Source organism: Zea mays, chromosome 6, assembly GCF_902167145.1.
Source record: "Zea mays cultivar B73 chromosome 6, Zm-B73-REFERENCE-NAM-5.0, whole genome shotgun sequence".
Classification (NCBI taxonomy): Eukaryota; Viridiplantae; Streptophyta; class Magnoliopsida; order Poales; family Poaceae; genus Zea; species Zea mays.
In genome coordinates, this window is record NC_050101.1 from 6,403,866 (window position 1) to 6,475,954 (window position 72,089).

At 50.2% G+C, this 72,089-nt stretch overlaps 2 long non-coding RNA genes across 2 annotated transcripts; both read left to right on the top strand.

Moving 5' to 3' along the window:
* The first annotated feature begins 33,418 nt into the window (after positions 1 to 33,418).
* On the top strand, positions 33,419 to 35,613 carry LOC103628931 (uncharacterized). The gene is made up of 3 exons (XR_554003.3): positions 33,419 to 34,025; positions 34,779 to 34,872; positions 35,415 to 35,613. It is a non-coding gene; the product is annotated as an uncharacterized lncRNA (long non-coding RNA).
* Positions 35,614 to 35,706: 93 nt separating this feature from the next.
* On the top strand, positions 35,707 to 37,636 carry LOC109940249 (uncharacterized). The gene is made up of 3 exons (XR_002262942.3): positions 35,707 to 35,828; positions 36,381 to 37,297; positions 37,422 to 37,636. It is a non-coding gene; the product is annotated as an uncharacterized lncRNA (long non-coding RNA).
* The last annotated feature ends 34,453 nt before the right edge of the window (positions 37,637 to 72,089 follow it).

Genomic DNA, 72,089 nt, shown 5'->3' on the forward strand with positions numbered 1-72,089 from the left:
ACTGTCCGGTGTAAAAGCGGAGCAACGACTATTTCGGCGCCAACGGCTACCTGCGACGCATTTAATGCGCGCGCTGCGCGCGCAGACGTCAGGCGTGCCCATACTGGCGCACCGGAAAATGAACAGGACATGTCCGGTGTGCACCGGACATCCAGGCGGGCCCAGAAGTCAGAAGCTCCAACGGTCAGAATCCAACGGCATTGGTGACGTGGCTGGGGCACCGGACATGTCCGGTGTGCACCGGACTGTCCGGTGCGCCATCAAACAGACAACCTCCACCAACGGTCAAGTTTGGTGGTTGGGGCTATAAATACCCCAACCACCCCACCATTCATTGTATCCAAGTTTTCCACTTCCCAACTACTTACAAGAGCTCTAGCATTCAATTCTAGACACACCAAAGAGATCAAATCCTCTCCAAATTCCACACAACGCCCTAGTGATTAGAGAGAGAGATTTGCTTGTGTTCTTTCGAGCTCTTGCGCTTGGATTGCTTTCTTCTTTCTTGATTCTTTCATTGCGATCAAACTCACTTGTAATTAAGGCAAGAGACACCAAACTTGTGGTGGTCCTTGTGGGAACTTTGTGTTCCAAGTGATTGAGAAGAGAAAGCTCATTCGGTCCGAGGGACCGTTTGAGAGAGGGAAGGGTTGAAAGAGACCCGGCCTTTGTGGCCTCCTCAACGGGGAGTAGGTTTGCAAGAACCGAACCTCGGTAAAACAAATCCGCGTGTCACACTCCTTATTCTCTTGCGATTTGTTTTGCGCCCTCTCTCGCAGACTCGATTATATTTCTAACGCTAACCCGGCTTGTAGTTGTGATTATTTTTGAGAATTTCAGTTTCGCCCTATTCACCCCCCCTCTAGGCGACTTTCAATTGGTATCGGAGCCCAGTGCTTCATTAGAGCCTAACCGCTCGAAGTGATGTCGGGAGATCACACCAAGAGGGAGATGGAAACCGGCGACAAGCCCACTACGAGCCAAGGGAGCACTTCATCGGAAGAGTCCCGCACCAAGAGGAAGGAGAAGAAGAAGGACTCCTCCAAACGGAAGGAGAAAAGATCCTCCTCTTTTCACCACAAGGAGAAGAAGGAGAAATCTTCTTCCCACAAGTCGCATCGAAAAGGCGACAAGCACAAGAGGATGAGGAAGGTAGTCTACTACGAGACCGACACTTCATCAACATCCACCTCCGACTCTGATGCGCCCTCCGTAACTTCTAAACGCCAAGAGCGTAAGAAGTTTAGTAAGATCCTCTTACACTATCCTCGTACATCTAGACATACTCCATTACTTTCCGTTCCATTAGGCAAACCGCCAACCTTTGACGGTGAAGATTATGCTAGGTGGAGTGATTTAATGAAATTTCATCTAACCTCACTCCACAAAAGTATATGGAATATTGTTGAGTTTGGAGCACAGGTACCATCCGTAGGGGATGAGGATTATGATGAGGACGAGGTGGCCCAAATCGAGCACTTCAACTCCCAAGCCACAACCATACTCTTGGCCTCTCTAAATAGAGAGGAATACAACAAGGTGCAAGGGTTGAAGAATGCAAAGGAAATTTGGGACCTCCTCAAGACCGCGCACGAGGGTGATGAACTAACAAAGATCACCAAGCGGGAAACGATCGAGGGGGAGCTCGGTCGCTTTCGACTTCGCCAAGGGGAAGAGCCACAAGACATGTACAACCGGCTCAAGACTTTGGTGAACCAAGTGCGCAACCTCGGGAGCAAGAAGTGGGATGACCACGAGGTGGTTAAGGTTATTCTTAGATCACTCATTTTTCTCAACCCCACTCAAGTTCAATTAATTCGTGGTAATCCTAGATATACTCAAATGACCCCCGAGGAAGTTATCGGGAATTTTGTGAGCTTTGAATGTATGATCAAGGGCTCCAAGAAGATCAACGAGCTTGATGAACCCTCCACGTCCGAAGCACAACCGGTGGCATTTAAGGCGACGGAGGAGAAGAAGGAGGAGTCTACACCGAGTAGACAACCAATTGACGCCTCCAAGCTCGACAATGAGGAGATGGCTTTAATCATCAAAAGCTTTCGCCAAATCCTCAAGCAACGGAAGGGGAAGGATTACAAATCCCGTTCCAAGAAAGTTTGCTACAAGTGTGGTAAGCCCGGTCATTTCATTGCAAAATGTCCTATATCTAGTGACAGTGACAGGGGCGACGACAAGAAGGGAAAGAGGAGAGAAAAGAAGAGGTACTACAAGAAGAAGGGCGGTGATGCCCATGTTTGCCGGGAGTGGGACTCGGACGAGAGCTCCACCGACTCCTCCTCCGACGAAGACGCCGCCAACATCGCCGTCACCAAGGGACTCCTCTTCCCCAACGTCGGCCACAAGTGCCTCATGGCAAAGGACGGCAAAAGGAAGAAGGTTAAATCTAAATCCTCCACTAAATATGAATCCTCTAGTGATGATAATGCTAGTGATGAGGAGAATAATTTGCGTACCCTTTTTGCCGACCTAAACATGCAACAAAAGGAGAAATTAAATGAATTTATTAGTGCCATCCATGAGAAGGATGATCTCTTGGACTCCCAAGAGGACTTCCTAATCAAGGAAAATAAAAAGCATGTTAAGGTTAAAAATGCTTATGCTCTACAAATTGAAAAATGTGAAAAATTGTCTAGTGAGCTAAGCACTTGCCATGAGACTATTGACAACCTTTGAAATGAAAATGCTAGATTAATTGCTAAGGTTGATTCTCATGTTTGTGATGTCTCAATTCCCAATCTTAGAAATGATAATGATGATTTGCTTGCTAAGATTAAGGAATTGAATGATTCTCTTGCTAGCCTTAGAGTAGAAAATGAAAATTTGATTGCTAAGGCTAAAGATTTTGATGTTTGCAATACGACTATTTCCGACCTTAGAACTAAGAATGATATGTTGCATGCTAAGGTTGTTGAATTAAAATCTTGCAAACCCTCTACATCTACCGTTGAGCACACTTCTATTTGTACTAGATGTAGAGATGTTGATATCAATGCTATTCATGATCACATGGTTTTAATTAAACAACAAAATGATCATATAGCAATATTAGATGCTAAAATTGCCGAGCATAACTTAGAAAATGAAAAGTTTAAATTTGCTAGAAGTATGCTCTATAATGGGAGACGCCTTGGCATCAAGGATGGCATTGGCTTCCAAAGGGGAGACAATGTCAAACTTAATGCCCCTCCTAAAAATTTGTCTAACTTTGTTAAGGGCAAGGCTCCCATGCCTCAGGATAACGAGGGTTACATTTTGTACCCTGCCGGTTATCCCGAGAGCAAAATTAGGAGAACTCATTCTAGGAAGTCTCACTCTGGCCCTAACCATGCTTTTATGTATAAGGGTGAGACATCTAGCTCTAGGCAACCAACCCGTGCCAAATTGCCTAGAAAGAAAACTTCTAATGCATCAAACGATCATGCTATTTCATTCAAAACTTTTGATGCATCATATGTGCTTACTAACAAATCCGGCAAGGTAGTTGCCAAGTTTGTTGGGGGCAAACACAAGGGCTTCAAGACTTGTGTTTGGGTACCCAAAGTTCTTGTTTCTAATGCCAAAGGACCCAAAACCGTTTGGGTACCTAAAATCAAGAACTAAAATTGTGTTGTAGGTTTATGCATTCGGGGGCTCAAGTTGGATACTCGACAGCGGGTGCACAAACCACATGACAGGGGAGAAGAAGATGTTCTCCTCATATGAGAAAAACCAAGATCCCCAACGAGCTATCACATTCGGGGATGGAAATCAAGGCTTGGTCAAAGGATTGGGTAAAATTGCTATATCACCTGACCATACTATTTCCAATGTTTTTCTTGTAGATTCTTTAGATTACAATTTGCTTTCCGTTTCGCAACTATGTCAAATGGGCTACAACTGTCTATTTACTGATGTAGGTGTCACTGTCTTTAGAAGAAGTGATGATTCAATAGCATTTAAGGGAGTGTTAGAGGGTCAGCTATACTTGGTAGATTTTGATAGAGCTGAACTCGACACTTGCTTAATTGCTAAGACTAACTTGGGTTGGCTCTGGCACCGCCGACTAGCCCATGTTGGAATGAAGAATCTTCATAAGCTTCTAAAGGGAGAGCACATTTTAGGACTAACAAATGTTCATTTTGAGAAAGACAGGATTTGTAGCGCATGCCAAGCCGGGAAGCAAGTTGGCACTCATCATCCACACAAGAACATCATAACTAGTGACAGGCCACTAGAGCTCCTACACATGGATTTATTCGGCCCGATTGCTTACATAAGCATCGGCGGGAGTAAGTATTGTCTAGTTATTGTGGATGATTATTCTCGCTTCACTTGGGTGTTCTTTTTGCAGGAAAAATCTCATACCCAAGAGACCTTAAAGGGATTCTTGAGACGGGCTCAAAATGAGTTCGGCTTAAGGATCAAGAAAATTAGAAGCGACAACGGGACGGAGTTCAAGAACTATCAAATTGAAGGCTTCCTTGAGGAGGAGGGCATCAAGCATGAGTTCTCTTCCCCCTACACCCCACAACAAAATGGTGTAGTGGAGAGGAAGAATCAAACTCTTTTGGACATGGCAAGAACCATGCTTGATGAGTACAAGACACCGGATCGGTTTTGGGCCGAGGCGGTCAACACTGCCTGCTACGCCATAAACCGGTTATATCTACACCGAATCCTCAAGAAGACATCCTATGAACTCCTAACCGGTAAAAAGCCAAATATTTCATATTTTAGAGTTTTTGGCAGCAAATGTTTTATTCTTGTTAAAAGAGGTAGAAAATCTAAATTTGCTCCTAAAACTGTAGAAGGCTTTTTACTAGGATATGACTCAAACACTAGGGCATATAGAGTCTTTAACAAATCCTCAGGACTTGTTGAAGTTTCTTGTGACGTTGTGTTTGATGAGACTAACGGCTCTCAAGTAGAGCAAGTTGATCTTGATGAGATAGGTGAAGAACAGGCTCTGTGGATCGCGCTAAGGAACATGTCCATTGGGGATGTGTGCCCTAAGGAATCCGAAGAGCCTCCAAGTGCACAAGATCAACCTTCCTCCTCCACACAAGCATCTCCACCAACTCAAAATGAGGACGAGGCTCAAGTTGATGAAGGAGAAGATCAAAGAGATGAGCCACCTCAAGATGACGGCAATGATCAAGGGGGAGATGCAAATGATCAAGACAAGGAGGATGAAGAACCAAGGCCGCCACACCCAAGAGTCCATCAAGCAATTCAACGAGATCACCCCGTCGACACCATCCTCGGCGACATTCATAAGGGGGTAACCACTCGATCTCGTGTTGCCCATTTTTGTGAGCATTACTCTTTTGTTTCCTCTATTGAGCCACACAGGGTAGAGGAAGCACTACAAGATTCGGATTGGGTGATGGCGATGCAAGAGGAGCTCAACAATTTCACGAGGAACGAGGTATGGCATTTAGTTCCACGTCCTAACCAAAATGTTGTAGGAACCAAGTGGGTCTTCCGCAACAAGCAAGACGAGCATGGTATGGTGACAAGGAACAAAGCTCGACTCGTGGCCAAGGGGTATTCACAAGTCGAAGGTTTGGATTTTGGTGAAACCTATGCACCCGTAGCTAGGCTTGAGTCAATTCGTATATTATTGGCCTATGCTACTTACCATGGCTTCAAGCTTTATCAAATGGACGTGAAGAGTGCCTTCCTCAATGGACCAATCAAGGAAGAGGTCTATGTTGAGCAACCTCCCGGCTTTGAATATAGTAAGTATCCTAACCATGTCTATAAGCTCTCTAAGGCGCTTTATGGGCTCAAGCAAGCCCCAAGAGCATGGTATGAATGCCTTAGAGATTTCCTTATTGCAAATGGCTTCAAAGTCGGCAAGGCCGATCCTACTTTGTTCACTAAAACTCTTGACAATGATTTGTTCGTATGCCAAATTTATGTTGATGATATTATATTTGGGTCTACTAACGAATCTACATGTGAAGAATTTAGTAGGATCATGACAAAGAAATTCGAGATGTCTATGATGGGGGAGTTGAAGTATTTTCTAGGATTCCAAGTCAAGCAACTCCAAGAGGGCACCTTCATTAGCCAAACGAAGTACACTCAAGACATTCTAACCAAGTTTGGAATGAAGGATGCCAAGCCCATCAAGACACCCATGGGAACCAATGGGCATCTCGACCTCGACACGGGAGGTAAATCCGTCGATCAAAGGTATACCGGTCGATGATTGGTTCATTGCTCTATTTATGTGCATCTCGACCGGACATTATGCTTTCCGTTTGTATGTGTGCAAGATTCCAAGCCGACCCTAAGGAATCACACCTTACGGCCGTAAAACGAATCTTGAGATATTTGGCTTACACTCCTAAGTTTGGGCTTTGGTACCCTCGGGGATCCACATTTGATTTGATTGGTTATTCGGATGCCGATTGGGCGGGGTGTAAGATTAATAGGAAGAGCACATCGGGGACTTGCCAGTTCTTGGGAAGATCCTTAGTGTCTTGGGCTTCAAAAAAGCAAAATTCCGTCGCTCTTTCTACCGCCGAAGCCGAGTATATTGCCGCAGGCCATTGTTGCGCGCAATTGCTTTGGATGAGGCAAACCCTGCGGGACTACGGTTACAAACTAACCAAAGTTCCTCTTCTATGTTATAATGAGAGTGCAATCCGCATGGCGGATAATCCCGTCGAACATAGCCGCACTAAACACATAGCCATTCGGTATCATTTTCTTCGGGATCACCAACAAAAGGGGGATATCGAGATTTCATACATTAACACTAAAGACCAATTAGCCGATATCTTTACCAAGCCACTTGATGAACAATCCTTTACCAAACTTAGGCATGAGCTCAATATTCTTGATTCCAGGAACTTCTTTTGCTAAATTTGCACACATAGCTCATAAGTATACCTTTGATCATGTCCCTTTGATATATGCTATGACTAATGTGTTTTCAAGGGTATGTCAAACCAAGTCATAGGTATATTGAAAGGGAATTGGAGTCTTCGGCGAAGACAAAGGCTTCCACTCCACTCTACTACTCATCCTTCGCCGTCACTCCGTGCTTCTCTCCAACTTTGGTATAATCTTCACTCATTTATTTTATGACCAAAGGAGGAGAAAGTACTTCGTTGGGCTCTAATGATTCCGTTTTTGGCGATTCATGCCAAAGGGGGAGAAAATATGAGCCCAAAGCAAAAGGACCGCACCACCACCTAATTTTTAAAATTTGGAGATTTTCAATTGGTCAATTTCAAATTGGTATCTTATTATGTTCTAAAGGGGGAGGAAGTAGTATTTCAAAAATGATAAATCAAAACCCGCTTGAACACTAAGAGGAGGATCTCATTTAGGGGGAGTTTTGTTTAGTCAAAGGAAAAGCATTTGAAACAAGGGGAGAAAATTTCAAACTTGAAATTGCTTTGAAAAATCCTATTCACTTACCTTTGATTATCTTGCAAAAGGACTTTGAAAAGAATTTACAAAAGAGTTTGCAAAAACAAAACTTGTGGTGCAAATGTGGTCCAATATGTTAAAAACAAAAAACAATCCATGCACATCATGTAAGTATTCATATTGGCTCAATTCCAAGCAACCTTTGCACTTACATTATGCAAACTAGTTCATTTATATTTGCTTTGGTTTGTGTTGGCATCAATCACCAAAAAGGGGGAGATTGAAAGGGAATTAGGCTTACACCTAGACCCTAATTAATTTTGGTGGTTGAATTGTCCAACACAAATATTGGACTAACTAGTTTGCTCTAGTGTATAAGTTATACAGGTGCAAAAGGTTCACACTTAGCCAATAAAAAGACCAAGTATTGGGTTCAACCAAAAGAGCAAAGGGTCAACCGAAGGCTCCTCTGGTCTGGCGCACCGGACTGTCCGGTGTGCCACCGGACATGTCCGGTGCACCAGAGAACTCAAACTTCAAACTCGTCACCTTCGGGAATTTACGGAGGCCACTCCGCTATAATTCACCGGACTGTCCGGTGTACACCGGACATGTCCGGTGCTCCAAGGAAGGGCGGCCTCCGGAACTCGCCAGCCTCGGGAATTCACTTCAGCCGCTCCGCTATAATTCACCGGACTGTCCGGTGTAACAGCGGAGCAACGGCTATTTCGGCGCCAACGGCTACCTGCGACGCATTTAATGCGCGCGCTGCGCGCGCAGACGTCAGGCGTGCCCATACTGGCGCACCGGACAATGAACAGGACATGTCCGGTGTGCACCGGACATCCAGGCGGGCCCAGAAGTCAGAAGCTCCAACGGTCAGAATCCAACGGCATTGGTGACGTGGCTGGGGCACCGGACATGTCCGGTGTGCACCGGACTGTCCGGTGCGCCATCAAACAGACAACCTCCACCAACGGTCAAGTTTGGTGGTTGGGGCTATAAATACCCCAACCACCCCACCATTCATTGTATCCAAGTTTTCCACTTCCCAACTACTTACAAGAGCTCTAGCATTCAATTCTAGACACACCAAAGAGATCAAATCCTCTCCAAATTCCACACAACGCCCTAGTGATTAGAGAGAGAGATTTGCTTGTGTTCTTTCGAGCTCTTGCGCTTGGATTGCTTTCTTCTTTCTTGATTCTTTCATTGCGATCAAACTCACTTGTAATTAAGGCAAGAGACACCAAACTTGTGGTGGTCCTTGTGGGAACTTTGTGTTCCAAGTGATTGAGAAGAGAAAGCTCATTCGGTCCGAGGGACCGTTTGAGAGAGGGAAGGGTTGAAAGAGACCCGGCCTTTGTGGCCTCCTCAACGGGGAGTAGGTTTGCAAGAACCGAACCTCGGTAAAACAAATCCGCGTGTCACACTCCTTATTCTCTTGCGATTTGTTTTGCGCCCTCTCTCGCAGACTCGATTATATTTCTAACGCTAACCCGGCTTGTAGTTGTGATTATTTTTGAGAATTACAGTTTCGCCCTATTCACCCCCCTCTAGGCGACTTTCAATATGCATACCTTTTATAGAATTTATATGCATCATCAACATCCTTGAAAGTCATCCCTACCGTTGGCACTATAGTTGGATCAATGTTTTTTCCCTGCTATTTCATTGTCATTGTTGTTTGTACCATGGAATATGTTCAAAACAATCTAATCAATCAAGAATCAAATACAGCGATTGGACTTACATGTGAATGCAGTATTTGAGGCGTATCCATCTCCCTGGAGCTAATATTGGACATAGGAGGTCGAACCCTTTGTTCTCCTTCTTCCCCTATGCTCATCTCGGCGATCACAGGACCCAGTAGAGCAGGAGGTGGTGTGACCAGTGAGTTACCATCAACTCCTCCCTATGTCTCTGGATCAAGACGAACGCCATCTCCTTCCATCGCCGGCGACTCTCCAGAGCCGGCCATCTCCAACTCCAATTAGTTATGCAGGCTTAGTGGTCCTTTTTCGAATGAAAGGCAATCACGGATACTATATGTCGGCGTTTCGAGACCGGGGGGTCCCTAAGCCGACGAGTGAATGTCGTCGCGTGCCCCAGCCCAGATGGGTCGATGCGGGGCCGAGCGCGAAGGGGGGAAGTTTGGTGGCCGGAGACAGGCGTGAGAGAGGTGGAAATCCCACGGCCTTCGTGTTCGTCCCGCGCCCAGGTCGAGTGCGCTTGCAGTAGGGGGTTACAAGCATCCACGTGGGAGAGGGAGCGAGCGGCTTCAAGCAAGCGCCTGTCTCGTCCTCGTCCCCGCGCGGCCAACCCTCTCTAAGAGGGCCCTGGTCCTTCCTTTTATAGGCGTAAGGAGAGGATCCAGGTGTACAATGGGGGGTGTAGCAGAGTGCTACGTGTCTAGCGGAGGAGAGCTAGCGCCCTAAGTACATGCCGTTGTGGCAGCCGGAGAGATTTTGGCACCCAGCTGGTGTGATGTCGTGGCAGTCGGAGGAGTGCCAGAGCCTGGCGGAGGGACAGCTGTCGGAGCTGTTGAATCCTTGCTGACGTCCTCTTGCTTCCGTAAGGGGGCCGAGAGCCGCCGTCATCACAGAGTATGCGGGGCGCCATTATTGCCTATCTGGCGGAGCGAGCCAGATGGGACGCCGTCTTGTTCCCGTGGCCCGAGTCAGCTCGGGGTAGGGTGATGATGGCGCCTCTTGTTGACGTGGCTGGTCTGCACCCTAGGTTGGGTGATGTGTAAGCCCCTCCGAAGCCGAGGTCGAGTCTGTCTTCCGTGGCCGAGGTCGAGTCCGAGCCCCCGGGTCAGGCGAGGCGGAGACCGACGGCTGAGGCCAGGGCGGAGTCCGAGCCCCGGGGGTCGGGCGAAGCGGAGTTCGTCGTCTTCTGGGGCTGAGCCCAAGTCTGATCCCTGGGTCGGGCGGAGCGGAGTTCGCCGTCTTCTGGGACTTAGCCCGAGTCCGAGCCCTGGGTAGGGCAGAGCGGAGTCCGCTGTCTTCCGGGGCTTAGCCCGAGTCTGAGCCCTGGGTTGGGCGGAGCGGAGTTCACCGTCTTCCGGGGCTTAGCCCGAGTCCGAGCCCTAGGTCGGGCGGAGCGGAGTTCGCCGTCTTCCGGGGCTTAGCCCGAGTCCGAGCCCTGGGTCGGGCGGAGCGAAGATCGCCGTCTTCCGGGGCTTAGCCCGAGTCCGAGCCCTGGGTCGGGCGAATCGGAGTTCGCCGTCTTCCGGGGCTTAGCCCGAGTCCGAGCCCTGGGTCGGACGGAGCGGAGTTCGCCGTCTTCCGGGGCTTAGCCCGAGTCCGAGCCCTGGGTCGGGCGGAGCGGAGCTTCCTATGGTGCCTGCGGCCGGGCCTGACTGCCTGTCAGCCTCACTCTGTCAAGTGGCACCGCAGTCGGAGCGGCGCAGGCGGCGCTGTCTTTTTGTCAGGCTGGCCAGTGGAGCGGCGAAGTGACGGCGGCCACTTCGGCTCTGTTGGCTGAAGGGCGCGCGTCAGGATAATGGTGTCAGGCCACCTTTGCATTAAATGCTCCTGCGATTTGGTCGGTCGGTGCGGTGATTTGGTCAGGGTTGCTTCTTGGCAAAGACAGGGCCTCGGGTGAGCCGGAAATATGTTCGCCGCTGGAGGGGGGCCTCGGGCGAGACGGAGATCCTTCGGGGTCGGCTGCCCTTGTCCTAGGCTAGGCTCGGGCGAGGCGTGATCGAGTCCCTCGAATGGACTGATCCCTGACTTAATCGCTCCCATCAGGCCTTTGCAGCTTTATGCTGATGGGGGTTACCAGCTGAGAATCAGGAGCCTTGAGGGTACCCCTAATTATGGTCCCCGACAGTAGCCCCCGAGCCTCGAAGGGAGTGTTAGCACTCGCTTGGAGGCTTTCGTCGCACTTTTTTGCAAGGGGACCAGCCTTTCTCGGTTGCGTTTTGTTCCGGTGGGTGCGCGCGAGCGCACCCGCCGGGTGTAGCCCCCGAGGCCTCGGAGGAGTGGTTTGACTCCTCCGAGGTCTTAATGCCTCGCGTAACGCTTCGGCTGGTCTGTTCGTTCCCTCATGCGAGCTGGCCGTAGCCCGGGTGTACGGTCGGGTCCCAAGTTCTCGGGCTGGTATGTTGACGCTGTCAACGGTTCGGCCGGAGCCGGGCTTGTGAGAGCAGCCCCCGAGCCTCCGCACAGGGCGAGAGGGCGATCAGGGACAGACTCGACTTTTTTACATACGCCCCTGTGTCGCCTTTCCGCAAGGAGGAGGGGGGAAAGCGCCATGTTGCCCTCGGTGGGCGTCGAACATGGTGTCTCCGGTGAGCTGCAGGCGGGTAATCCGAGTGGACGTCCGTGCCCCATTCGTTAGGGGTCGGCTAGAGGCCCAGAGGCATGCCCAAAAGTACCTGCGGGTGATCTGCCGGACCCGGTCCCCTGGCGACGGGGTCCGAGGGCTCGATGCCTCACTCCGATGGGATTCCGTTACAAGATCGTTCCCGCTGGTCTCGGAAATGTCCTAGGGTACCTCGGGAGCGCAGCCCGAGCCTTGGTTATGTATCGAACGTACCCATGGTCATCCCTCGCTCTGTGTCTGAGGCGGCTGTGAACCCTTTGGGGGCCAGCCTTCGAACCCCTGATCAGTAGTGGGCACGGAGCCTGAGTAGCCTGAGGCGGCCGTTGAACCCTTCTGAGGGGCCGGCCTTCGAACCTCTGACCAGTAGTGGGTGTGGAGCCCACGCACTCTGAGGCGGCTGTTGAACCCTTCCGAGGGGCCAGCCTTCGAACCTCTGATCAGTAGGGAGGCTCGGAGCCTGGTTCCTTCACGGGGAAGGATCCTTTTCGGGGTATCCCCCTTTCCCGGTCCCTGTTGCAAGAGAGAGAAAGAGGAAAAAAGGAAAAGGATACGAAGTCGAATGACGCGGCGTACCTTTTTCGACGTGATCATTATGGTGAAGGCGAAGCGTCGCTCCCTTCTCCTGCCAGAGGCGCCGCCTTTCCTGCCGCGGAGTTAACGCGACGGGGCGTGCGGTTCGCGAGGTGGCCATTGCGTGTGCGCGAGCCATTCGAGGAACGGAACACGGGCGCGTTGTCTTCACGCCGTGAGAGAGGGTTCTCTCGTCGCCCCTGGATGGGACGTAGGCTTGGCTGACGACGTGACCGCGGCTCCTGCCCGCCTGCCACCGCCATTACTGCCGGCCCATTTTTGGCCGTATTGACCGTCGTGCCAGGCTGGCGCTGCTGGGTTGTGCGCTGGGTCGCCCCGAGTCGCGGTATTGGTTCCGCAATCGAGGAGGCGCGGTGGTGGCGCAAGTGGCGGTGCAGCTGCATGCACGAAGCATTCGGCCCGCCGGTTGCATGACGCGTGGGCCTGGGCCTCCGTGCCGGGCGTGTTGGGAGTCGGAGAAGTGTGCCCACTTGGCGCGGTTGCATGCCGCCTGCATGGCTGCCCGCCCTTTCGCCTGCTGGTCTGGGCAAAAGTGGAGGGTCGCTTGTAACCGCTGGGCGGTTGTACGCACCGCGCACGACGGTTTGGCTTCTTCTGCTCTGAGCCGACTTGCATGACATGTGGGACCCAGCCCCCGCGCCGTAGGGGAGATCCTTGGGGTGTGTTGGAGGAGACTCAGCCCACGACGACTGAGGACGCAAGTAGGGAGAGCCACCTTTAAAAGGAGGGCGACCCCCTTGGAAGGCGACCATGTCTTCGCGCTCCCTTATGCATCGTGTCTTTCCACCTTCCAAGCCCCCGGATGGGGGATACCCGCCGTCTTTCCGCCTTGTCATTGGGGGAACGCAACTCCGCGGGAGTTGGTACCTTTCAGCCATGTTTGGCTTCAAGGATTTTCATCATGCAGCCCGGTCGCACCCCTCCGTCGGTGGTCACCCAAGACGGTGACCACCAGCCCCTGGGTGGGGAGAAGCAAGCCAGGCTACGATCTTGGTCCCACCCTCAGCTTCAAGGATGTTCATCATCCTCGCTGGGGTGGAGGCCGGGCTGAGCCGGAGCTCTACCTCCGCGCGGGTTCGTGGGTCAGCCTCTCCCTCAGCGTTCGAGGGAGAGAGCGCTCACTGGCCCTGCGAGAGGGGCGGACTTCGACAACGCGGGGCTGGTCGACGGCGGGCGTCGTCAGCTTCAGCGCGTTGGGTTCGCCGGCTTGGCTCCCGGAGCCCCCTCCTGCCGCAAGGGCGGTTATCGCGCCGTGCGCACGGGAGGACCGCCCAAGACGTCGCGCGCTGCCAGGGCGGCGTTCGTGTTCTGGGGCGGCCCTGCCTTTGCGCCGATACGGCGCCTCCGCGCGGAGGTCGGTGCCCCGCTCGTCCGAGAGGATTCGAGTGGGGATCTGCGGCGGGCTGATGGCCCCTGTCGTCGGTGCCGAGGCGGAGGCGGCTCGAGAAGTCCCCGTCGCCGACGGGATCACCGCCACCATCCGCGCTTCGGGCCTCCGGCTCTTTGTACTTGTCCTCGCCCCTCGAGCGTCGGCGTGGGCGAGGGCAGGGTTGCAGCGGCGTTCGCCCTGAGGCCATCGCTGCTGCTGGAGCGGGCGACGGTGAGCCGTCCAACGGTCTTCTGTTGCTCCGCAGGCCCCCCAATCGTGTGGGGTTGTTAGTACCTGCGGAGGTGGAACCGGAGTTCCGTTTGTAATGGCACCTTGAATGCCAGTGTTTTTGTTCATTGTGGCTGTCGAGGCCTGAACATGTGTGTAATTTCGGCACGGAGCCATGTTTTTTCCTCATTTTCGAGCGCTAAGACTTGCCCGTTGGTTGTCTGAACCGCTTCACCAAGCGTGAGTCGCCCCGTGTAAAGGTGACGAGTGAGGTATCCGTATCCCGGAGGCGTAGGAGTCCCTCGGCTCGGTCAGCCTTGTTGCCCGAGGCTTCTCTTGCTCAGTTAAAGGAACCCCTCGACCGCCCTTCGATGAGCCGAGGCCAGGGGTAGCGGTGTCAGCGCAAACAGAGGCAGAGTTGGCTCGAAAAGAAGACCCGGTCAGCCGGAGCCAGGCCGGGTCGTCCGTTAGCGGGACCGACGCCGGAATTGACCTGCCGAGGCCTCGGGCCGGGCTGATGTCCTTGGAGGACAGCTGGCCGAGGCCCCGGGGTGATCGGCCGAGCCGCCTGCTCGGGCCGGATTCTCGGAGAAGACCCTGGCGGCGATGGCCCAGGCTTGGTGACGACGTTGTCCTTTAGAGCAGAGACCCTTGGACCGCATCGCCGTCCGAGGCTAGGTCGGGCCTCGCCGAAGGTGTTGCCGACGCCGAGGGTGCTGTTGCTCCCTTTAGCCATCAAGATCCGAGCCTGCAGGATCGGATTATCTTGTAGCGTGTGTTTTCTGCGGCCGCCGAGGCCTAAACACACCCTCGCCGTGTCGTAAAGCTGCGTCTCTTTTACTCTTGTTTCGAGTATCTAGACATTTTTGTCGGTAACAGAATTGTTTTGTGCGAGCGAGAGTTGCTTCTCACGGAAGGTGATGAGTGAGGTATCCGTATCCCGGAGGCGTAGGAGTCCCTCGGCTCGGTCGGCCTTGCCGCTTACGCGCACTCTTACCCGTCCATGGGGTTCTATCACCGACGCAGTTGAGAAGGCTCGAAGAATCGCTCCGGCAGAAGAGCTTCCGAACGTGAAGATTTGTTCGGTCCGCGGAATCACTTATCCGAACGCGAGTTACTTATCGCAGAAGGTGATGAGTGAGGTATCCGTATCCCGGAGGCGTAGGAGTCCCTCGGCTCGGTCATCCTTGGCTGCTTACGTGTACTCCGTCGTTTTCAGGATCCGCTTTCGAAGTAGTCAAAAAGCACGAAAGACATTCTGGCAGAAAGGATCTTTTTTCAAGGAAAAATTCGACGTAGAGGGGGTTCCCCCCTTTTAGCCCCCGAGGGAGGGTCGGGCTTTGCCGAGGCGAGGCTGACCCTTCCTTGATGACTAAACTTTGCGTGGGAGCGAGGTATATGAACAACTTGAAAACATATTAAGGGTAGAAGCGACGTAGCTGTTGGATGTTCCAAGCGTTGCTGTAGACCTCGCCTTGACTGTTGGCCAGCTTGTACGTTTCGGGCTTCAAAACTTTGGCGATGACGAACGGCCCCTCCCAGGGGGGCGTGAGCTTGTGCCGCCCTCGGGCGTCTTGTCGCAGCCGAAGCACCAGGTCGCCCACCTGGAGGTCTCGGGACCGGACCCCTCGGGCGTGGTAGCGTCGCAGGGACTGCTGGTACCGCGCCGAGTGTAGTAAGGCTTTGTCCCGAGCCTCCTCCAGCTGGTCCAACGAGTCCTCTCGACTAGCTTGGTTGCTTTGGTCGGTGTAGGCCCTCGTCCTCGGGGAACCGTATTCTAAGTCTATGGGCAAGATGGCCTCGGCCCCATAGACCAAAAAGAACGGCGTGAAGCCCGTGTCTCATCTCGGCGTTGTCCTCAGGCTCCAGACCACCGAGGGGAGTTCCTTCATCCATCGCTTGCCGAACTTGTTGAGGTCGTTGTAGATCCGAGGCTTGAGTCCTTGCAGAATCATGCCGTTGGCACGCTCTACTTGCCCATTTGACATGGGTGAGCCATGGCGGCCCAGTCCACTCGGATGTGGTGATGCTCGCAGAAGTCCAGGAACTTCCTGCCGGTGAACTGGGTGCCATTGTCGGTGATGATGGAGTTCGGGACCCCGAAGCGATGGATGATGTTGGTGAAGAACGCCACCGCCTGCTCGGACCTGATGCTGTTTAGGGGTCGGACCTTGATCCACTTGGAGAATTTGTCGATGGCGACCAACAGGTGCGTGTAGCCCCTGGGTGCCTTCTGCAAGGGGCCGACGAGGTCCAGACCCCACACAGCAAAAGGCCAGGTGATGGGTATCGTCTGCAGAGCCTGAGCGGGCATGCGGGTCTGCCTTGCGTAGAATTGACACCCTTCGCAGGTGCGGACAATTCTAGTGGCGTCGGCCACCGCCGTCGGCCAGTAGAAACCTTGTCGGAAAGCATTCCCGACAAGGGCTCGAGGCGCTGCGTGATGGCCGCAAGCCCTCGAGTGTATCTCTCGCAGGAGTTCCTGACCTTCGGCGATGGAGATGCATCGCTGGAGGATGCCTGAGGGGCTGCGGTGGTAGAGCTCCTTCTCATCTCCCAGCAAGACGAACGACTTGGCGCGCCGCGCCACCCGCCGAGCTTCGGCTCGGTCGGAGGGTAGCTCTCCTCGGTGGAGATATTGCAGGTACGGGGTCTGCCAGTTTTGATCGGGCGTGACCCCACTTCGCTCCCCCCCGACGTGTAGCGTCTCGCCCTCGGGGGCCGAGGGTACCTCGGGCCGAACCGAGGGTGCCTCGAGCCGAGCCGAGGGTGCCTCGGACTGTGCCGAGGGTACCTCGGGCTAAGCCGAGGGTGCCTCAGGCTCGGGCGTGCCGTCGATCTTGACGGAGGGCTGATGCAGATCTCAGGAGAAGACGTCCGGGGGAACCGTTGTTCGCCCCGAGGCTATTTTAGCCAGCTCGTCCGCAGTCTCGTTGTAGCGCCGAGCGATGTGGTTGAGCTCGAGCCCGTAGAACTTGTCTTCCAGGCGCCGAACCTCATCGCAGTAGGCCTCCATCTTCGGGTCGCGGCAGTGGGAGTTCTTCATGACTTGGTCGATGACGAGCTGCGAGTCACCGCGAGCGTCGAGGCGTCGGACCCCTATCTCGATGGCGATCCGCAATCCGTTGACTAGAGCCTCGTACTCAGCCACATTGTTGGATGCCGGGAAATGGAGACGTAGCACGTAGCGTAGGTTCTTCCCGAGGGGCGAGACGAAGAGTAGGCCTGCGCCGGCTCCTGTCTTCATCAGCGACCCATCGAAGAACATGGTCCAGAGCTCCGGTTGGATCGGAGCTGTTGGGAGCTGGGTGTCGACACATTCGGCCACGAAGTCCGCCAGGACCTGGGACTTGATGGCCTTCCGAGGGGCGAACGAGATTGTTTCGCCCATGATTTCCACCGCCCACTTTGCGATCCTACCCGAGGCCTCCCGGCACTGGATGATCTCCCCCAGGGGGAAGGATGACACCACAGTTACCGGATGAGACTCGAAGTAGTGTCGCAACTTCCGCCGTGTCAGGATCACCGCGTACAGCAGCTTCTGAACTTGTGGGTAGCGGATCTTGTTTTCGGATAGTACCTCGCTGACGAAGTAGATAGGCCTCTGAACAGGCAATGCATGCCCCTTTTCTTGCCTCTCGACCACAATCGCGGTGCTAACCACCTGAGTGGTCGCGGCGACGTAAACCAAGAGGGCTTCTCCGGCAGCTGGGGGCACCAAGATAGGCGCCTTCATGAGGAGCGCCTTCAGGTTCCCGAGGGCTTCCTCAGCCTCAGGGGTCCAAGCGAAGCACTCGGCCTTCCTTAAGAGGCGGTACAGAGGTAGACCTCTTTCACCGAGGCGTGAGATGAAGCGGCTCAGAACCACGAGACATCCCATGACCCTCTGTACGCCTTTCAAGTCCTTGATGGGCCCCATGCTGGTGATGGTTGCGATCTTCTCCGGGTTGGCTTCGATGCCCCGCTCGGAGACGATGAACCCCAAGAGCATGCCTCGGGGCACCCCGAAGACACACTTCTCGGGATTGAGCTTGACGCCTTTCGCCTTGAGACATCGGAATGTCACTTCAAGGTCGGAAAGGAGGTCGGAGGCTTTCCTCGTCTTGACTACGATGCCATCGACGTAGGCCTCGACCGTGCGGCCAATGTGTTCGCCGAACACATGGTTCATGCACCGCTGGTACGTTGCGCCCGCGTTCCTCAAGCCGAACGGCATGGTGACATAGCAGTACATGCCGAAGGGTGTGATGAAAGAAGTCGCGAGCTGGTCGGACTCTTTCATCCTGATTTGGTGATACCCTGAGTAGGCATCGAGGAAAGACAGGGTTTCGCACCCAGCAGTGGAATCCACGATTTGATCGATGCGAGGCAGAGGGTGGGGAACCTTTGGACATGCTTTGCTGAGACCAGTGTAGTCTACACACATCCGCCATTTCCCCCCTTTCTTTCTCACAAGCACAGGGTTGGCAAGCCATTCGGGATGGAATACCTCCTTGATGAACCCTGCCGCCATTAGCTTGTGGATCTCCTCGCCTATGGCTCTGCGCTTCTCCTCGTCGAATCGGCGCAGAGGCTGCTTGACGGGTCGGGCTCCGGCTCGGATGTCCAGCGAGTGCTCGGCGACATCCCTCGGTATGCCGGGCATGTCCGAGGGACTCCACGCGAAGACGTCGGCGTTCGCGCGGAGAAAGTCGACGAGCACTGCTTCCTATTTGGGATCGAGCTCAGAGCCGATCCGTACTTGCTTGGAGGTGTCGTTGCTGGGGTCGAGGGGGACGGACTTAACCGTCTCCGCTGGCTCGAAGTTGCCGACATGACGCTTCACGTCTGGCACCTCCTTAGAGAGGCTCTCCAGGTCGGCAATGAGGGCCTCGGACTCGGCGAGGGCCTCGGCGTACTCCATGCTCTCCACGTCGCATTCGAACGCGTGTTTGTACGTGGGGCCAACGGTGATGACCCCGTTGGGACCCGGCATCTTGAGCTTCAGGTAGGTGTAGTTGGGGACGGCCATGAACTTCGCGTAGCATGGCCTCCCCAGTACCGCGTGGTAGGTTCCTCGGAACCCGACCACCTCGAACGTCAGGGTCTCCCTTCGGAAGTTGCAGGGTGTTCCGAAGCAGACGGGAAGGTCGAGTTGTCCGAGGGGCTGGACGCGCTTCCCGGGGATGATCCCATGGAAAGGCGCAGCGTCTGCCCGGACGGAGGACAGATCGACACGCAGGAGCCCGAGGGTCTCGGCGTAGATGATGTTGAGGTTGCTGCCTCCGTCCATGAGTACCTTGGTGAGCCTGACGTCGCCGATGACGGGGTCGACGACGAGCGGGTATTTCCCCGGGCTCGGCACATGGTCGGGGTGGTCGGCTTGGTCGAAGGTGATGGGCTTGTCGGACCAGTCTAGGTAGACTGGCGCCGCCACCTTCACCAAACAGACCTCCCGGCGCTCTTGCTTGCGGTGCCGAGCCGAGGCATTCGCCGCTTGCCCACCGTAGATCATGAAGCAGTCGCGGACCTCGGGGAACTCTCCTGCCTGGTGATCTTCCTTCTTGTCGTCGTTGTGGGCCCTGCCACCCTCCGCGGGTGGCCCGGCCCTGTGGAAGTGGCACCGAAGCATGACGCACTCCTCAAGGGTGTGCTTGACGGGCCCCTGGTGGTAGGGGCACGGCTCCTTGAGCATCTTGTCGAAGAGGTTGGCACCTCCGGGGGGTTTCCGAGGGTTCTTGTACTCGGCGGCGGCGACAAGATCTGCGTCGGCGGCGTCGCGTTTCGCTTGCGACTTCTACTTGCCCTTCTTCTTGGCGCCGCGCTGAGTTGACGCCTCGGGGGCATCTTCCGAAGGGCGGCCCTGGGGCTGCTTGTCCTTCCGGAAGATAGCCTCGACCGCCTCCTGGCCGGAGGCGAACTTGGTGGCGATGTCCATGAGCTCGCTCGCCCTGGTGGGGGTCTTGCGACCCAGCTTGCTCACCAGGTCGCGGCAAGTGGTGCCGGCGAGGAACGCGCCGATGACATCCGAGTCGGTGATGTTGGGCAGCTCGGTGCGCTGCTTCGAGAATCGTCGGATGTAGTCTCAGAGAGACTCTCCCGGCTGCTATCGGCAGCTTCGAAGGTCCCAGGAATTCCCAGGGCGCATGTACGTGCCCTGGAAATTTCTGGCAAAAGCTTGGACCAGGTCGTCCCAGTTGGAGATCTGCCCCGGAGGCAGGTGCTCCAACCAGGCGCGAGCGGTGTCGGAGAGGAACAGGGGGAGGTTGCGGATGATGAGGTTGTCATCGTCCGTTCCACCCAGTTGGCAGGCCAGGCGGTAGTCCGCGAGCCACAGTTCCAGTCTCGTCTCCCCCGAGTACTTCGTGATAGTAGTCGGGGGTCGGAACCGGGTCGGGAACGGCGCCCGTCGTATGGCCCGGCTGAAGGCCTGCGGACCGGGTGGTTCGGGCGAGGGACTCCGATACTCCCCGCTGTCGTAGCGTCCCCCACGCCTGGGGTGGTAGCCTCGGTGCACCCTCTCGCCGAGGTGGGCTCGGCGATCGCGGTGATGGTGCTCGTTGCCGAGGCGACCCGGGGCCACAGGCGCGGTGTTGCGCGTGCGCCCGGTGTAGACCGAGGCTTCCCGTATGAATCGGGAAGTCGCGGCATGATGCTCCGAGGGGTACCCCTGCCTTCGGGAGGCGGAGCTCTTGGCCCGTCGGACCGCGGCGCCTTCCAGGAGATTCTTGAGCTCTCCCTGGATTCACCGCCCCTCGGTGGTTGATGGCTCCGGCATCGCGCGGAGGAGCATTGCTGCTGCAGCCAGGTTCTGGCCGACCCCACTAGATGCGGGTGGCGGCCTGACCCTGACATCGTCGGCGATGCGGTGCTGGAAGCCCTGGGGTAGATGACGTATTTCTCCGGCCCATGCCTGCCCGACGTCCCGGCGGATTGGCTCAAGCGCTCCTGCTCCCTCGTCGAGCCTGGCCTGCACCCCGCGGATTTGCTCGAGCTGTGGGTCATGGCCCCCCGCCTGAAAGGGGACCACAGCTAGCTCCCGTGGGATATCAACGCGAGGCACCGGCCTAGGGAGATCACCGTCCTCCGGCATGCCGAGATGGTTGCCTTCGGAGGGACCCCCTAGATCGATGTGGAAACATTCGCGGCTTGGGCCGCAGTCCTCGTCGCCGAGGCTACGGCTACCGTCGGAACAGTCGATAAGGCAATAGTCACATGCGGTCATGAAGTCCCGCATGGCACTGGGGTTGCCAAGTCCAGAGAAATCCCAACAGAAGCTGGGCTCGTCGTCTTCCTCGGACCCAGAGGGCCCGTAGGTCGAGACGTCCGTCAGCCGGTCCCAAGGTGACCGCATACGAAACCCCAGAGGGTCTGGACTCGCCTCCACGAGAGCGCCCGCCAAAGCGAAGCCGCTAGGCGGGTCGAGGCTGAATCCGAAAGACGTGGGTTGGGAATCGGTCGGTACCTCTTGGTCAACGGGCGGCGATGAAGTCACGTCGGGGACTGACTGCACCGTCGTCTCAGGTACAATGGTGACGTCCAGCAAGCCTTTCGCGAGCGCGCTGGCGTCGTCCGTTTGCTCGGGATTGGCGTGTTGCGGGGAGACGGCGCTCGTCTTCGTCTCAAGCGCGAGGTCGATGCCCGGTGCGCCCCCCGTTGGGGTGCTGGCGCTATCGACTCGCTCGACAGCCGACGAGGCGCTGCCTCCTGCTTGGCCTTGGTTCGAAGGCTGTTCTTCCACCACGCGGGGAAGACGTCGTCGATTCCGCCGCCAGCGGGCGGGCTGTCGGCCGCCATTGTCGTTGTCGCCTAGCAGTGGAATGAGTATCATGTCGTAGCTGCCGTTGAGGGACACGAACTCAAGACTCCTGAAATGGAGCACCGTCTCGGGATGGAGAGGTTGCTGGAGACTGCCCATCTGGAGCTTGATGGGAAGCTGTTCGTCAACACGCAGCAGGCCCCTACCTGGCGCGCCAACTGTCGGCGTTTCGAGACCGGGGGGTCCCTAAGCCGACGAGTGAATGTCGCCGCGTGCCCCAGCCCAGATGGGTCGACGCGGGGCCGAGCGTGAAGGGGGGAAGTGAGGTGGCCGGAGACAGGCGTGAGAGAGGTGGAAATCCCGCGGCCTTCGTGTTCGTCCCACGCCCAGGTCGGGTGCGCTTGCAGTAGGGGGTTACAAGCGTCCACGGGGGAGAGGGAGCGAGCGGCTTCAAGCGAGCGCCTGTCTCGTCCTCGTCCCCGCGCGGCCAACCCTCTCTAAGAGGCCCTGGTCCTTCCTTTTATAGGCGTAAGGAGAGGATCCAGGTGTACAATGGGGGGTGTAGCAGAGTGCTACGTGTCTAGCGGAGGAGAGCTAGCACCCTAAGTACATGATGTTGTGGCAGCCGTTGAGATTTTGGCACCCAGCTGGTGTGATGTCGTGGCCATCGGAGGAGTGCCGGAGCCTTGCGGAGGGACAGCTGTCGGAGCTGTTGAGTCCTTGCTGACGTCCTCTTGCTTCCGTAAGGGGGCCGAGAGCCGTCGTCGTCACAGAGTATGCGGGGCGCCATTATTGCCTATCTGGCGGAGCGAGCCAGATGGGACGCTGGTCTTGTTCCCGTGGCCCGAGTCAGCTCGGGGTAGGGTGATGATGGCGCCTCTTGTTGACGTGGCTGGTCTGCGCCCTAGGTTTGGTGATGTGTAAGCCCCTCCGAAGCCGAGGTCGAGTCTGTCTTCCGTGGCCGAGGTCGAGTCCGAGCCCCCGGGTCAGGCGAGGCGGAGACCAACGGCTAAGGCCAGGGCGGAGTCCGAGCCCCGGGGGTCGGGCGAAGCGGAGTTCGTCGTCTTCTGGGGCTGAGCCCAAGTCCGAGCCCTGGGTCGGGCGGAGCGGAGTTCGCCGTCTTCTGGGACTTAGCCCGAGTCCGAGCCCTGGGTAGGGCAGAGCGGAGTCCGCCGTCTTCCGGGGCTTAGCCCGAGTCCGAGCCCTGGGTTGGGCGGAGCAGAGTTCGCCATCTTCCGGGGCTTAGCCCGAGTCCGAGCCCTGGGTCGGGCGGAGCGGAGTTTGCCGTCTTCTGGGGCTTAGCCCGAGTCCGAGCCCTGGGTCGGGCGGAGCGGAGTTCGCCGTCTTCCGGGGCTTAGCCCGAGTCCGAGCCCTGGGTCGGGCGGAGCGGAGTTCGCCGTCTTCCGGGGCTTAGCCCGAGTCCGAGCCCTGGGTCGGGCGGAGCGGAGCTTCCTATGGTGCCTGCGGCCGGGCCTGACTGCCTGTCAGCCTCACTCTGTCAAGTGGCACCGCAGTCGGAGCGGCGCAGGCGGCGCTGTCTTTTTGTCAGGCCGGCCAGTGGAGCGGCGAAGTGACGGCGGTCACTTCGGCTCTGTGGGCTGAAGGGCGCGCGTCAGGATAAAGGTGTCAGGCCACCTTTGCATTAAATGCTCCTGCGATTTGGTCGGTCGGTGCGGCGATTTGGTCAGGGTTGCTTCTTGGCGAAGACAGGGCCTCGGGCGAGCCGGAAATATGTTCGCCGCTGGAGGGGGGCCTCGGGCGAGACGGAGATCCTTCGGGGTCGGCTGCCCTTGTCCGAGGCTAGGCTCGGGCGAGGCGTGATCGAGTCCCTCGAATGGACTGATCCCTGACTTAATCGCACCCATCAGGCCCTTTGCAGCTTTATGCGGATGGGGGTTACCAGCTGAGAATCAGGAGCCTTGAGGGTACCCCTAATTATGGTCCCCGACACTATAAAAGTAACTGCATCCACGTTTACAGGGTCTCCCCATTATTTCCGAAACCGTCCCGATATTATGGCGATGTCAATGTCAAACTAATATCCATAATAAAATATTTACGCACAATGACTCAACGTTTTACGCCAAACGGTATATACTATTTATGCAACTATTATGCCGTTTCGGTTTTATGCCATAGCTTTCAACATCTTATGCTACATTTTTTACCTTCCGCCATTACTTCCCATGCAAGATCCATAAATTACGCGCCCACGTATCATAGTAATCACGTTTGCATGTGCAAACTATTCCCTATAATTCCGCGCCTTTCCCTTATGTTTACCGCATTGCCATTCAAACAACCTGATAGTCGCCTAGAGGAGGGGTGAATAGGGCGAAACTGAAATTCTCAAAAATAATCACAACTATAAGCCGGGTTAGCGTTAGAAATATAAACGAGTCCGCGAGAGGGCGTAAGAACAAATCGCAAGCGAGTAAAGCGGTGAGACACAAGGATTTGTTTTACCGAGGTTCGGTTCTCGCAAACCTACTCCCCGTTGAGGTGGTCACAAAGACCGGGTCTCTTTCAACTCTTTCCCTCTCTCAAACGGTCCCTCGGACCGAGTGAGCTTTTCTTCTCAATCACTTGGAACACAAAGTTCCCACAAGGACCACCACAAGATTGGTGTCTCTTGCCTCAGTTACAAGTGAGTTTGATTGCAAGAAAGAATCAGAGAAGAAAGCACGATTGCAAAAGCCAAGCGACAAGAGCGACAAATAACACACGGATCACTTTCTCTCTCAAGTCACTAATCACTAATGATCTCTTTTCTTAATTGTGAAACTTGGAGAGATGGAGGCTTTGAATGTGTCTTGGAATGAATTGCTAGCTCTTGTATTGAATGTTGAAGGTTGGAATGCTTGGGTGAAGTGAATGGAGGTGGTTGGGGTTGTATTTATAGCCACCAACCACTTCCTAGCCGTTGCTCCATTCTGCTGAGCGCGGACGGTCCGCCCGCCTGGTCCGGACGGTCCGCCCCTGTAGATCAACGGCTGAAAACGCAACGGTCAGCAGTAACGGCTATATCAACGGCTATATTGCATTTAATGTGAAGTCAGATGTCAGATAAAGCCAGTCGCGGACAGTCCGGTCGTGCACCCCGGACGGTTCGCGAGGCCGCTATAGTTCATTTTTCCGAACCCGTCACCTTCGGGTTTTTCGGTTCCTTGCCTACCGGACGGTCCGCGCCTGAGGCCGGACAGTCCGCGAGAGGTCTCAGATGGTCCGCGCTTTTCCTCCGGACGGTCCGTAGTGCAGACTTGGATTTTTGTATTGGTTCTGTCCGAGGGTCATCCTGGTGTTGCGGACGGTCCGCCGCAAGGGCCCGGACGGTCCGCGCTTGGCCTGTTTTTCCAAAAAGCTTCTCCTATCCGGAATAATCTACGGTATTCCGGACAGTCGATTTAGTATAGTTGTAGATGAACCTTTGGCACCTGTAGAACATATAATCTAGAGCAAACTAGTTAGTCCAATTATTTGTGTTGGGCAAATCAACCACCAAAACTAATTAGGAACTAGGTGTAAGCCTAATTCCCTTTCAATCTCCCCCTTTTTGGTGATTGATGCCAACACAAACCAAAGCAAGTGTAGAAGTGCATAATTGAACTAGTTTGCATAATGTCAGTGCAAAGGTTACTTAGAATTGCGTCAATATAAATTCTTGCATGGATTGTTTCTTTATTTTTAACATTTTGGACCACGCTTGCACCACATGTTTTGTTTTTGCAAATTCTTTTGTAAATGCTTTTCAAAGTTATTTTGCAAATAGTCAAAGGTAAATGAATAAGATTTTGCGAAGCATTTTCAAGATTTGAAATTTTCTCCCCCTGTTTCAAATGTTTTTCCTTTGATTCAAATAAAACTCCCCTTAAATGAAATCCTCCTCTTAATGTTCAAGAGGGTTTTGATATATCAATTTTGAAATACTATTTTCTCCCCCTTTTGAACACAATAAGATACCAATTTGAAATTTATCAATTGAGAAAGATACCAATTGAAAAAACTCTTTTAAAATTAGGTGGTGGTGCGGTCCTTTTGCTTTGGGCTAATACTTTCTCCCCCTTTGGCATGAATCGCCAAAAATGGAGTCAGTAGAGCCCTTAGAATTACTCTCTCCCCCTTTGGTCATAAATAAACGAGTGAAGATTATACCAAAGGCGGAGTCCTTTTCTCCCCCAAAGATGGAGAGTTGCTTGGAGTGACGGCGAAGGATGAGTTACAGAGTGGAAGCCTTTGTCTTCGCCGAAGACTCCAATTCCCTTTCAATACACCTATTACTTGGTTTGAAATAGACTTGAGAACACATTAGTCATAGCATATGAAAGAGATATGATCAAAGGTATATAAATGAGCTATGTGTGCAAATTAACAGAAGAAGTTCATAGAATCAAGAATATTTAGCTCATGCCTAAGTTTGTTAAAAGTTTGTTCATCAAGAGGCTTGGTAAAGATATCGGCTAATTGATCTTTAGTGTTAATATATGAAATCTCGATGTCTCCCTTTTGTTGGTGATCCCTTAGAAAATGATACCGAATGGCTATGTGTTTAGTGCGGCTATGCTCGACGGGATTATCTGCCATTTTGATTGCACTCTCATTATCACATAGCAAAGGAACTTTGGTTAATTTGTAACCGTAGTCCCGCAGGGTTTGCCTCATCCAAAGTAATTGCGCGCAACAATGGCCTGCGGCAATATACTCGGCTTCGGCGGTAGAAAGAGCTACCGAATTTTGCTTCTTTGAAGCCCAAGACACCAAGGATCTTCCCAAGAACTGGCAAGTCCCCGATGTGCTCTTTCTATTGATTTTACACCCCGCCCAATCGGCATCCGAATAACCAATTAAATCAAATGTGGATCCCCTAGGATACCAAAGCCCAAACTTAGGAGTATAAGCCAAATATCTCAAGATTCGTTTTACGGCCGTAAGGTGAGCTTCCTTAGGGTCGGCTTGGAATCTTGCACACATGCATACGGAAAGCATAATGTCCGGTCGAGATGCACAAAGATAGAGTAAAGATCCTATCATCAACCGGTATACCTTTTGATCGACGGATTTACCTCCTTCGTCGAGGTCGAGATGCCCATTGGTTCCCATGGGTGTTTTGATGGGCTTGGCATCCTTCATCCCAAACTTGTTTAGAATGTCTTGAGTATACTTCGTTTGGCTGATGAAGGTACCCTCTTGGAGTTGCTTCACTTGAAATCCTAAGAAGTACTTCAACTCCCCCATCATAGACATCTCGAACTTTTGTGTCATGATCCTACTAAACTTTTCACAAGTAGACTCGTTAGTAGACCCAAATATAATATCATCAACATAAATTTGGCATACAAACAAGTCATTTTCAAGAGTTTTAGTGAATAAGGTAGGATCGGCCTTTCCGACTTTGAAGCCATTAGCAATAAGGAAATCTCTAAGGCATTCATACCATGCTCTTGGGGCTTGCTTGAGCCCATAAAGCGCCTTAGAGATCTTATAGACATGGTTAGGATACTCACTGTCTTCAAAGCCAGGAGGTTGCTCAACATAGACCTCTTCCTTGATTGGTCCGTTGAGGAAGGCACTCTTCACGTCCATTTGATAAAGCTTGAAGCCATGGTAAGTAGCATAGGCCAATAATATACGAATTGACTCAAGCCTAGCTACGGGTGCATAGGTTTCACCAAAATCCAAACCTTCGACTTGGGAGTATCCCTTGGCCACAAGTCGAGCTTTGTTCCTTGTCACCACGCCATGCTCATCTTGCTTGTTGCGGAAGACCCATTTGGTTCCTACAACATTTTGATTAGGACGTGGAACTAAATGCCATACCTCATTCCTAGTGAAGTTGTTGAGCTCCTCTTGCATTGCCACCACCCAATCCGAATCTTGAAGTGCTTCCTCTATCCTGTGTGGCTCAATGGAGGAAACAAAAGAGTAATGCTCACAAAAATGTGCAACATGAGACCTAGTAGTTACCCCCTTATGAATGTCGCCGAGGATGGTGTCGACGGGGTGATCTCGTTGGATTGCTTGGTGGACTCTTGGGTGTGGCGGTCTTTGTTCTTCATCCTCCTTGTCTTGATCATTTGCATCTCCCCCTTGATCATTGTCGTCATCTTGAGGTGGCTCATTTGCTTGATTTTCTACTTGATCAACTTGAGCTTCATCCTCATTTTGAGTAGGTGGAGATGCTTGCGTGGAGGAGGATGGTTGATCTTGTGCATTTGGAGGCTCTTCGTATTCCTTAGGACACACATCCCCGATGGACATGTTCCTTAGCACGATGCACGGAGCCTCTTCATCACCTATCTCATCAAGATCAACTTGCTCTACTTGAGAGACGTTAGTCTCATCAAACACAACGTCACAAGAAACTTCAACTTGTCCGGAGGACTTGTTAAAGACTCTATATGCCCTTGTGTTTGAATCATATCCTAGTAAAAAGCCTTCTACAGTCTTAGGAGCAAATTTAGATTTTCTACCTCTTTTAATAAGAATAAAGCATTTGCTACCAAAGACTCTAAAATATGAAATGTTGGGCTTTTTACCGGTTAGGAGTTCATAAGATGTCTTCTTGAGGATTTGGTGTAGATATAACCGGTTGATGGCGTAGCAGGCGGTGTTGACCGCCTCGGCCCAGAACCGATCCGAAGTCTTGTACTCATCAAGCATGGTTCTTGCCATGTCCAATAGAGTTCTATTCTTCCTCTCCACTACACCATTTTGCTGTGGGGTGTAGGGAGAAGAGAACTCATGCTTGATGCCCTCCTCCTCAAGGAAGCCTTCAATCTGAGAGTTCTTGAACTCCGTCCCGTTGTCGCTTCTAATTTTCTTGATCCTTAAGCGAAACTCGTTTTGAGCCCGTCTCTAGAATCCCTTTAAGGTTTCTTGGGTTTGAGATTTTTCCTGCAAAAAGAATACCCAAGTGAAGCGAGAATAATCATCCACAATTACTAGACAGTACTTACTCCCGCCGATGCTTATGTAAGCGATCGGGCCGAATAGATCCATGTGTAGGAGCTCCAGTGGCCTGTCAGTCGTCATTATGTTCTTGTGTGGATGATGAACTCCAACTTGCTTCCTGGCTTGGCATGCGCTACAAATCCCGTCTTTCTCAAAATGAACATTTGTTAATCCTAAAATGTGTTCTCCCTTTAGAAGCTTATGAAGATTCTTCATCCCAACATGGGCTAGTCGGCGGTGCCAGAGCCAACCCATGTTAGTCTTAGCAATTAAGCAGGTGTCAAGTTCAGCTCTATCAAAATCTACCAAGTATAGCTGACCCTCTAACACTCCCTTAAATGCTATTGAATCATCACTTCTTCTAAAGACAGTGACACCTACATCAGTGAATAGACAGTTGTAACCCATTTTGCATAATTGAGAAACGGAAAGCAAATTGTAATCTAATGAATCTACAAGAAAAACATTGGAAATAGAATGGTCAGGAGATATAGCAATTTTACCCAATCCTTTGACCAAACCTTGATTTCCATCCCCGAATGTAATAGCTCATTGGGGATCTTGGTTTTTCTCATAGGAGGAGAACATTTTCTTCTCCCCTGTCATGTGGTTTGTGCACCCGTTGTCGATTATCCAACTTGAGCCCCCGGATGCATAAACCTACAAAACAATTTTAGTTCTTTACTTTAGGTACCCAAACGGTTTTGGGTCCTTTGGCATTAGAAACAAGAACTTTGGGAACCCAAACACAAGTTTTGGAGCTCTTGTGTTTGCCCCCAACATACTTGGCAACGACCTTGCCAGATTTGTTAGTCAAAACATATGATGCATCAAAAGTTTTAAAAGAAATATCATGTTCATTTGATGCACTAGGAGTTTTCATCTTAGGTAATTTAACATGGGTTGGATGTCTAGAGCTAGATGTCTCACCCTTATATATGAAAGCATGGTTAGGGCCAGAGTGAGACTTCCTAGAGTGAATCCTCCTAATTTTGCTCTCGGGATAACCGGCAGGGTACAAAATGTAACCCTCGTTATCCTGAGGCATGGGAGCCTTGCCCTTTACAAAATTAGACAATCTTTTAGGAGGGGCATTAAGTTTGACATTGTCTCCCCTTTGGAAGCCTATGCCATCCTTGATGCCAGGGCGTCTCCCATTATAAAGCATACTTCTAGCAAATTTAAATTTTTCGTTCTCTAAGTTATGCTCGACAATTTTAGCATCTAGTTTTGCTATATGATCATTTTGTTGTTTAATTAAAGTCATGTGATCATGAATAGCATTAACATCAATATCTCTACATCTAGTACAAATAGAAGTGTGCTCAACAGTAGATGTAGAGGGTTTGCAAGATTTTAATTCTACAACCTTAGCATGTAATATATCGTTTTCACTTCTAAGGTTAGAAATAGTAACATTGCAAACATCAAAATCTTTAGCCTTAGCAAGCAATTTTTCATTTTCATTTCTAAGGCTAGCAAGTGAAATGTTCAATTCTTCAATCCTAGCAAGTAAATCATCATTATCATCTCTAGAATTGGAAATTGAACTATTACAAACATGAGAATCAACCTTAGATAATAAATTAGGATTTTCATTTCTAAGGTTGGCAATGGTGTCATGGCATGTGCTTAGCTCACTAGTTAATTTCTCACATTTTTCTACCTCTAGAGCATAAGCATTCTTAACCTTAACATGTTTCTTATTTTCCTTAATTAGGAAGTCCTCCTGGGAATCCAAAAGGTCATCCTTTTCATGAATAGCGCTAATTAATTCATTTAATTTTTCCTTTTGTTCCATGTTAAGGTTGGCAAAAAGAGTGCGTAAGTTATCTTCCTCATCACTAGCATTTTCATCACTAGAAGACTCATATCTAGTGGAGGATTTAGATTTAACCTTCTTCTTTTTGCCGTCCTTTGCCATGAGGCACTTGTGGCCGACGTTGGGGAAGAGGAGTCCCTTGGTGACGGCGATGTTGGCGGCGTCCTCTTCGTCGGAGGAGTCGGTGGAGCTCTCATCGGAGTCCCACTCGCGGCATACGTGGGCATCGCCGCCCCTCTTCTTGTGGTACCTCTTCTTCTCTCTCCTCTTGCCCTTCTTGTCGTTATCCCTGTCACTGTCACTTGATAAAGGACATTTAGCAATAAAGTGACCGGGCTTACCACACTTGTAGCAAACCTTCTTGGAACAGAATTTGTAATCCTTCCCCTTCCGTTGCTTGAGGATTTGGCGAAAGCTTTTGATGATTAAAGCCATCTCCTCGTTGTCGAGCTTTGAAGCGTCGATTGGTTGTCTACTTGGTGTAGACTCCTCCTTCTTCTCCTCCGTCGCCTTGAATGCCACTGGTTGTGCTTCGGATGTGGAGGGATCATCAAGCCCGTTGATCTTCTTTGAGCCCTTGATCATACATTCAAAGCTTACAAAGTTCTCGATAACTTCCTCGGGAGTCATTAGCGTGTATCTAGGATTACCACGAATTAATTGAACTTGAGTGGGGTTAAGGAAGATGAGTGATCTAAGAATAACCTTAACCACCTCGTGGTCATCCCATTTCTTGCTCCCGAGGTTGCGCACTTGGTTCACCAAGGTTTTGAGCCGGTTGTACATATCTTGTGGCTCCTCTCCTTGGCGAAGACGGAAGCGACCGAGCTCCCCCTCGATCGTTTCCCGCTTGGTGATCTTGGTGAGTTCATCACCCTCATGCGCGGTCTTGAGTAGATCCCAAATCTCCTTCGCATTCTTCAACCCTTGCACCTTGTTATATTACTCTCTACTTAGAGAGGCGAGGAGTATGGTTGTGGCTTGGGAGTTGAAGTGCTCGATTTGGGCTACTTCATCCTCATCATAGTTTTCATTCCCTACGGATGGTACCTGTGCACCAAACTCAACAACATCCCATATACTTTTGTGGAGCGAGGTTAGATGAAATCGCATTAAATCACTCCACCTAGCGTAATCTTCACCATCAAAAGTTGGTGGTTTGCCTAATGGAACGGAAAGTAAAGGTGTATGTTTAGAAATGCGAGGGTAGCGTAGGGGAATCTTACTATACTTCTTACGCTCTTGGCGCTTAGAAGTGACGGACGCCGCGTCGGAGCCGGAGGTGGATGTCGATGAAGAATCGGTCTCATAGTAGACCACCTTCCTCATCCTCTTTTTCTTGTCCCCACTCCGATGCGGCTTGTGGGAAGAGGATTTCTCCTTCTTCTCTTTGTGGTGTGAAGAAGATCTCTTCTCCTTCCCTTTGGAGGAGTCCTTCTTTTTCTCCTTCCTCTTGGTGCGGGACTCTTCCGATGAAGTGCTCCCGTGGCTTGTAGTGGGCTTTTCACTGGTCTCCATCTCCTTCTTGGCGTGATCTCCCGACATCACTTCGAGCGGTTAGGCTCTAATGAAGCACCAGGCTCTGATACCAATTGATAGTCGCCTAGAGGGGGGGTGAATAGGGCGAAACTGAAATTCTCAAAAATAATCACAACTATAAGTCGGGTTAGCGTTAGAAATATAAACGAGTCCGCGAGAGGGCGTAAGAACAAATCGCAAGCGAGTAAAGCGGTGAGACACAAGGATTTGTTTTACCGAGGTTCGGTTCTCGCAAACCTACTCCCCGTTGAGGTGGTCACAAAGACCGGGTCTCTTTCAACCCTTTCCCTCTCTCAAACGGTCCCTCGGACCGAGTGAGCTTTTCTTCTCAATCACTTGGAACACAAAGTTCCCACAAGGACCACCACAAGATTGGTGTCTCTTGCCTCAATTACAAGTGAGTTTGATTGCAAGAAAGAATCAGAGAAGAAAGCACGATTGCAAAAGCCAAGCGACAAGAGCGACAAATAACACACGGATCACTTTCTCTCTCAAGTCACTAATCACTAATGATCTCTTTTCTTAATTGTGAAACTTGGAGAGATGGAGGCTTTGAATGTGTCTTGGAATGAATTGCTAGCTCTTGTATTGAATGTTGAAGGTTGGAATGCTTGGGTGAAGTGAATGGAGGTGGTTGGGGTTGTATTTATAGCCACCAACCACTTCCTAGTCGTTGCTCCATTCTGCTGAGCGCGGACGGTCCGCCCGCCTGGTCCGGACGGTCCGCCCCTGTAGATCAACGGCTGAAAACGCAACGGTCAGCAGTAACGGCTATATCAACGGCTATATTGCATTTAATGCGAAGTCAGATGTCAGATAAAGCCAGTCACGGACGGTCCGGTCGTGCACCCCGAACGGTCCGCGAGGCCGCTATAGTTCATTTTTCCGAACCCGTCACCTTCGGGTTTTTCGGTTCCTTGCCTACCGGACGGTCCGCGCCTGAGGCCGGACGGTCCGTGAGAGGTCTCAGATGGTCCACGCTTTTCCTCCGGACGGTCCGTAGTGCAGACTTGGATTTTTGTATTGGTTCTGTCCGAGGGTCATCCTGGTGTTGCGGACGGTCCGCCGCAAGGGCTCGGACGGTCCGCGCTTGGCCTGTTTTTCCAAAAAGCTTCTCCTGTCCGGAATAATCTACGATATTCCGGACAGTCGATTTAGTATAGTTGTAGATGAACCTTTGGCACCTGTAGAACATATAATCTAGAGCAAACTAGTTAGTCCAATTATTTGTGTTGGGCAATTCAACCACCAAAATTAATTAGGAACTAGGTGTAAGCCTAATTCCATATATATATATATATAGTTTATGTATTAAGAGCCCTGGGCTCTCTATAATGGAGGAAGCCCTAGTCATTCCAGTCTAGAGGTTAGGTTGCACCGCCTTTTCAACTGAACATAACATGCAGAGGTCCGAGGCCCAACTGAAAGAGCCCAAACGCTAGCCCCATTCACCCTACGGGGTCACACCAGATCGTCAACCGCCCTCATCCCCTCTCTCCTCACGCCAATCCAAACCCTAGCCATCGCCGCCATCGCCGAGTACCAGGCCTCCGGGGAACGCCTCATCGGCCTGCATGTCGATCCACACCGCCCGCCCTGCTCCGTGCGTCACCCTCCCCACGGAGGCGAAGGCGCCCTGCGCCGGAGATCGCGGGATGGTTCCACGCGGCTCCTAGGCTACCAGCTGGCCATACGGATCTTTCCAAGATCGCTTCCTCACTCCTCTTCCCTGAAGGCGACAACGACTGTGGAGGAGGCAGCGGGGGTCAGCGAAGAGGTGGTCGCGTTCACGCGGGGCGCAGCCTCACGGCCCGAGTTATGTCTCATCTTCCCCCCTCCCCGACGACGCGGACTCCCATGGTTTGTGGCTTCGTGATTCATCATATTGGAACCCCTCGCCGCCTGCCCAGCCAGCGCCAGCGCCCCCACCCAGCGACCCCGCCGTCGCCGGTGACCAGCCCCAACCCCATCACAAGGCCGGCGACAAGGAAGCGGATGTTGCCACCGCCGAAACTGATGGGTACAAGGCGGGGTCGTCCTCATCGCACCTGTCTCGACTGCTCCGGGAGGTAGGCATCGACGACTCCTGGCTGCTTGTGCTGTTGTTACTTGCAGGCAGGCTCTGAATGCTGCTGCTACATAGCCAAGCTTGTCAGCATTGCGACCCTTGGTGGATGAATAGGGTCTGCAATAGGTGAATGTTCTTGTTTTTCATCTTCAGATGATGCACTTTATGTTCCATTGGACGTATCAGTATAGTTGCAACCAAGGATTTGTTCATTTTCTTTTCCCCTTTTGACCGCGTCAGGGAAATTGGAATTAAGGGCTTCAGACATTTTTTAAGTGCATTGTACTTTTTTTCATGGCCTACTCTTTGTGAATTATCATGTCAATCATGGGCATTGGTAATATCTTACACGTCAGGTGGCGTTAACACATTGTGTTGATGAACCTGAAGACGTACGGAGTGCTCGAAAGGGTGTTGTAAACATGTTCTGAGATGTGGCTATGATAATCTAAACGTGTGGATCTAACTTGTACTTTCCAAACTGTTCTGAGATAATGTCGAATATTGTCATGACTCGATTTTGGTAGACTACATATTAACACATCCTATTTCTATATTAAGAAAAAATGCATATAATTAGACTTCATGAAAAAAATGCTTGTGCTAGTTTTAGTTCTTCACTGTTTTTATGATTATATCTATATTATTTAATTATGAACAACTTGTATCTGAATCTGAATGTAACAAATTACTAAATTTTTTATTTACATTGTGATACATGTTGGTTGACTTACATCCCATATTCCTGTTGCAGTTATCTCCTATATTGCAGTTATCCAGAACCGCGTCGCCCCTCCATTCATCCTTGACAACGCTGCCTGTGTTGCTTTACGTGTTCAGGGCTTCAGGTTTGAGCATTTTTTTCTTAATTTTACACTCCAATCTAATGTTCAATTGGAAAACGGTCCATCGTAGTAACAGAGATTCAATGTTGTAATCCCTTTACTGATTGTATGCTTCATTGGAACCTCACCAAGAATTTGCAATAGGAGCCATATGCACTTAGCTGTAGTCTTTAAAAGTGGTCTTTAAGCAAGGTTATTTTTTATGCACTTCACGGCAAATTACCCTTACAGGTGACATATTTTTAAAAGTGGTCTTTAAGCAAGGTTATCTTACGTACTAAATTGTTGAGTCTACTTCTCAAGGTTTAAGTAAACAATAATGTAGCCTTGATACTTCTTACTAGGTGTAGAGACGATGCTATTAAAAATGAGGACAAAACTATCACTTCATACTAGTTGTCACCACTTTGAGATAAAACATGAATAAGCATCCATATGCGTGGAACAAAGGGTGAACAAATTTTTTTCATCTGTGATCTGACATTAAAAAACAGTCTTACTGCGTTTTACGCTAAATTTATGACACTTTTTAATGTGTTTTACAGCAATCCAGGTGCCACCAGTGTGGGCGCGATCCATCACGAGTCGATGCTGGCGAGCCAGCCATAGCGCGACATCTGATGCTTCTGCTTCCTTACATGAACATGCATCAGTAAGTCAGCCATCTAGCCCTACTTACTGTAACCAGCATGCATGATCCACCTCTGTAATTTTTATTTCCTAAATAAGTGTTTTTATGCTAATTTGAATACGCTATTACGCCCAATTACTAGATCGCGCGTATGCTCCGCTTTGTAAACACGTAGACCACCAATCCTAGATTGTTTTTGTTCTTCCTAGAGGGGGAAACGCTGTGAACTTTTTATTTAGATCATTCTGTGAGCAACTCTTGGTATAATTGTTTGCAATGGCGATATCACAAGCTCTTCATGGATATGTGACAATGGTTCGGGTTACAGGTACCTCATGGATCACTTTTTATGCACTACGCAAGCACTCTATTTTTGTAAACTCACTGCCTTGCGGATTTACATAGCTTGGTCTCCTTGTTTTTTTATCTTTATAAAGCATTGCCTTTCCATCCATTCACTATTTGTTCTTGAAAAATATGAACTTCTGATTGTATCCCTGTTTACTCCAAGATCCAAAAGTTAAAATGTTTGTTTGTTTTCTGAATACCATTTTCTTATACATATGTAGTTATTGGCTTGAGAATTTCACGCTTCACGTTTAGTTATCAAAACTACCAATAAATTTTCATTCAGTGATTTAACTGGAATTTATTTATGTGAGAAGTGATTTAGACTAGCTTTATGCTGAAAGAAAATTCAAGCATTTGCTGAAAGTTGATGTGCAACTTGTCCAAATTTTGTACAAAGAATGTTTTTTGACATGGTTCCTTTGAAAATACACCCTTATAGTACATTCTAAAAATCGTCACAAAATTCTATACAAGAAGTTCATCTAGCATAGTGCATATTAACCAGAGTTAGAATTTGTTCCACCTCCAGGTGCTTGACCTCGGGGAGAACCTGCTCTCCGGCGTGCTCCACCCGACGCTGTTCGGCAACCTCACCAGCCTTTTGAAGTGTAAGATTTGTTATTCTTTAGTTATATAATTTCTAGTAGAGACAACTTAAGTATTACAGCTATGTGTTAGGGAGGGTTCAGGAAAAAGAATGAATTTTGTATTCAGCATATGTGCATAATAGGGCTTCGATTCTCAAGTCCTGTAATATTGGAAGTATGCATAAGTGCATAACAGAGTTTATTAAAGAAAGAAAAGTCCTCACTTGCTGGCAGTTTGTCCATTGTATTTTTGTAAATTAAGGTTATTAAAGAAAGAAATGTCCTCACTTCCATGGGTTAATTTATGATCTTAGCACTTGCTACGACTATAGGGTTTATATAGGTTCACAGCTTCTTACTGTCCACTAGGCTTCTCCAGCTGCATTGTTTGTAAGGGACAGAAACTAGCTAACTGTTGTGACTTAATTATTCATCAACTTTCACCTGCCTTAAGCCTTTTAGGTTCATTTGTCTTATATATACCATGGTAAACCACACCATGAATATGCCATAAATAAGTAACAAGAGTGACTAGCAACTCAGCACACACAGGTTGTCAGGATCCTTCACGTACACCTTTCATGTTCTTGCAACATTGATTCTACATGCTTCAGGTAGTCTAGAATATCAGATTGTTGTATATATTTAACACCTTCTGTAGCATCAAATTCAGAAATGCAGTCAAGAAAAGGCTTTCCAAAACTCTTAGAATGTATTCCAAAAGCAGTGCACATATTCAGAAGCTAATTATGTAATTTCTTATATGTTGCTTTGAGGCAAATTGAACAGGGATTTGTTTGGCTTCCAAATGGTTTGTTGGTCCTAAAATAGTCAGAATCACATGACATCTGTGCTATAGGTAATCTGATCTTCTAACTCAAGTTTGCATTCAGTTTAGACTTTAGGTTATGTTAGTCATAACAAACTTGAAAAGACATATTAACAAGGAAAGATCATCTTAACAGTTCATGTTACATTTGCAGATATGGACCTCGGTGGTTTTCTCCACATTAGGAAAGCTGGAAGAGCCTTTTGAACTCAGTTTTTTTTGCTAACAGTGGTGTTATGGTGAAACAGAGTTTTGTGTGTATGTACCAACAGCTAAAATGTAAACACGACATTATCATAGTTGAGTACAGGAATAATTATCTCTTATATCTTATTGCAAAATCTGAAACAGTTCTCCTGTAGATGGTTAGCTTGCATTTTACGCTACAATTACCTCAGATCACTTGTATCTTACACCAATTTACAAAATTTTTTGATGCGTTTTATGACAACCTCATGCGCTGAGAGATACATTCGGTCTACATTCGTTATTATGAAACAGTTGGACGATTTACGTTAAAATTTATACTCATTTACGTTGTTTTGGTTCACAATTTACGCTGAAATCCATTCGAGCCAGAACCTGCGCTCAATCGATCGCACGCGATTTTCACGCCATAATTCAGGCCTCATTTGTTGTTACGAAACAGGTATACGATTTACGCTAAATTATATACTCATTTACGCTGTTTTAGCTCACGTTTTATGCTAAAATCTATTTGAGCCAAAACCCGCGCACGATCAGACGCACGCGATTATTACGCCGTAATTTCGGGACCCATTTACGGTTACGAAACACATATACGATTTACGCTAAATTTCGTACTCATTTACGCTATTTTGGTTCATGTTTTACGCTAAAATCTGTCCGAGTCAGAACCCGATCACGATGGGACGCGCGAGGTTTTTACGCCATAATTTTTGGGCCGCATTCGCCGTTTCAAAACAGATCTACGATTTACGCTAAAATTCGTAATCATTTACGCTGTTTTTGTTCATGTTTTACGCTAAAATCTGTCCAAGTCAGAACCCATGCCCGATGGAACGCACGTTGGTACGGAACGTGACTATACCTGGCTGGGGCTTCCTGATACTAATGGAAGCCCAGGGCTTCCATTACCATCGCCATATATATATATATATATATATATATATATATATATATATATATATATATATATATATATATATATATATATATATATATATATATATATATATATATATGTGTGTTAGCCGTGTAGGCGTCCGCAGTAGCTTTGTTCTGCCACCGCGCGCTCCGCCCGCGCGATTCACCTCCCCGCGCCCGCATTCGTCGCCGCCGTCCTCGTGGCCGCAACGCCCCCAGTCCCCAAATCGGCTGCGGAATTTCTCCCACACGCTGCTTTCAACGCCGGCAGCCGCACCCCAAATTCCTCCCCACGCGCTTCTTTCTCCCCACCAATGGCGCCCTTCTCCAACGGCTGCCGAGACCTTCCATCGATAGCATGCTCGGCGACCCTCCATTCCATGGACCGCGCCATGCTCGGCGACCCTCCATTCCATCGACCGCGTCCACGCCATTCTCGCCCCACTCCCTGCCATCCCTTCAATCGGTGCCCGATAGCCTCCGCGGCGTGTGCACCGGCAGCCGCACCCCAAATTCCTCCCCACGCGCTGCTTTCTCCCCACCAACGGCGCTCTTCCCCAACGGCTGCCGAGACCTTCCATCGATAGCATGCTCGCTCGATGACCTCCGCGGCGTGTGCATCTCGTTATTAATATCGTCGTCGCCTCGCACCTCTCTTTGTTCCATCGTAAAAGTTCCCTTTGCCCGGGAACAGGATCTGGATGTCGCCTAGAGGGGGGTGAATAGGCGAATAAAAAATTATCACTTTAAAACTTTAGTTCTTACTCTACTCAAAGACCAGATCGCAGTGGAATGAAAGATCCTTCGAGTAGGTTGCAGCGGAATAGAAGATCCTGTCTCAAAATGCCCTGCACTTCAAATATAACTTGTACCACAGATAAGTGTTGAAGTGCAGATATAAAAAGTGAGTAAGACAGAGAGTCAGCACACAATACAGAGCGAAGCACACAGACGCAAGAATTTATCCCGAGGTTCGGCCAAGCCTGAAATGCTTGCCTAGTCCTCGTTGGAGTTAGCCACACCTGGGCTTGGAGTCTATTTCAACTCCTTCCTCCGTTTGCTCAGATCTGTCAGTATGACAGATAGAGCCTTCCACTATGTTGAGTTGGGTTACAACAAAGCCGCGGCTGCTTACAATCTTCTTGACAGCACTCCGGCAGAGTAACAATGCGCTCAAGACTTTGCTCTAGCTCTTTGCAGTACCTCTCCACTCTCTAAAGGCTTATAACTTTGCCTTCACACAAACTAGAGAGATTTACACGAGAGTGAGAGAGAGAATCGATCCGAGTGATGTATACAATTGTTGGCTGCACTTGTGTGATTGTTGGAGGCGCCTAGGAGTCCCTTTTATAGACCCAAGGAGCCTAGGAGCCGTTGGAATTCATTTTGGAAGGCAATATTTGCTTTCTGTCGGGTGGCGCACCGGACAGTCCGGTGCACCACCGGACAGGTACTGTAGCATGTCCGGTGCACGATCTCCTTCCAAAACAAGCTCAGCTGACCATTGAAGCAACGTTCGACTTGGCTCACCGGACACTGTCCGGTGCACACCGGACAGTCCGGTGCGCCAACTATTCGTTGGCCCAAGCCACGCGTCACCCGCTGATCGCGCTGCCGACAGTTGGCACAGTCGACCGTTGGCTCACCGGATAGTACGGTGCACCACCGGACAATCCGGTGAATTATAGCCGTACGTCGCCAAACTTCTCCCGAGAGCGGCCTGTTCACCGGAGTTCAGTCTGGCGCACCGGACACTGTCCGGTGCCCCACCGGACAGTCCGGTGCACCACCGGACAGTCCGGTGTGCCAGACTGAGCAGAGTCATGGTTGTACATAGCCAAGTCTTTTGCATTTCTTTTCTTTTCTTCTCTTCTCTGTTTCTAACACTTAGACAAATATATTAGTACAGAAAAACCAATGTACTAAGTCTAGAAACATACATTCTCTTTGATTTTCACTTCTTTAGCATTTGGCATGCTTGAGATTGATGTTGGACTCATAAATCCTCAAGTCAGCATAACTTGATCTAGATTGACATTTCTGAGATCCAACATCCTGCAAAGGTCACATAGAATATCTCCAAACATAGGAACAACCCAAACTAAAGGTCAAGGTGCACTTAGCTCTTTTGGGCTGCTTCCAGTTCTGATTTCGACATTGGTTCTCCTTCCAGTGACCTTGTTCACTTCTTGAGCTTGATCTTGAGCCTTATGACTTACACCACATAATTGTAGATGTTACCTCATTGGTTGTAAGTCATGTCCTTATGTAGTGTTCTTTGATGCACCATAACTCTTCTTAACTCGATCATCCTTGATTCCGCAAGTCTCCTTCTTCACCCCTGGCTTTGGGTTCCTGGTCTCCTTGACTTTCTCCCGTGCACTCGATACCTCGAAGCTCTTCTTGCTTCCAACCTTGGTTTGATCGGTTGTCTCCAAGTTATGCACATCAAGTCTCACTTAAGCAATGTCCATCTTCCTTGTGATGTCCATTATATCTATAGATAACTTTGTCTTTGGACCATCACACCTGTTTACTTGTGTTGAACCTTATTAGCTTTGCATTCAGCACCTGTTCAACACTTAGCACACTTGTTAGTTCTTTAATTGAGTTGTCATCCAAACACCAAAACCCACAAGAGAGCTTTCAATCTCCCCCTTTTTGGTGATTGATGGCAACACAATTAAAGCTTACATAAGAATAAGATTTAAAGCACAAATTTTGAATTCTAAGTTTATAGAATGCTCCCCCTAAATATGTGCTTACATCAAAATCTTAAACTTGGCCTTATATGCCAAATTGCACATACTTAGGCTAATTCGAAGCATTGCTACACCTTAGCACCTGTGGGATGCATTTGATAATTAAACACATGCACAGAATCAGAGTTAAACACTAATCAATTGAGTGAATACAATTAGGATACCAATTTAAAACAAATTTAAATCATCATAACCACATGAATATCTATTACATGATAAACAAAGTAGCTACTAATTGATTGATCTCAACGGAAGCACTAAACTTGCATTTACAACAAGAAGCATATGATAAGAATTATCAACAAACTAACACATTTTTCTTTAAGATCAAAGGAACTCAAGGAAACCCCTTTGAGTCCTTTAGCACACACACAAATTAATCTTCACCCTTAAGATAAGCTGTTAAGATAAGCTGTCCTCTCAGGTCGAGGTAAGCTTTAATGCACAAATTCTCCCCCTTTGACATCAAACACCAAAACCATATTCAAGCAAGAACATAGGATGATGTCAAGGGACAGCAGGGTATTAAGCAGGGAAAATGCAACACACTAACTCTTACACATTAAACAAATGCAACACAAGCATTGGAGAAAAATTAAGGTATAAATACGCAAAAAGGTCAATACCTCCTTTTGTACCTTTACCATGTTATGGTGTACTTTCCATCTAAGTAGGCGGAGTTCCTTTTGTCATCAATTCAAGATTTCCATCTTGAAAGTTTTATCTCTAGGGACCTCCTTTACACTTATGCCTGATCCTTTATCCTGACCTTTTCTTGTTGCTAAGATACAAAACTTAGAACAAGTTATAGTATTGTGGCACAAGATGAAGCTTCTATTCTAGTGATTACCAAAAGATACCAATTGAAGCACACTACCAAGGCTACCAATTGAAAAATCATCACTGTCATAGCTCCATGATATTTAAAGATAAGCATCTAGGATCACCAACTATTATAGAGCACGAGCAACCTTTAAATACGTAATTACTCACAACTTTAGATACCAATTACTCAACTTGTGGAGGTACCCAAGTCCTGATTGCTCCATTTCTTTCTCATCTTCCCTTTTCCACCTTGAGACTATATAGGATCACTCAAGAAACAATTAGTCTCAAAAGACACAAGTTATGTGTGCTCCCCCTAAAGTTGTGCATCAAGTACTTGAATGACTTGCACTTTGCACATTCTAGCTTCCTCAGAACTAGAGGGGATCACAACATATCTTGGTCAAGGCATACTCTATCAATTTCATCACAAAGAGATACCAATTGAATTGTTGACTTAATACAACAATGCATGCCTCAAGGAGTATAACATTTTACAAGCAACCTAGGCATGCTTCATACATGATAATCATTACACCACATATACCAATTGAAAACGACAAGATCATGCATATAAAACGCAATGTCTAAGTACACCATGATTAAGAAGGTTCCTTAGGTACACCAAAAGAAACAACATTTTAAAGTAAGGAGCACCTAAGCCAAGTTACTACCAATTCAGAGGCAAGAACATAACTGTGATCACAATCAATGGAACTTCAAGATATGAGATTGCATAGTTCCATTTTCCATACCTTTGCCTTTTACCTGAATACCATGAGATCCATTCTTTTAGGTAGTGTAGAGTGAGAGCACCTGTTGTCACCAATTTAGGGCTCCTTTTGCTCATGCACCTCATAACTCAAGAAGGTGCATTAGTGGCACAACATGGATTTGGTATACACACAGTATCAAAATTGGGTAATTATGTGAACATGGACTAAACAAGATGTCATGCTTGCACATAGGTTAATCATTAAAGACAATAACATGTCTTACAAAAGGATACAGGTTTATCCATTAACACAAAAAGAGTTAATCATAGTGAATATATCGATTGAAAAGCTACCATTGAATGATTCAAAAGATATAACATATAGAACACACAATCATGATTAAGCAAGCATCATTATGAACCATTGATAACACAGGCAATCTCAAAAGCATAACTACTCCAAGGATAGGTAGCACACCAAACCAACTTAAGAGCAATACTAATTTGCAATAATGTACTTAAGATACCCGGGTACCGTCCTTTGGTGAGCAAGTTGCATATTCTCATCAAGGTCCTTTGCTTGATTCACCAATAATGATTCAAGACCTCTACAACTTATTTAACTTGAGATGAACATGGGATTAGAATTGCACAATCATTCAACCTTGGGTCAATGAATAGACAATAAAAATCAACAGCTTAAGCATAGAGTTTGAATTAACCATCTTAAGCTCTCCCATGGTCTCCAGTCCATCTTGAGGCACCTGCATGGTCTAGTTGGCATAGTTTGGTACCCATCTCGGGATGGGTCCATAACGATCATCCAAAAGAGCCTTTGGTACCCAAATAGCAATTGTGCTAGTTCTAGGTGATCTCATTACTGATCTAGCACAAGTGTATGGTTTGCGTCTTCTAAGTGAATACGATTGAGACAAATTTACTTGCTTAGGAACCTTACCTTTATTACATACCTCAGGTGGATGACCATGCTCACCACACATATAGCAGAAACGTCGCTCGACCCGACATGACGCTTGTTGTTTATCATTTTCCTTGGTGAGGGTCATCTTGGAGGGTGCATGTCCTTGATTCTTTATGACCGGACATGAGGTGATCATGTGGTCCTTTTCATTTCATCCAAAACATCTCCTTATCCCTTCGTCCTTGTCTTTTTATGGACAAGAAGCAACGAGGTGACCTAATCTCTTGCACTTGAAGCACCTCCTTTTTCCTCTTCTCTTTTTGCTTTTGGATGACATAGAGAGATTATTAGTGCAAATAACATGACTAATTGAATCATTACCTTTTTCTTGTCTCTTGTCGATTGCTTCACTTATTGCTTTAGGAACATCTTTCTCAAGGAGTTTGACCCTTGCTGCGGTTTCTCCTTCCTCAAGCTTCTTCACCACGTGTTCGTAGATATCTTGAGGAAGTCGAGCAAGGCATCTTCTCCTTAATTGTCTTTGTTTCTTGTTTCCAAGCAATTTCCTTTTTGACCCTACAACTTGTTGCTCATTCAAACATTCGCTTCCTTTTGAGCGACAAGGGTTAGCACATGGTGATATATTATCCAAATGTGCACTTGTGCAAGAATGAGGTTCACATGAATTTAAGTTTGTAATTACAACCTCATGAGCAACATCAAGCATGATATGGTCATCAACTAGTTTACTATGAGAATACGACAACATATCATACTTTTCACCTAGAGCAAGTTTTTCTAAATTTATCATTTCTACTTGACTCCTAAGCATAGAATTTTCAGTTTTAAGTTGAGCAACATTAGATAAAACATCATCATTATTTCTTTGCTCAATTAGAACTGAATCATACCGTTGGATCAAATCATCATGAGAGCACTTTAGCTCCTCATGTTCTTTGGTCATCTTGTCCAGGCTATCGTTGGTTTTGATGAGAGTCTCCTCTAGCCTGAGAAGCGTCTCGCCTTGTTCCTTGTTCCTTCTCAACAACTTAACCAAGAGCGCTTTGTCTTCTTTGTTGAGATGGGTGTAGAAATGGCGAATCTCCTCTTCTTCTACATCGTCGATCTCATTTTCCCTGTCACTATTGTTAGTGGAAGCAAAATAGGAAAATGTACCTTGTGATGATGTAGACTCCTCATCCTTATATTCCTCCTCATGATTGCTTTCATCTCCATTCTCATCGTTAGCAACAAGACATGTATAACAAGTGGGAGATGAACCTGTCGGTGAGGTGGATCCATCGCTTGGTGTCCATCTCTCTCATTCTTCTCCCTTGGACAAGTTAGTACTACCAGCAATAGAGGGAGCAGAAGCAGTGCATATGGACTTAAAAATTTTTAACTTAATTTTGGTCCATAGATCATGAGCATCAACAAATAAATCATTATCACTACTCATGATTGCAAAATAGGCACTTCTAGAAAGTGAGTCAACTAAGATGTTGCAAGCATGGTGATTGAGAGACATACATCTTAGTTCATCATTAGAAGGATTTTGACTAAAATTGGAGGGAAAAATACTTCTACTAAAGATCTGTCTCAAATCAGGATCAACACGCATGAAGGCATTATAAATAGAGACAGACCAAGATTTATAATTAGAGCCATCGCCTAGAAGAAGTTCTACAGTTACCTCTTGTGACGACATCATCATCTCCGGACGGCTAAGCCCACACTGGAGAGGCCTAGCTCTGATACCAATTGAAAGTTCCCTTTGCCTGGGAACAGGATCTGGATGTCGCCTAGAGGGGGGTGAATAGGCGAATAAAAAATTATCACTTTAAAACTTTAGTTCTTACTCTACTCAAAGACCAGATCGCAGTGGAATGAAAGATCCTTCGAGTAGGTTGCAGCAGAATAGAAGATCCTATCTCAAAATGCCCTGCACTTCAAATATAACTTGTACCACAGATAAGTGTTGAAGTGCAGATATAAAAAGTGAGTAAGACAGAGAGTCAGCACACAATACAGAGCGAAGCACACAGACACAAGAATTTATCCCGAGGTTCGGCCAAGCCTGAAATGCTTGCCTAGTCCTCGTTGGAGTTAGCCACACCTGGGCTTGGAGTCTATTTCAACTCCTTCCTCCGTTTGCTCAGATCTGTCAGTATGACAGATAGAGCCTTCCACTATGTTGAGTTGGGTTACAACAAAGCCGCGGCTGCTTACAATCTTCTTGACAGTACTCCAGCAGAGTAACAATGCGCTCAAGACTTTGCTCTAGCTCTTTGCAGCACCTCTCCACTCTCTAAAGGCTTATAACTTTGCCTTCACACAAACTAGAGAGATTTACACGAGAGTGAGAGAGAGAATCGATCCGAGTGATGTATACAATTGTTGGCTGCACTTGTGTGATTGTTGGAGGCGCCTAGGAGTCCCTTTTATAGACCCAAGGAGCCTAGGAGCCGTTGGAATTCATTTTGGAAGGCAATATTTGCTTTCTGTCGGGTGGCGCACTGGACAGTCCGGTGCACCACCGGACAGGTACTGTAGCATGTCCGGTGCACGATCGCCTTCCAAAACAAGCTCACTGACCGTTGGAGCAACGTTCGACTTGGCTCACCGGACACTGTCCGGTGCACACCGGACAGTCCGGTGCGCCAACTATCCGTTGGCCCAAGCCACGCGTCGCCCGCTGATCACGCTGCCGACCGTTGGCACAGTCGACTGTTGGCTCACCGGACAGTCTGGTGCACCACCGGACAGTCCGGTGAATTATAGCCATACGTCGCCAAACTTCTCCCGAGAGCGGCCTGTTCACCGGAGTTCAGTCTGGCGCACCGGACACTGTCCGGTGCACCACCGGACAGTCCGGTGTGCTAGACTGAGCAGAGTCATGGTTGTACATAGCCAAGTCTTTTGCATTCCTTTTCTTTTCTTATCTTCTCTGTTTCTAACACTTAGACAAATATATTAGTACACAAAAACCAATGTACTAAGTCTAGAAATATACCTTCTCTTTGATTTTCACTTCTTTAGCATTTGGCATGCTTGAGATTGATGTTGGACTCATAAATCCTCAAGTCAGCATAACTTGATCTAGATTGACATTTCTGAGATCCAACATCCTGCAAAGGTCACATAGAATATCTCCAAACATAGGAACAACCCAAACTAAAGGTCAAGGTGCACTTAGCTCTTTTGGGCTGCTTCTAGTTCTGATTTCGACATTGGTTCTCCTTCCAGTGACCTTGTTCACTTCTTGAGCTTGATCTTGAGCCTTATGACTTACACCACATAATTGTAGATGTTACCTCATTGGTTGTAAGTCATGTCCTTATGTAGTGTTCCTTGATGCACCATAACTCTTCTTAACTCGATCAACCTTGATTCCGCAAGTCTCCTTCTTCACCCCTGGCTTTGGGTTCCTGGTCTCCTTGACTTTCTCCCGTGCACTCGGTACCTCGAAGCTCTTCTTGCTTCCAACCTTGGTTTGATCGGTTGTCTCCAAGTTATGCACATCAAGTCTCACTTAAGCAATGTCCATCTTCCTTGTGATGTCCATTATATCTATAGATATCTCCGTCTTTGGACCATCACACCTGTTTACTTGTGTTGAACCTTATTAGCTTTGCATTCAGCACCTGTTCAACACTTAGCACACTTGTTAGTCCTTTAATTGAGTTGTCATCCAAACACCAAAACCCACAAGAGAGCTTTCACATCGCCCCCCATTGCTCGCCAAGAGTTCTTGTTCAGGCAAAGGCAAAATCAGGAGCAAAAAGGTAAGAACACTCCCAGATTCCTCCCTCATTCGCATGTGTTTCCATTTCTTTATGCTTTGCTTGCGCCCTCGTTCATTCGTCAGATCGACTACCACCATCGGGCGAGCCTGATTTGCTTGTGTCCTCGTATTAACTGAACCAGATTTGGTCTGGACCAGATTTTAAACAACTGTGTTTGTCGTCGAATCTCAATCCGTCGTGCGAATTAATTGAATAGGGTATTTTACATCACGGTTCAGATCTAATTGATTATAGCGACACAGTATTGCGGATTCTGAAACCAAGCGCAGATCTGCTTGGTTATGATGTGGATTTTCTGCTTGTCTAACAGCTTCCGGCTTTACCGGTTCAGTCATCAGTTTTTTGCTTCAAGTCATGTATCATGCTCCTACTATTTTCAGATGAATCCACCCCTATGTAAAATAAATTTATATCCTGCTTTACCGGTTCAGTCATCAGTTTTTTTATTCAAGTCATGTATCATGCTCCTACTATTTTACATAATCAGGCTCCATTTCTCCTCGTTGTTAGGGATATATACATGCTTTAGTTGCCTCGATATTACAATCTTGCTTCATTTCATTTCTGCAACTGTTCAGTCTATTGAAAATGGAATATCAAATCAAGTTCAATGATGTTCATGTATGCCTATTTAGCCATAAAAGCATGTACATATAAGCTAAACTTATAATATCCTCATCAACTTTCTCCTCGTCGTTAGGGACTTGAGGTATATAGTTGAAGAAGCTCTCGCAATCTTCAATTTTATACATAGGGGTCATCTCTTGTGTACTGCTGTAGCCTTGCAGTACCGAATCTCTGGATGTCATTAGTTGATTGAAATTAATCTTGTGTCATGCCATTTGAATAAATAGTCTTCAGATAAACATGCTACAACTAAGTTGCAGGGATTATAATTCATTCACACAATAGTTGTTGCAGGGCAGATTTCAACATAGTCCATAATGGGAAGAACATCTATTTATGGGATCAGAGGAGAAAGGGCCAGACAAAGAGAAATTTTGATAGAGCTATCATTCTATTCCTTCTAATTAATGATTCGAAATTATATATAGGATATTTGATGGCAATATCATCCCTAATTTTTTCATGTCTGAGTTCTATACGATATATTATTACTGCTACCTTCTCTACAGTTGCAGATGATCCCTCAAATTGTTCCAAATGCTACATGAAAAAATATGTTCTATCAAAACTTTAGACATGAGTGTCTTGCTTATTGAACTTATATAGAACTCCTACTGTTCCCTTGACCCTCGACAGATAGTTGTTTACATGCTTTTGTTCCTTCCACAGTGTGATCCGGCCCGAGGAGATTCCAAAGGTCTTGGAAATCAGTGGCGAGCGCAGCCTCATCGACAACTTCTCCTACCACGTGTAATAATCATGGTACACAAGTTTTCCTCGAATTTATATTCTATGTTTTGATTTATTTCATGATTGTCAGTTTGTGTAATGCACATACTATTATCAATGTCAGTGTTGAATGCGAGTCATTGGGGTTTCATGCGGGTCTCTATGTTATGTTTGATCGGCTTTGATAATATGTACAGTTTTTTGGTGTATGTATTAATATTCTTTTTCCGTGGTTTTCGGTCCTATGTATTTGTTTGTGTTTGCAGTCATAAGCACAAGCAACACCTCTTTGAGTTCTTAAGCTTCATTTTCTATTTGATCCGCTTATAACATGCCGCTTGGGGGCTTGCAGTTTTAGTGTGGAGTTCAAAGTGTTTTTCTGATGTTTGAGTAACAAAACTCTGCTGTTGGTAGCTTTTGAGCAGTCCACAAAACCATGGAAGCATAGTTAATAAACCTGTTGGTAGCTTTTGAGCTGTCCCCAAAACCATGAATCACTGTCTTAATATTTGGTTCAGCTTTTGTCCAACCTCCCATTCTTCACCAGGCACCTGAGAGCTGCGTCTTCAAGCTAACTTGTAGGTAAAAGAGACGCTAAGCCATACGATACATAAATTGTGTTTTTTCTATTTCCCTTTTGAGAGGAAACTGAATGCATTTGTAAAATATGTCCCATAACTTGAAGGTGTTACATAACTGATAGTTAATTAGTACTTTTTTATATATCCAGATAGATATCCGTCCAACAGTTTTCTTCGAGATGCAATTAGCACTTATAACAACATTGATTTTCTTATATACCCTTATTTTTGTGAAACCAATTTAATGGTCTATGTTATCATTCAAAATTGCCTTATGTTGACATTATGTATATATGCTATTCACAATAACAGAGCCATTCATGCTGCTGGGCGCCTTGGATGAACTACCTTTTCTTCAACAAAGATGGAGCACATGCAGATTGATTTAGTCCCTTCTTGCAATGTAAGTGATTTTTAGGCTTAGTGTTTTAGTGTATCGTTAATGTTGACTATCATTTTTTCTCCCCATGGGTGCATAGGTTGTAGCTTACAGCTTTAGATTGAAAACAACTGATCTGATGCTTGGTGTACGAGACGAAAGCCGAGGAGATGCGCGGTGTACGAGACGGAAGCCGAGGAGATCCATCATCCACCAGCAGTCGTACCAAGATTCTCCAAAGTTGTTGGCCACACGGCATTGACCAATCTTCAGTTGTCACCCTTTCAGGAACTGCCGAGTCAGGTTCTTGAAATGAACCATCGCCTAATCCTTCATAGGCTGGAGGGTGTCCTGCTCTTTTGCTCATTCCGTTAGCGACGAAGAAAGTGAAAGGGAAATAGGCTTACACCTTTTCCTAATTGATTTTGGTGATTGAATTGCCCAACACAAATAATTGGACTAACTAGTTTGCTCTAGATTATGACTTCTACAGGTGCCAAAGGTTCACAACAAACCAATAAAAAGACCAAGAAATGATTCAAATAAAAGGAGCAAAAGACAACCGAAGTGTGCCCTGGTCTGGCACACCGGACTGTCCGGTGCACCAGGGAACCCGACTCCAAACTTGCCACCTTCGGGAATTCTGGAGGTCGCTCCGCTATAATTCACCGGACTGTCCGGTGTAGCACCGGACTGTCCGGTGCACCAGTGGAGCAACGACTACTTCGCGCCAATGGTCGTCTGCAGAAGAGCAGTTAATGCGCTACAGTGCGCGCAGAAGTCAGAGCAGAGCCAGAAGGTGCACCGGACAATCTACAGGACCTGTCCGATGCACCACCGGACTATCCGGTGGCCCAGATGTTAGAAGCTCCAACAGTCAGAATCCAACGGCCGGGTGACATGGCTGGCGCACCGGACAGTGTCCGGTGGTGCACCGGACTGTCTGGTGCGCCATGCGACAACAGCCTCCACCAACGGCTCATTTGGTGGTTGGGGCTATAAATACCCCCAACCACCCACCATTCATTGCAACCAAGTTTTTAGCCTTCACACCTCATACAAGAGATATAGCATTCAATACAAGACACAAACAAAGAGATCAAATCCTCTCCCAAGTCCGGAATCACTCCAACCAAATTAGTGACTAGATAGAGAGACATTTGTGGTCATTTGAGCTCTTGCGCTTGGATTGCTTTTTCTTCTTCCTCTAATTCTTGTGCTCAATTCACTTGTAATCAAAACAAGAGACACCAAGTTGTGGTGGTCCTTGTAGTGGACTAAGTGTCCCATTTGATTGAAGAGAAAGGCTCACTCGGTCTAGGTGACCGTTTGAGAGAGGGAAAGGGTTGAAAGAGACCCGATCTTTGTGACCACCTCAACGAGGAGTAGGTTTGCAAGAACCGAACCTCGGTAAAACAAATCACCGTGTTCATCCGCTTTATTTCTTTGTTGACTTGTTTTTCCCTCTCTTTCGAACTCGTTTCTATTTCTAACGCTAACCCCGGCTTGTAGTTGTGCTTAAGTTTGTAAATTTCAGATTCGCCCTATTCACCCCCCCTCTAGGCGACTTTCAATTGGTATCAGAGCTAGTTCTTCATTAGAGCCTAACCGCTCGAAGTGATGTCTGGAGCATCCGCCAAGAGGGAGATCGGGACCAGCGCTAAGTCCGCAAGCTCGGGGAGAACACACTCAAGGGAGTCCACCCACAAGCACAAGGAGGAATCCTCTTCCTCCATCAAGTCCCAACGGAAGGGTGACAAGAAGAAGAAGATGAAGAAGGTGGTCTACTACGAGACTGACTCTTCGTCACCCTCCACCTTCGGCTCGGAATCGGCATCCGCAACTTCTAAACGCCATGAGCGCAAGAAGTATAGTAAGATGCCCCTTCTCTATCCTCGTATTTCAAAACACACTCCATTACTTTCCGTTCCTTTAGGCAAACCACCTATGCTTGAAGGTGAAGATTATTCTATGTGGAGTGATAAAATGAGGCATCACCTAACCTCACTCCACAAAAGCATATGGGATATTGTTGAGTATGGAGCGTAGGTACCAAAGAAGGGAGACAAGGATTACGACTCGGAGGAGGTCGAACAAATCCAACACTTCAACTCCCAAGCCACTACTATACTCCTCGCCTCTCTAAGTCGAGAGGAGTATAATAAGGTGAAAGGGTTGAAGAGCGCAAAGGAAATTTGGGACGTGCTCAAGACCGCGCACGAAGGAGACGAGGTGACCAAGATCACCAAGCGGGAAACGATCGAGGGGGAGCTCGGTCGCTTCATGCTTCACCAAGGGGAGGAGCCACAAGCGATGTACAACCGGCTCAAGACCTTGGTGAACCAAGTGCGCAACCTCGGGAGCACCAAATGGGATGACCATGAAATGGTCAAGGTTATTCTTAGATCACTCGTTTTCCTTAACCCTACACAAGTTCAATTAATTCGTGGTGATCCTGGATACACACTAATGTCTCGTGAGGAAGTAATAGGAAAATTTGTGAGCTTTGAGTTGATGATCAAAGGCTCCAAGAAAATCATCGAGCAAGGCGCCTCCTCCACACCCGATGTACAACCCGTTGCATTCAAGGCAACGGAGGAGAAGAAAGAAGACTCTACACCTAGTAGGGTCCCCATCGACGCCTCCAAGCTCGACAACGAGGAAATGACGCTCATCATCAAGAGCTTCCGCCAAATCCTCAAGCAAAGGAGGGTGAAGGACTACAAGCCCCGCTCCAAGAAAGTTTGCTACAAGTGTGGTAAGCCCGATCATTTTATCACAAAATGTCCATTATCAAGTGATAGTGACAGGTGAGAGCACCTAGAGGGGGGGTGAATAGGTGATCCTGTAAAAACTTAAAACTTAGAGCCACAAAACTTGATTAAGTGTTAGCACAATGAAATCAAGTGGCTAAGGATCGAGCTCTTGTGAAACACAATAGTCACAGTGAGAACAAGCACAAGAGACACGATGGTTTATCCCGTGGTTCGGCCAAGTACAACACTTGCCTACTCCATGTTGTGGCGTCCCAATGGACAAGGGTTGCACTCAACCCCTTTCAAGTGATCCAAAGATCCACTTGAATACCACGGTGTTTTTCTTTCTTTCACTATATCTCGTTTGCGAGGAATCTCCACAACTTGGAGCCTCTCGCCCTTACAAATGATGATCACAAAGAAGCACGGATGTAAGGGAGGGAAAAGCAACACACACAAGTCTCAAAAGCAACAGCACAAACACGCACACTAGTCACAACTTGAGCTCTAAGTTCACACATAGAGTTCTCAACTCAAGAGGAGCTCAAATTGCTATCACAAAGAATCAAATGCGCTAGAATGAAGTCTTGGTGCTTAGAGATGATCAAAGAATGCTTGTGTCTCTCCTCCATGCGCCTAGGGGTCCCTTTTATAGCCCCAAGGCAGCTAGGAGCCGTTGGAGGCAATTAGGGAAGGCAATACTTGCCTTCTGTCGGGTGGCGCACCGGACATGCACTGTAGCATGTCCGGTGCAGATCGCCTTCCTAAAATGGCGTAGCCGACCGTTGAAGATTTGGAGCCGTTGGCGCACCGGACACTGTCCGGTGTGCACCAGACGGTCTGGTGCCCCCATCTGACCGTTGGCTCAGCCACGCGTCACGCGCGGACAGTCCGGTGATTTTTAGCCATATGCCGCCAACGAATTCCCGAGAGCGGCCAGTTGACCAGAAGCTAGCCTGGCGCACCGGACAGTCCGGTGCACCCAGACTGCGCTGAGTCTTTGCTGCTTCACCCAAGTCCTTTTCTTTTTCTATTTTCCCTGATTCTAGCACTTAGACAAATATGTTAGTACACAAAAAACAATGTACTAAGTCTAGAATCATACCTTCTTGATGATTTGCACTTCATCCACCATTTTGCACAATTTACACTTAAACCATTTGTGTTGGGCACTTAATCACCGAAATACTTAGAAATGGCCCAAGGGCACATTTCCCTTTCAATCTCCCCCTTTTTGGTGATTTATGCCAACACAACAAAAAACAACTAAAGGAAGTGCAACATTAATCCAAATAAGAACAAGAATTGTTTTTTATTCACATTTGGCATATTTGGATCATTCTTTGCCACCACTTTGTTTGTTTTTGCAAATCAACTTCAATTTCCTATCTCTACATCAAACCCACTTATTGATACATAAAGAGAGGTATTCCATGAGAAATTGATCAAAGATTAAAAAACTCCCCCTTTTTCCCATAATCAAAAATTCTCCCCACAGGAGACCAACTTTTGACAGAAAGAGACACTTAGAGTATTTTGACAAATCAAAAGTTCTAACTCTACTATTTTCAAAATTCTCAAGTGGTAGCTGATCCATTTGCTTTAGCCTTAATTTCTCCCCCTTTGGCATCAAGCACCAAAATGGGATCATTTTTGGCCTTTTAACCTCATTGCCTCACCAAAATCGTCAATTAAGAGCAAAAGGCAATAACAACAAAGAGATGAACTTGGAGATAATTACCCTCTCAACGGAGTGCAGTGGAAGTCTTGCATGGTCCAAGTTCACCTTTCCCTTTCAATCCACCCTTGAGACTAATTTAAGTAAACTCAAGCACACGATTAGTCTCAAAGGGTCAAGTTGTAGCACATCTCCCCCTAAATATGTGCATCACTCACACATGGACTTTTGAGGTCCGGGGATTGCTTGCACAACTTGAGCACCATACATAACCAACAACATGCATAAAGGAACATGATCAAAGACATAAAACACATGTATTCTATAGATCAATCCAAGTTACGCGAATCTAAGACATTTAGCTCACTACACAGCCTGCAAAAGGTTGACTCATCTAGAGGCTTGGTAAAGATATCGGCTAGCTGGTTCTCGGTGCTAACATAAAACACTTTGATATCTCCCTTTTGCTGGTGGTCTCTCAAAAAGTGATGCCGGATATCTATGTGCTTAGTGCGGCTGTGTTCAACAGGATTGTCCGCCATGCGGATAGCACTCTCATTATCACATAGGAGTGGGACTTTGCTCAGATTGTAGCCAAAGTCCCAGAGGGTTTGCCTCATCCAAAGTAGTTGCGCGCAACACTGTCCTGCGACAACATACTCGGCCTCAGCGGTGGATAGGGCAATAGAAGTTTGTTTCTTAGAACTCCAAGACACCAGGGACCTTCCTAAGAATTGGCACGTCCCTGATGTACTCTTCCTATCAACCTTGCATCTAGCATAATCGGAGTCTGAATATCCAATTAAGTCAAAGGTAGACCCCTTTGGATACCAGATCCCGAAGCAAGGCGAAGCAACTAAATATCTAAGTATTCGCTTAACGGCCACAAGGTGGCACTCCCTTGGATCGGATTGAAATCTAGCACACATGCATACGCTTAGCATAATATCCGGTCTACTAGCACATAAGTAAAGCAAGGAACCTATCATCGACCGGTATGCCTTTTGATCAACGGACTTACCTCCTTTGTTAAGGTCGACGTGTCCATCGGTTCCCATTGGAGTCTTTGCGGGCTTGGCGTCCTTCATCCCAAACCTCTTGATCAAGTCTTGCGTGTACTTCGTTTGGGAAATAAAGGTGTCGTCCTTGAGTTGCTTCACTTGGAACCCAAGGAAGTAGTTCAACTCGCCCATCATCGACATCTCAAATTTTTGAGTCATCACCCTGCTAAACTCTTCACAAGACTTTTGGTTAGTAGAACCAAATATTATGTCATCGACATAAATTTGGCACACAAATAAGTCACCATCACATGTCTTAGTGAAAAGAGTTGGATCGGCTTTCCCAACCTTGAAAGCATTAGCAATTAGAAAGTCTCTAAGGCATTCATACCATGCTCTTGGGGCTTGCTTAAGTCCATAGAGCGCCTTAGAGAGCTTACACACGTGGTCGGGGTACCGTTCATCCTCAAAGCTAGGGGGTTGCTCTACGTACACCTCCTCCTTGATTGGCCCGTTGAGGAAAGCACTCTTCACTCCATTTGGAACAACCTGAAAGAATGGTGAGCGGCATAGGCTAACAAAATGCGAATAGACTCTAGCCTAGCCACAGGAGCAAAAGTCTCCTCAAAGTCCAAACCTGCGACTTGGGCATAACCTTTTGCCACAAGTCGTGCCTTGTTCCTTGTCTCCACCCCGTGTTCGTCTTGCTTGTTGCGGAACATCCACTTGGTTCCCACAACGTTTTTCTTGGGATGAGGCACCAGTGTCCAAACTTCATTTCGCTTGAAGTTATTTAGCTCTTCCTGCATGGCCAACACCCAGTCCGGATCTAGCAAGGCTTCTTCTACCCTGAAAGGCTCAATAGAAGAGACAAAAGAGTAATGCTCACAAAAATTTGCTAATCTAGAGCGAGTAGTTACTCCCTTGCTTAAATCACCCAATATCTGGTCGACGGGATGATTCCTTTGAATCATCGCTCGGACTTGAGTTAGAGGGGCCTGTGGTACTTATTCCTCCATAACATGATCATCTTGTGCTCCCCCTTGATCACACGCCTCCTCGAGATGAACCTGTTCATCAGTTTGAGTTGGGGGATGCACCTTTGTTGAGGAAGAAGGTTGATCTTGCTCTTTGTGTTCCTGTGGTCGCACATCTCCAATCGCCATGGTGCGTATTGCGGCCGTTGGAACATCTCCTTCATCTACATCATCAAGATCAACTTGCTCTCTTGGAGAGCCATTAGTCTCATCAAATACAACGTCGCTAGAGACTTCAACCAAACCCGATGATTTGTTGAAGACTCTATATGCCTTTGTATTTGAGTCATAACCTAACAAAAACCCTTCTACAGCTTTGGGAGCAAATTTAGAATTTCTACCTTTCTTCACTAGAATATAACATTTACTCCCAAATACACGGAAATACGAAACGTTGGGTTTGTTACCGGTTAGAAGTTCGTATGACGTCTTCTTGAGGAGGCGATGAAGGTAGACCCGGTTTATGGCGTGGCAAGCCGTGTTCACGGCTTCCGACCAAAACCGCTCGGGCGTCTTGAACTCTCCAAGCATCGTCCTCGCCATGTCTATGAGCGTCCTGTTCTTCCTTTCTACCACACCATTTTGCTGAGGTGTGTAGGGAGCGGAGAACTCGTGCTTGATTCCTTCCTCCTCAAGGTACTCCTCCACTTGAAGGTTCTTGAACTCGGACCCGTTGTCGCTTCGTATCTTTTTCATCTTGAGCTCAAACTCATTTTGAGCTCTCCTTAGGAAGCGCTTAAGGGTCCCTTGGGTTTCTGATTTATCCTGCAAAAAGAATACCCAAGTGAAGCGGGAAAAATCATCAACTATAACAAGACCATACTTACTTCCTCCGATGCTGAGGTAGGAGATGGGTCCAAAGAGGTCCATATGCAGCAGCTCCAGGGGTCTTGATGTGGTCATCACATTCTTGCTGTGATGAGCGCTTCCCACTTGTTTGCCTGCTTGACAAGCTGCACAAGGTCTATCTTTTTCGAAAGTTACATTTGTTAGACCTAACACATGTTCTCCCTTTAGAAGTTTGTGAAGGTTCTTCATCCCCACATGTGCTAGACGGTGATGCCACTGCCAGCCCATGCTAGTCTTAGCAATTAAGCATGCATCTAGACCGGCCTCATCCTTTGCAAAATCAACTAAATAGAGTTTGTTGTCTAGTACACCCTTAAATGCTAATGAACCATCACTCCTTCTAAAGACAGACACATCTACATTTGTAAATAAGTAATTGTAACCCATATTACATAATTGACTAATGGACAACAAGTTATACCCGAGCGATTCAACCAAAAACACATTAGAGATGGAATGCTCGGATGAAATAGCTATCTTTCCTAGTCCTTTAACCTTGCCTTGATTCCCGTCACCGAATATGATTGAATCCTGGGAATCTTTGTTCTTGACGTAGGAGGTGAACATCTTCTTCTCCCCCGTCATGTGGTTTGTGCATCCGCTGTCGATAATCCAGCTTGAGCCCCCGGATGCATAAACCTGTAAGGCAAATTAGGCTTGGGTTTTAGGTACCCAACTCTTGTTGGGTCCTACAAGGTTAGTAACAATAGCCTTAGGGACCAAATGCAAGTTTTATCTCCCTTGCATTTTGCCCCTAATTTCCTAGCAACTACTTTCTTATTTTTGCATGTGAGAACAAAATCAGTGTTGCAGGCATGAATATCAGTAGCATTTTCATTATGCATTTTCCTAGGCACATTAACAACATTTCTCCTAGGCATATGATGAACAACATTTTTCCTAGGCATATCTCTACCATGCACAAAGGAAGAACTTGAAGCAATCATGGCATGTGAATCATAAGCATTACAACTCCTATTATGATAAGCATTTCTAGAAAATTTTCTATCATAAATAAATGCATGATTCTTTTGACTATTATTAGCCATAGGAGCCTTCCTTATTTCCTTGTTGAAAATGGGAGCTCTTTGGCTTGTTAAGTTCTTGGCTTTCCTCTTGAAGCCAAGCCCATCCTTAATTGAGGGGTGTCTACCAATGGTGTAGGCATCCCTTGCAAATTTCAGTTTTTCAAAATCACTCTTGCTAGTCTTAAGTTGAGCATTAAGACTAGCCACTTCATCATTTAATTTAGAAATGGAAATTAAGTGATCACTACAGGCATCAATATTAAAATCCTTACACCTATTGCAAATAACAATATGTTCATCACATGAGCTAGATTTATTTGCTACTTCTAACTTAGCATTTAAGTCATCATTGACACTCTTTACACTAGAAATAGACTCATGACAAGTAGATAATTCACATGAAAGCATTTCATTTCTTTTAACTTCTAAAGAAAGAGACTTTTGCACACTTATAAATTTATCATGCTCTTCATATAAAAGATCCTCTTGCTTTTCTAGCAATCTATTTGTCGGGGACCATAATTAGGGGTACCCCCAAGACTCCTAAACTCGGCTGGTAATCACCATCAGCACAAGCTGCAGAGCCTGATGGGCGCAATTCAGGTCAAGGCTTCGTCCACTCAAGGGGCGCGATCTCGCCTCACTCGAGCCCAGCCTCGGACAGGAACAATAGACCCAGGCGGATTCACGCCTCGCCCGAGGGCCTCCTCCAAGCAACGGGCGCACCCTCGACTCGCCCGAGGCCCGGCTCGGGCAGGTTTCGCAGTGAAGCAACCTTGGCCAGATCGCCTCGCCAACCGACCGTATCGCAGGAGCATTCAGTGCGAGGATCGCCTGACACCTTGTCCTGACGCTCGATCCTCAGTCGACAGGGCCGAAGTGACCGCAGTCACTTCGCCCCTCCACTAGCTGACCTGACAGGAAAACAGCGTCGCCTGCCCCGCTCCGACTGCTGTGCCACCTGCCAGGTGAGGCTGACAGCAGCTGAGTCCAGCCTCAGGCGCCACAGGAAGCTCCGCCTCGCCCGACCTTGGGCCTCAGCCTCAGGAGAAGTCTCCGCCTCGCCCGACCCCAGGGCTCGGCCCCCGCCTCGGCCTCGGAAGAAGGTCTCCGCCTCGCCCGACCCCAAGGCTTGGACTCAACCTCGACCTCGGGAGGAATCGCGTCCTTGCCCGACCCCGACCTCGGCCTCAGGAGGAGTCTCCGCCTTGCCTGACCTTGGGCTCGGACCAACCACGCCACAGGGGGGATCATCATTACCCTACCCCTAGCTAGCTCAGGCTACGGGGAACAAGACCTGCGTCCCATCTGGCTCGCCCCGGTAAACAAGTAATGATGGCACCCCGCGTGCGCCCATGACGACGGCGGTTCTCAGCCCCCTACGGAAGCAAGGAGGCGTCAGCAAGGTCCCGACAGCCCCGACAGCTGTGCTTCTACAGGGCTCAAGTGCTCCTCCGACGGCCACGACATCGCATGCACAGGGCTCTAGCACCTCTTCGACAACCACGTTGGCATGTACATAGGGCTCTGGCTCCTCTCCGCCGGACACGTTAGCATATTGCTACACCCCCATTGTACACCTAGACCCTCTCCTTACATCTATAAAAGGAAGGTCTAGGGCCCTCGAACAAGGAGGGTGGTCGCGCGGGACACTCTCTCTCTCCCTCGCGAACGCTTGTAACCCCCTACTGCAACCGCATCCACTCTAGCGCAGGACAACACGAAGCCACGATTTTCCCCTCTTTGTGTTCCGTCTCACGCCAACCCATCTTGGCTGGGGCACGCAGTGACAATTTACTCGTCGGTCCAGGGACCCCCCGGGGTCGAAACGCCGATAGTTGGCGCGCCAGGTAGGGGCCTGCTGTGTGTTGACGAACAACTTCCCGTCAAGTTCCAGATGGGTAGTCTCCAGCAACCTCTTCAACCCGGGACGCTACTCCGTTTCGGGAGTCTCGAGTTCATGTCCCTCGACGGCAGCTACGACATGGTACTCCTTCCTCCGCCGCGCGACAACGACAACGACGGCCGTCAGCCCGCCCGGCGACGGCGGACTCGGCGACATTTTCCCTCCATGGCGGAAGAGCAACATCCGGGTTTGTCCTGTCGCCTTCCTCGCCGTAGGAGAAGGAGGCGGGGCAACTATGGCCAAGCAGGAGGCGGCACCTCGTCGGCTGTTGAGCGAGTTGACGACGCCGACGCCCCAGCGGGGGACACGTCGGGCGTTGACCTCGCGTCTGAGACAAAGACTGGCGCTGTTTCCCCGCAACACGCCAACCCCAAGCGAACAGATGACGCCAGCACGATCGCGAAGGACTTGCTGGGCGTTAGCCTCGTACCTGAGATAACGGTGCAGTCCGTCCCCTACGCGACTTCGTCACCGTTCGTCGATCAAGAGGTACCGTCCGTTTTCCACCCTGTGCCTTTTAGATTCAGCTTCGATCCGCCAAGCGACCCCGCTTCGGTGGACGCTTTCATAAAGGCATATCCTAACCTTCCGGGGTACCATATGTGGTCAACCTGGGACCGACTGACGGCCGTCTCGACCTACGGGCCCCCGTGCTCCGAGGAAGACGACGAGCCCGACTCTGGTTGGGATTTCTCCGGGCTCGGTAATCCTAGCGCCATGCAAGACTTCATGACTGCATGTGACTACTGCCTCTCTGATTGCTCCGATGACGGCCACAACCTTGACGACGAAGGTTGTGGCCCAAGTCGCGAATGTTTCCACGTCGATCTAGGGGGTCTCGACGAAGGCAACCACCTTGGTATGCCGGAGGACGACGATCCCCCTAGGCCTGCGCCTCGCGTTGACATCCTTCGGGAGCTAGCTGTGGTCCCAGTCCCTGCGGGGGGTCAGGACACACAACTTGAGCAAATCCGCGAGATGCAGGCCAAGCTCGACGAGGAAGCAGGGCAACTTGTGCAGCTCCGGCAAAACATCGGGCAGGAGTGGGTAGGCCGAGCACTAGTCGGAGAAGCGCGTCATCAGGCCCAGGACGTCCAGCACCGCATCACTGACGACACCAGGGCAAGGCTGCCCCCGGCTTCCAGTGGGGTCGGCTAGAATCTGGCTGCAGCGGCAATACTACTACGAGCGATGCCGGAGCCATCCACCACCGAGGGGCGGCGTATCCAGGGAGAACTCAAGAATCTCCTGGAGGATGTCGCGGTCCGATGGGCCGAGAGATCTGCCTCCCGAAGGCAAGGGTACCCCCCGGAGCATCGCGCCGCGACTTCCCGATTCGTGCGGGAAGCCTCGGTCCACACCGGGCGCATGCAGGACGCGATGCCTGCAGCCCCGGGTCGCCTCGGCAACGAGCACCACTGCTACGACCGTCGAGCCCACCTCGACGAGAAGGTGCGCCGAGGCTACCACCCCAGGCGTGGGGGACGCTACGACAGCGGGGAGGATCGGAGCCCCTCGCCCAAACCGCCTGGTCCGCAAGCCTTTAGCCGGGCCATACGACGGGCGCCGTTCCCGACCCGGTTCCGAGCCCCGACTACCATCACCAAGTACTCGGGGGAAACAAGGCCGGAACTGTAGCTTGCGGAGTACCGGCTGGCCTGCCAGCTGGGTGGAACGGACGATGACAACCTCATCATCTGTAACCTCCCCCTGTTCCTCTCCGACGCCGCCCGGGCCTGGCTGGAGCATCTGCCTCCTGCGCAGATCTCCAGCTGGGACGACCTGGTCAAAGCCTTCGCTGGAAACTTCCAGGGCACATACGTGCGCCCTGGGAACTCCTGGGATCTCTGAAGCTGCCGCCAGCAGCCAGGAGAATCCCTGTGGGACTACATTCGGCGATTTTCAAAGCAGCGCACCGAGCTACCCAACATCACCGACTCAGATGTCATCGGCGCGTTCCTCGCCAGCACCACATGCCGCGACCTGGTGAGCAAGCTGGGTCGCAAGACTCCCACCAGGGCAAGCGAGTTAATGGACATCGCCACCAAGTTCGCCTCTGGTCAGGAGGCGGTCGAGGCCATCTTCCGAAAGGACAAGCAGCCTCAGGAACGCTAGCAGGAAGACGTCCCCGAGGTGTCCGCCCAGCACGGCACGAAGAAGAAGGCCAAGAAGAAGTCGCAAGCGAAACGTGATGCCGCCGACGCAGATCTTGTCGTCGTCACCGAGCACAGGAACCCTCGGAAGCCTCCCAGAGGGGCCAACCTGTTCGACAAGATGTTGAAGGAGTCGTGCCCCTATCATCAGGGTCCCGTCAAGCACACCCTTGAGGAATGCGTCATGCTTCGGCGCTACTTCCATAAGGCCGGGCCCCCGATAGAAGGTGGCAGAGGCCACGATGACAAGAAGGAGGGCAACAAGGCAGAGGAGTTCCCCGAGGTCCACGACTGTTTCATGATCTACGGTGGGCAAGTGGCGAACGCTTTGGCTCGGCACCACAAGCAGGAGCGCCGGGAGGTCTGCTCGGTGAAGGTGGCGGCGCCAGTCTACCTAGACTGGTCCGACAAGCCCATCACCTTCGACCAAGGCGACCACCCCGACCGCGTGCCAAGCCCAGGAAAGTACCCACTCGTTGTCGATCCCGTCATCGGCAACGTCAGGCTCACCAAGGTCCTCATGGACGGAGGCAGCAGCCTCAACATCATCTACGTCGAGACCCTCGGGCTCTTGCAGATCGATCTGTCCACGATCTGGGCCGGTGCGGCGCCCTTTCACGGGATCATCCCCGGGAAGCGCGTCCAGCCCCTCGGACAACTCGATCTGCACGTCTGCTTCGGGACTCCCTCCAACTTCCAAAAGGAAACCCTGACGTTCGAGGTGGTCGGGTTCCGAGGAACCTACCACACAGTGCTGGGGAGACCATGCTATGCCAAGTTCATGGTCGTCCCCAAGTACACCTACCTCAAGCTCAAGATGTCGGGCCCCAACGGGGTCATCACCGTCGGATCCACGTACCGACACGTGTACGAATGCGACGTGGAGTACGTGGAGTACGCTAAGGCCCTCGCCGAATCCGAGGCCCTCATTGCCGACCTGGAATGCCTCTCCAAGGAGGTGCTAGATGCGAAGCGCCACGCCGGCAATTTCGAACCAGCAGAGGCTGTTAAGTCCGTCCCTCTCGACCCTAGCAACGACGCCTCCAAGCAAGTCCGGATCGGCTCCGAGCTCGACCCCAAATAGGAAGCAGTGCTCGTCGACTTTCTCCACGCGAACGCCGAGGTTTTCGCGTGGAGTCCCTCGGACATGCCTGGCATACCGAGGGATGTCGTCGAGCACTCGCTGAATATTCGAGCTCGAGCCCGACCCGTGAAGCAGCCTCTGCGCCGATTCGACGAAGAAAAGCACAGAGCCATAGGCGAGGAGATCCACAAGCTAATGGCTGCGGGGTTCATCAAAGAGGTATTCCATCCCGAATGGCTAGCCAACCCTGTGCCTGTGAAAAAGAAAGGGGAAATGGAGGATGTGTGTAGACTACACTGGTCTAAACAAAGCATGTCCAAAGGTCCCCTACCCTCTGCCTCGCATCGATCAAATCGTGGATTCCACTGCTAGGTGCAAAACCCTGTCATTCCTCGATGCCTACTCGAGTTATCACCAAATCAAGATGAAAGAGTTCGACCAGCTCGCGACCTCTTTCATCACACCTTTTGTCATGTACTGCTATATTACTATGCCATTTGGTTTGAGGAATGCAGGCGCGACATACCAAAGGTGCATGAACCACGTGTTCGGAGAGCACATCGGCCGAATGGTCGAGGCTTACATCGATGACATCGTAGTCAAGACGAGGAAAACCTCCGACCTCCGACCTCCTCTCTGACCTTGAAACGACATTCAAGTGTCTGAGAGCGAAGGGCGTGAAACTCAATCCCGAGAAGTGTGTCTTCGGAGTCCCTCGAGGCATGCTCCTGGGGTTCATCGTCTCCGAGCGGGGCATCGAGGCCAACCTGGAGAAAATCGCGGCCGTCACCAACATGGGGCCTATCAAAGACTTGAAAGAAGTACAGAGGGTCATGGGATGCCTCACGGCTCTGAGCCGCTTCATCTCGCGCCTCGGCGAAAGAGGCCTACCCCTGTACCGCCTCTTAAGGAAGACCGAGCGCTTCTCTTGGACCCCCGAGGCCGAGAAAGCCCTCGGAAACTTAAAGGCACTCCTTACAAGTGTGCCCATCTTGGTGCCCCCCGCTGCGGGAGAAGCCCTCTTGATCTACGTAGCCGCAACCACTCAGGTGGTCAGCACCGCGATCGTGGTCGAGAGACGAGAGGAAGGGCATGCACTGCTCGTCCAGAGGCCGGTCTACTCCATCAGTGAAGTACTATCCGAGACCGAAATCCGCTACCCGCAAATTCAGAAGCTACTGTACGCGTTAATTCTGACGCGGCGAAAGTTGCGACACTACTTCGAGTCTCATCCGGTGACTGTGGTGTCATCCTTCCCCCTGGGGGAGATCATCCAGTGCCGAGAGGCCTCGGGTAGGATTGCAAAGCGGGCAGTGGAGATCATGGGCGAGACAATCTCGTTCGCTCCTCGGAAGGCCATCAAGTCCCAAGTCTTGGCGGACTTTGTGGCTGAATGGGTCGACACCCAGCTTTCGACAGCTCTGATCCAGCTGGAACTCTGGACCATGTATTTTGATGGGTCGCTGATGAAAATAGGAGCAGGTGCGAGCCTGCTCTTCATCTCACCCCTCGGGAAGCACCTCCGCTACGTGCTACGCCTCCATTTCCGAGCGTCAAACAACGTGGCCGAGTACGAGGCTCTGGTTAACGGGTTGCGCATCGCCATCGAGCTAGGGGTTCGGCGCCTCGATGCTCGTGGCGACTCGTAGCTTGTCATCGACCAAGTCATGAAGAACTCCCACTGCCGCGACCCAAAGATGGAGGCCTACTGCGACGAGGTTCGGCGCCTGGAAGACAAGTTCTACGGGCTCGAGCTCAACCACATCGCTTGACGGTACAACGAGACTGCGGATGAGCTGGCTAAAATAGCCTTAGGGCGGACAACGGTTCCCTCGGACGTCTTCTCCCGAGACCTACACCAACCCTCCATCGAGACCAACGACACGCCCGAGCCTAAGGAGGCCTCGGCCCAGCCCGAGGCACCCTCGGCCGCCGAGGGTGAGGCACTGCGCGTCGAGGAAGAGCGGAATGGGGTCACGCCTAATCGAAACTGGCAGACCCCGTACCTGCAATATCTCCACCAAGGAGAGCTACCCCTCGACAGAGCCGAAGCTCGGCGACTGGCGCGGCACGCCAAGTCGTTCGTCTTACTGGGTGACGAGAAGGAGCTCTACCACCACAACCCCTCAGGCATCCTCCAACGATGCATATCCATCGCTGAAGGTCAGGAGCTATTGCAAGAAATACACTCGGGGGCTTGCGGTCACCACGCAGCACCTCGAGCCCTCGTTGGAAACGCCTTCCGACAAGGTTTCTACTAGCCAACCGCGATGGCCGACGCCACTAGGATTGTACGCTCCTGCCATGGGTGTCAATTCTACGCAAAGCAGACACACCTGCCCGCTCAAGCCCTGCAAACAATACCCATCACCTGGCCGTTTGCTGTGTGGGGTCTGGACCTCGTCGGTCCCTTGCAGAAGGCACCCGGGGGCTTCACGCACCTGCTAATCGCTATCGACAAATTCTCCAAGTGGATCGAGGTCGGACCCCTAAATAGCATCAGGTCCGAGCAGGCAGTGGCGTTCTTCACCAACATCGTCCATCGCTTTGGGGTCCCGAACTCCATCATCACCGATAACGGCACCCAATTCACTGGCAGGAAGTTCCTGGACTTCTGTGAGGACCACCACATCCGTGTGGACTGGGCCGCCGTAGCTCACCCCATGACGAATGGGCAGGTAGAGCGTGCCAACGGTATGCTCCTGCAAGGACTAAAGCCGAGGATCTACAACGACCTCAACAAGTTCGGCAAGCGATGGATGAAGGAACTACCCTCGGTGGTCTGGAGTCTGAGGACGACGCCAAGCCAAGCTACGACCTTCTCGCCGTTCTTTCTAGTCTATGGGGCCGAGGCTATCTTGCCCACAGACTTAGAATACGGTTCCCCAAGGACGAAGGCGTACGACGATCGAAGCAACCAGACCAGCCGAGAAGACTCACTGGACCAGCTGGAAGAGGCTCGGGACATGGCCTTACTACACTCGGCACGGTATCAGCAGTCTCTGCGACGCTACCACGCCCGAGGGGTTCGGTCCCGAGACCTCTAGGTGGGGGACTTGGTACTTCGGCTACGACAAGACGCCCGAGGGCGCCATAAGCTCACTCCTCCCTGGGAAGGGCCGTTCATCATCGCCAAGATTTTGAAGCCCGGAACATACAAGCTGGCCAATAGTTAAGGCGAGGTCTACAGCAACGCTTGGAACATCCGACAACTATGTCGCTTTTACCCTTAAGATGTTTTCCAGTCGTTCATATACCTCGTTCTCTTTACATACACAAATAAAGTCTAACCGTCAAGGAAGGGTCAGCCTTGCCTCGGCAAAGCCCGACCCTCCCTCGGGGGCTAGAAGGGGGGAACCCCCTCTGCATCAAAAATTTTCCTCGAAAAAAGTCTTTTTGCCAAAACGTCTTTTGCGCTTTTCGATTGCTTCGATAGCGGGGTCCTGAAAACGACGGAGTACACGTAAGCGGCAAGGCCGACCGAGCCGAGGGACTCCTACGCCTCCGGGATACGAATACCTCACTCATCACCTTCCGCGATAAGTAACTCTCGCTCGGATAAGCGACTCTGCTGCCGAGCAAGTCTTAACGCTCAAAAACCTTTCTGGCGGAACGATTTTCCGTGCCTTCTTGACTACGTCGATAACAGAATCCTGCGAACGAGTAAGAGTACACGTAAGCGGCAAGGCCAACCGAGCCGAGGGACTCCTACGCCCCTGGTATACGGATAGCTCACTCATCACCTTCCGTGAAAAGTAACTCTCGCTCGGATAAACGATTATGTTACCGACGAACAAGTCCTGATACTCGAAACAAGAGGAAAAAAACGCAACTTTATAACACGACAATGATATGTTTGGGCCTCAGCGGCCGCAAAAAACATACGCGTACTACAGACAAACTGTTCCTATAGGTTCAGACATCAACAGAGGGAGCAGCAGCACCCTCGGCGTTGTTTCCACCTTCGGCGGAATCTGGCCTGGCCTCGGACGGCGACACGGGCGAAAGGATCTCCACCTCGAAGGAAGATGTCAGCACCACGCCTGGGCCATCGCGGTCAGGGTCTCCTCTAGGAACCCGGCCCGAGCAGACGGCTCGGCTGGCCGCTCCGTAGCCTCAGCCAGCTGTCCCCCTAGGACATCAGCCCGGCTCACAGCCTCGGAAGCATAACTCCGAAGATGGTCTCGCTCACGGATGACCCGACAAGGCTCCGGCCGCCGCTGCTGCACCTCCTCGGCCTGGGAAGCCACCTGCTCCTGGGCCGACGAAGCCCCTTTTCGAGCCGACTCTGCCTCTGTCCATGCTGACACCGCTGCCTCTGGCTCCGGCTCATCGAAGAGCAGCCGAGGGTTCCTTAACTGAGCAAGAGAAGCCTTGAATGGCAAGGCCGACCGAGCCGAGGGACTCCTACGCCTCCGGGATACAGATACCTCACTCGTCACCTTCCTTGCAAAGCAACTCACACTCGGTTAAGCGGTTCAGCTAGTCGACAAGCGAGTCCCAATGCTCGAAATAAGGGGAAAAACACGGCTTCACGCCCAAATACATAGATGTTCAGGCCCCGACAGCCCCAATGAAAATACACCGGCACTCAAGGTGCCATTACAAACGGAACTCCGGTTCCACTCCCGCGGGTATGAACAACCTCCACATCGGAGGGCCTGCGGGACGACAAACTCCAGGTGGCTCGCCGTCGACCGCTCCATCAGCAGCGACAACGACCTCCGCTCCGGGCGGCTAAACAGCAGCACCAATGACCTCAGGGCAGACGCTGCTGCGACAAGGCCCTCGCCCGCGTCCCCACTCGAGGGGCGAGGACAAGCTATCAAAGCCAAAGAGCCGGAGGTCGGTCCGCAGGTGGCGCTGACGGTCTCGTCGGCAGAGAAACCTTCTCCGACTGCCACCACCTCAGCACCGACGACGGCAGCCACCTGCCTACCGGCAGATCCCCACTCAAGTCCTCCCAGACGGGCGAGCACCGACCTCCGCGTGGAGGCATCATGCCGAAGCGAGGGCAGGACAACCCAAGAACACGAACGCCGCCCTAGCGGCGTGCGACGTCTTGGGCAGTCCCCCGGTGCGCACAGCGCAACAACCGCCCGTACGGCGGGCAGATAGCCACACTCCGCCCTAGCGGTGGGAGGTGGCACCGGAAGCAGCGCCAGAGCCAGCTGAGCCAGCGAGCCAGGCACGCTGGAGCTGACGACGCTTGCGGCTGGCCGGCCCCGCTCGGATGGACCATCCACTCCGGCTGCGGGTCACCAGAGAGGGGACGGAGCAAGCCATCGGTGACAAGGGCCTCCAGATCGTCCACCGTGACGGTGGAGAAAGGCCACGGGTCACGCGGCGGAACGACGGTTACCCGGTCGGCCATCGCCAAACGAAGGGGGCGGCGACGGAGCGGACGTGGTGCGTGATTTCCTTTCTATGGCTATTCCCTTGGGTCACGAAAACCAAAGCAGGAGGTGAGCAGCAGAGTAAAGAACCACCACCGGTCCCTCTTCCGGGTATATAAAGGCCCGGGCAAGACCCGTTCAAAACTTCGCCCGAACCCACCGCGAAATTCAAACTCGAAGGTGAAACGCCCGTTCCTCGAACGACTCGCGCACGCACAACGGCTGCCCCGCGAACCACCCGTCCTGTCGCATTAACTTCGCGGCAGGGCAGGCGACACCTTTGGCAGGTGAAGCGGGCGACGTTTCACCTCTGCCATGATGACCGCGTCAAAAAAGGTGTGCCACATCGTTTGAATTCATATCCTTTTCTTTCTCCCCTTTCTCTCTCTTGCTACAGGGACCGGGAAAGGGGATATTTCGAAAGGGATCCTTCTCTGCGAAGGAAGCGGGCCCCGAGCCCTCCTACTGATCAGGGGTTCGAAGGCTGGCCCCTCGGAAGGGGTTCGACAGCCGCCCCAAAGCACTCAGGCTTCAGGCTCCTTACTGATCAGTGGTTCGAAGGCTGGCCCCTCGGAAGGGTTCGACAGCCGCCTCAGACCACTCGGGCTCCGCGCCCACTACTGATCAGGGGTTCGAAGGTTGGCCCTCCGAAGGGTTCGACAGCCACCCCAGAGCACGCAGAGCGAGGGATGACTCTGGGTACGTCCGATACATGGCCGAGGCTCGGGCTATGCTCCCGAGGTACCCTAGGACATTTTCTGAGACCAGCAGGAGCGATTTTGTAACGGAATCCCATCAGAGGGAGGCATCGAGCCCTCGGACCCTATCAAACGGGACCGGGTCCGGTAAATCGCCTGCAGGTACTTTTGGAGCGTGCCTCTGGGCCACTAGCCGACCCTTATCGAACGGGGCACGAGCGTCCACTCGGATTACCCGTTAGCAACTCACTGGAGACACCATGTTCGGCGCCCCCCGAGGGCAACATGGCGCTTTCCCCCCCTCCTCCTTGCGGAAAGGCGACGAAGGGGCGTATGATAAAAGCCGAGTCAGTCCTAGACCGTCCTCTCGCTCTGTGCAGAGGCTCGGGGGCTGCTCTCGCAAACCCGGCTCCGGCCAAATCATTGACAGCGTCAACAAACTAGCCCGAGAACTCGGAACCTGACCATGCACCCGGGCTACGATCAGATCGCATGAGGGAACAACCAGACCGGCCGAGGCATCACCAAAGGCATTAAGACCTCAGAGGAGTCAAACCACTCCTCCGAGGCCTCGGGGGCTATACCCGGCGGGTGCGCTCGCGCGCACCCATCGGAACAAAATGTAACCGAGAAAGGCCGGTCCCCTTGCAAAAAAGTGCGACAAAGCCTCCAAGCGAGTACCAACACTCCCTTTGAGGCTCGGGGGCTACTGTCGGGGACCATAATTAGGGGTACCCCCAAGACTCCTAAACTCGGCTGGTAATCACCATCAGCACAAGCTGTAGAGCCTGATGGGCGCAATTCAGGTCAAGGCTCCGTCCACTCAAGGGGCGCGATCTCGCCTCGCTCGAGCCTAGCCTCGGGCAGGAACAGTAGACCCAGGCGGATTCACGCCTCGCCCGAGGGCCTCCTCCAAGCAACGGGCGCACCCTCGACTCGCCCGAGGCCCGGCTCGGGCAGGCTTCGCAGTGAAGCAACCTTGGCAGATCGCCTCACCAACCGACCGTATCGCAGGAGCATTCAACGCGAGGATCGCCTGACACCTTGTCCTGACGCACGATCCTCAGTCGACAGGGCCGAAGTGACCACAGTCACTTCGCCCCTCCACTGGCTGACCTGACAGGAAAACAGCGCCACCTGCCCCGCTCCGACTGTTGTGCCACCTGTCAGGGTGAGGCTGACAGCAGCTGAGTCCAGCCTCAGGCGCCACAGGAAGCTCCGCCTCGCCCGACCTTGGGCCTCGGCCTCGGAAGAAGGTCTCCGCCTCGCCCGACCCCAGGGCTCGGACTCAACCTCGACCTCGGGAGGAATCGCGTCCTTACCCGACCCCGACCTCGGCCTCAGGAGGAGTCTCCGCCTCGCCCGACCTTGGGCTCGGACCGACCACGCCACAGGGGGATCATCATTACCCTACCCCTAGCTAGCTCAGGCTACGGGGAACAAGACCGGCGTCCCATCTGGCTCGCCCCGGTAAACAAGTAATGATGGCACCCCGCATGCGCCCCGGTAAACAAGTAATGATAGCACCTCTCCGACAGCCACGTTGGCATGTACATAGGGCTCTGGCTCCTCTCCGCCGAACATGTTAGCATATTGCTACACCCCCGTTGTACACCTGGACCCTCTCCTTACATCTATAAAAGGAAGGTCCAGGGCCCTCGAACAAGGAGGGTGGTCGCGCGGGACACTCTCTCTCTCCCTCGCGAACACTTGTAACCCCCTACTGCAAGCGCATCCACTCTGGCGCAGGACAACACGAAGCCGCGGTTTTCCCCTCTTTGTGTTTCGTCTCGCGCCAACCCATCTGGGCTGGGGCACGCAGCGACAATTTACTCGTCGGTCCAGGGACCCCCCGGGGTCGAAACGCCGACACTATTCTTTTCATTCAACGCATCAATTAATTCATTGATCTTATCAATTTTAGTTCTATCTAAGCCTTTGAATAAACTTGCGTAGTCTACTTCATCATCACTAGATTCATCATCACTTGAAGAAGCATATGCAATAGTATTTCGAGTGCTTACCTTCTTCTCCTTTGCCATGAGGCAGGTGTGATGCTCGTTGGGGAAGAGAGGCGATTTGTTGAAGGTCGTGGCGGCGAGTCCTTCGTCGTCGGAGTCGGATGAAGAACAATCCGAGTCCCATTCTTTTCCAAGGTGTGCCTCGCCCTTAGTCTTCTTGTAAACCTTCTTGTTCTCTCTCTTCCCATTCTTTCCTTGTTCTTGGTCACTATCATTATCAGGACAGTTAGCAATAAAGTGACCAATCTTACCACACTTGAAGCAGGAGCGCTTTCCCTTCGTCTTGCTCTTGTTGGGATGCTCCTTGCGACCTTTGAGCGCCATCTTGAAGCGCTTGATAATGAGGGCTATTTCATCCTCATTTAGCCCGGCTGCCTCAACTTGCGCCACCTTACTAGGTAGCCCCTCCCTGCTGCTTGTTGCTTTGAGAGCAACGGTTTGAGGCTCGTGGATCGGCATTGGGCCATTCAACGCCTCATCAACATATCTTGGCTCCTTGATCATCATTCGCCCGCTTACAAACTTTCCGAGTATTTCCTCGGGCGTCATCTTGGTGTACCTAGGATTTTCACGAATAGAGTTTACAAGATGAGGATCAAGGACAGTGAAGGACCTTAGCATAAGCCTGACGACGTCGTGGTCCGTCCATCTCGTGCTTCTATAGCTCCTGATTTTGTTGACCAGGGTCTTGAGCCTATTGTATGTTTGAGTTGGCTCCTCCCCCCTGATCATTGCAAACCT